Genomic DNA, 72,089 nt, shown 5'->3' on the forward strand with positions numbered 1-72,089 from the left:
CCAAAGCACTTGCAAACTCCAAAACACATGCAAACTCCAAAGCACTTGCAAACTCCAAAGCACTTGCAAACTCCAAAACACTTGCAAACGCCAAAGCACTTGCAAACTCCAAAGCACATGCAAACTCCAAAACATAACGGAAGTGCTCCGGGACGCTAGGGGCGGTGTTGAGCTTTTGTTACCTAGTAACTACACAAGCCATGAAGTACCAATGACCGTCGCGCTTCCCAGGTTGCCTAGCAACCATGATACTAACCACTGGAAACGAGTCATACAACTTTGTTTGACAGAAATGAAGGAGAACATATTTTGTTCATTTGTTTGTTTGTTTCTACAAGAGCTTTGTGTGATTTGATATGTATCTGAGGCTGAGACCACAGGACAGTAAAACATGATTTTTGGGCTTCATTTCTGTACTGAACAGTCATTTAAGATTAGTTAATAAATAACAATTTGCTAATGTTGTTTATGAGACTAAAGTCATATCACATTGGTAATGTAAATATAATATGGCCAATATAATAGTTATTATATTGATCATTATTAGCTATTGCGGCAGTTAACATGAACTCTGTGTTAAATACTGAGCTTACAGATTCAAGTTGCAGTTATTTATGTCTTATCACCTTAAATCTTCACTCAAAGACAAGTATCTTTGACAGTGCATATATATATATATATAGGTGTATCATATATAAGAGACAAATGTTGGTGCTTCAGTATGTTGGCATTACTAAATTTGGCTCAATGCTTACATATGTGTGTAAAAAGCAAATGTATGAACTGTGATAACTGTTTCTGATAAAATGAAGAGTAGACTGATATATTAAATATTCCTTTATTGGGTGAGAAAATCAGACCATGTCATAACTGCTTTAAGTCATACAGAATAGATATCAGAGCCTTAAACAGACTGACTTCTGCTAAATGGGTCAAACTGGGCAGAAAGTCTACAAACACATAACATCCTTATAGAATATGATGTAACACTATAGATCAACTTACCTCAGAATATATAAAGCATATAAACAATCACAGCAATATGATGCAACAAACACAGCAGTGCTACTAATCCAAAATACTCAAAGCCTCATAGAACTGAAACAAACATTTATTTTTAGCTCCATTCTGCTGCTGATACATACTTTAGGTTTCTGAATATTAAACTTGTTGCTGCCTTTCATAGTGTGTAACTTGAAGGCCCTGAGTACTTTCTCCCACACTGAAAACACTGGAATGATAACATTATTTGAAAATTACCTAATAAGACTGATTCAGGACAGACATTAGTGATGTTAAACTTTCCTAGCAGTCCTTCACAAACAGGGAACAGTCTGTCTATTCTCTCCATCTGTCAGCTGCTGCTGGCTCTTCCTCCTCCTCCTCTTCCTCACACACTGCTGAGTTTGTCCTGGTGGATCATCAGGGGTGCAAAGCCTCACAGATGATGTGCAGCAGTGGGTCCCTCAGTCTGTCCTCATTCTGGACACTTGCAGTTGTCACACATGGAAATCAAATGTGTGATAAGCTGCAGGATTCAAACACAAGTGTAACTTAAAAACACATGTTCATACTTTTATTCCACAATCAGAGAGAAAGAAACAGATAGAGCGTGCAGGACAAACAGACAGGTGACAGTCTCAGGTGTACACACTGCTACAAAACGGCACAGAGAAGGAGGATTTAGTGTTTGTGTTATTACGAGTGCTAAACAAGAAGAGTTCCCAGATGGTACAGTGGACACACGTGTGACTCCTGTGATTAAAGCATCTTTCTTTCAGCTTAACGAGTGAACCGTCAGCTCGTTCAAACACACGTTAAAGTCCGTTTGGCTCGACACCACCGAACAGAGGCAGCAATATAACATAGCTAACATTAACAGTGCAGTGAATCCTGCTTGTGCCGTGATATTCAGGACTGCAAACCGAGCAGCATCACTGACTTTCAGCTTGTTGTGTTTGTGGATATATGACTGACTTTAATTATCCATGAAATCCTCACATTCTCTGTAAGACTAAGGTCGACTAATATTTTTAAGTAAAGGCTTTAAAACCAAGCTAATGTCACATAACTTTCCCAACATGTGGCCAACAGTAATGTTTTAATGATCTTCATTATAAAAATATTTGCGCATAAATAAGTGACATAATATTCAGCACTTACTTCTGAAAGTTTACTCTTCGGCCGCTCCGCTTCCGCCGTTTTTTCGGCAAAATTATCCACACCACCGCCGCACTATGAAATCTGGGGTATGTTGGGCCATGAAGGCTTCACCGACCCATCCTTAAAATTCAGGGAAATTAAGGACCGCATTTGAGGGCCGCAGTTGGAGCAGCCTTTGAATTAGGACAGCCTTCGTCGTGTCACTGTGACGTAATCGGCCTTAAAATGCGGCCTACAGCCCAAATCCGGTACTTCATGGTTTGTGTAGTTACTAGCTAACAAAAGCTCAACACTGCCCCTAGCGTCCTGGAGCACTTCCGTTGTGTTTTGGGGTTTGCATGTGCTTTTGAGTTTGCAAGTGTTTTGGAGTTTGCAAGTGTTTTGGAGTTTGCATGTGCTTTTGAGTTTGCAAGTGTTTTGTAGTTTGCATGTGCTTTTGAGTTTGCAAGTGTTTTGGAGTTTGCAAGTGTTTTGGAGTTTGCATGTGCTTTTGAGTTTGCAAGTGTTTTGGAGTTTGCAAGTGCTTTTGAGTTTGCAAGTGTTTTGGAGTTTGCAAGATCTTTGGAGTTTGCAAGTGCTTTTGAGTTTGCAAGTGTTTTGGAGTTTGCAAGTGTTTTGGAGTTTGCAAGTGTTTTGTAGTTTGCAAGTGTTTTGGAGTTTGTACGTGCTTTGCCTCTAGGGGCCACCGTACAAATGACACAGTTGAAGAATGTACTGTGTTAAACCCAGCATAACTTATTTGACAGCAGCGGATGGTTAACCTGTGATTTTGTTGGAGCCATTTCTAGAATCAGTTTGTCCAGATCTGATCTACGGACACATAACTGGCTAATGTTTTTATTTTTTCCAGAAGGTGTTTGTGGAGGATTTGGCATCACACACACAGACACCAGTGGAAATAAAGCAGGATTTGCAGTGATCACAGAACATCTTAGTGTTGGGCTCATTATCATATCAGTATTTCTCTCAAGTTGCTGAGCTCATAACACTGAAACAAGTAAGTGACATTGCTTAAGATCAGTCACTATTTACAGTAATTCTGAATAAACATGCGGGATGATCCATGAATTGGGCATATTATGGAAACAATAGTGTTTTTCCTGATTCAGGAAAATCCATTGCACATGACAAAATTGTGGCCGCAGTGCTGGATGCCTTATTCTCCTCTGACCTACACTTGTTGTGAATGTGAAGTTTATATTAACTCAAAGATTCTGTTTTTATAAAGCAGATGCGCTGGCGAAATCAGAGTTCAGCAGACTTAACATGAAAACCACGCTAATTCATTTCCTAAGACAGGTTTACAGGCCCACAGCGAAGCTACGCCAGAGGAGAAACCCGGATATTGTCTATGAAATAATGTACCTAAGCTTTTTCTTTTCCTCATTCTCCTAATTATGGCAAATTGCCACACGGGAAAGACCATGTTTCAAAAGGAGGGCTTCCAGGTTTACTCTAAAACTATTTGGTGATTTTTCTACGATTTTCAATGATTTTTCTATGTTTTGTGTGACTAACAATTCATGTACAGGTATTAAACCCGTACAGGTGGTACAGATCACCCACAAGTAAAGTTCACTGAACAGAAAGTAAAATGCTGATTGATGATGGTTGATATGCTTTGAAAATGGTTAGAAGCTTTTCCTTCTAGTAAGGAGATACAGGTGCAGATACAGTATTGCTGGAAGAAATCATCCCAACGGTGGAATCTCCAGACTGAGACTGGGTGCTGATCAGAAATCTTCAGAGAACCAGGGGGAGCCGAGACGTCCAAGGGCAGAATGGCATGACTGTGTGTGTTGGCTCTCCTGCTCGCAGTAATAAATAGCTTGACCACAGCTCTTTCTGTGTTGCAGAATTTATTTACAAAATTCCACAACATTTCAGATAAAACTATTGCTTATATCTTGCTGGTCTTCAGTTTTACTGCAGCTCTCAGATCAGTTCCTCTCCAGCTGTGTGAGGGTTTTGTATGAACAACAAACTTAAACACTGCTAACAGTAACAAACCACTGCATCTTAATTCTGAACTCTGAACTGATGATCAGAGTGACGTCAGTCCCAGACCAGCTACCAGTAAAATGATCAGAAACACCAGAGTGATGGAGATTAGCTTCATGAATTAGCAGTTTGTCCTGGAATAACAGATGGAGTTTTAAGAGTCTTCATCAGGATGATTATTCATGATAAAAGTAAAAACATCAGAAGTCATCATCATTTACAATTCCAAATATTTCATGCACTATGCACCAAAATAACCAGGTCAGCTGTAAAAGTAATTGGGTGAATGTTTTCATTTTATTTTTGTTTTTATCAATCATAGCTATTCAAATACAGTAAGAGTTTACTCTAAATATTTCAGCATATTATTCCCAATGAAGAATGAAATACTCCCTGTGTTCATTCCAGCTAAACTGTTCTATGAGACGTTACTTCAATCCCTGAATGCGATACTGCAGACAGTTAAGAGAAGAATGAATGTTTTTATGATAATTTATGTTTAAAGCAGAAAATTTTAAACTCTCTAAAAGTGTGTGTGTCTGTGTGTGTGTGTGTGTGTGTGTGTGTGTGTGTGTATGTGTGTGTGTGTGTGTGTGTGTGTGTGTGTGTGTGTATGTGTGTGTTTGTGTGTGTGTGTGTGTGTGTCCTCAGTGAACTGTATCAGTCTCTGCAGTATCTTCCAGCTGCAGCAGTCACTTCAGTTTCTGTTTAGTCTGACTGAGGGAGGTTTTTGTACGACTGTTTTTCACTGTGTGAACACAGCTTGACTGTTGATGTAGTGATGACCCTGACAGTAATAAACTGCTGCATCTTCAGCCTGAACTCCACTGATGGTCAGAGTGAAGTCAGAGTTTGATCCACTGCCTGTAAAACGAGCTGGGATCCCTGAATCTCGAGTGCTAGCATAGTAAATGAGACGTTTGGGAGTTTCTCCATCTTTCTGTTGGTACCAGGCTAAAAAGTGGGTGCTGCCAGAAACATGAACATTCTGACTGGTCCTACACTTGATGCTCACAGATCCTCCCACAGCAGAGCTCACTGCTCCAGGCTGAGTCACTGTGATCTGTCCTCTGGACTCTGAGGATACAGAGACAAAAACATAAAGCAGCTTCATGGTTTTGTGGGCTTCATTTCAGAGGGACAGATGTTGATAGAGGAGAGGAGTTTGATTCTCTGGACTTTACCTGTGAAGCAGCAGCAGCAGAGGAGAGTCCAGATGAGGACGCAGATCAAAGTCATGTTTTTGATGAGGAGGATTTCTGTGGCTTCTGTTGTGATGAAGGACAGCTGTCAGTCATCCAGTGTTCAACTCTCAGGACTATAAACTCTCCCAGAGCACTGGAGCATGGTGCTGCTGATGCAAAGTGCCTCTCTATGGAAATGAACTGAACGATTCCATCAAAGACCCGGATCAGGCTCATGGTGTTGTTTATGACTGAATCAGCCAATTCATCTGTGATCTGAAGTTTGAAAATCAGTGATAAAATCTAGCTTCTTTCAGCTCAGGCTGTTGGCAAAAATAAAGCCAATTCCTTCACGGCAGCACTTTGAGACAGTGATCCTCGCCTTTCTTAGCATTCGGCTGGATTACTGTAATGCACTTTATTTAGGGGTCAGCACATCATATATTACCCATCTACAGAGGGTGCAAAATGCTGCAGCTCGTCTTCTAACTCGCACTCGAAGGTTTGAGCACATTTCCCCTATTTTAGCTTCACTTCACTGGCTGCCCATTTCTTTTAGGATTCATTTTAAAATTCTTTTATTTGCTTTTGAAGCCCTCCATGGCCTAGCCCCATCTTATCTCTCTGAGCTGCTACAGCCTTATACACCCACCTGCTCTCTCAGGTCAGCTGATCAGCTGCTCCTGAATTTACCCAGGACCGGGCGTAAAATTAGAGGAGATCATGCTTTTGCTGTAGCAGCTCCAAAACTGTGGAATGATCTGCCTTTAAAGATTAGACAGGCCACTGCACTACCTGCTTTTAAGTCACTCCTGAAAACCCACCTCTTTACCCAGGCCTTTGCCACCACGTGAGATGTTGGTTTTTATTTTGTAATTTTATTTTAGTTGTTTGTAGTTGATTCTATGCTGTTTCATCTTGTTTTCTTTTTTAATATGGGGCTGTTTTAATTTTTATGTATTATGTGTTTTATTTATTTATTTTTTCTGTTTTCTGTTATTCTATTGTTTTTAACTTATTTTCTGTACAGCACTTTGGTCCTGTGCTGGGTATTTTAAAGTGCTTTATGAATAAAATTGGATTGGATGTTTTAAATGAGGCTGTTATCAAAGCTGTTCATGCTGATAGCACTATCTATAAAACCTCTTTCGGTAGCTACATGATAACAGTCATTTATTTATAGAATGACAGTGGGGCAGACGAAGCATAAAAATGTTCACTATATGCTGATGATGTATTTTTTTATCAATTACAAAATTACTGAATTTTTCAATATAGAATCGATAAAGTCATGTGGATGATCAAAGTAAAGTCAGTTTCTTACCACTGCCTGTAAAACGAGCTGGAATCCCTGATGTTGAGTGTCGGCATTAAAAATGAGCATTTTAGAAGTTTCACCATTTTTCTGTTGGTAGCAGAACATATCATTATCTTAATCTACCCTATGATTGGTTTTACATCTATGGGGGATGGAGACCAAAAACTTCTTTAGATGCAATAATACACACCATGTTTGGAGGTCAAAAAGCAATGCATATCACCTGAGAAACATACCAAAAGTGACGTTTTATATACTTATTTAATTAAAGGAAGTATGAATGGAAAATGTACCGAGGTATTCCTCATAATAATCTGCTGTCATCGACCAGGATGATGAAGATGAAACAAGGGTGGATGTTTCAGCAAATCAATGATCCCAAACACAGCCAAGGAAACTTTCAATGGTTTTAGAGACAGAAAATGAAGCCGCCAGAGGCACCAAGCCAAACAGCTTACCTGAACCCAATTGAAAATCTATGGAGAGAACTAAAGGTCAGAGTTTATAGCAGGGGCCCAGAGAACTTTCAGGATTTGAAGACTGTTTGTGTCAAAGAATTGCCAAAATTTACATCTGAGCAATGCATGCGCTTAATTTCTCCAAACAGGAGGCATCATGAAGCAAATGGGATATTGCACATGAGATAAAGTGGCAGAAGTGAGCAGCAGTACAAACCGAACAGTATAAAATTCTGAGTGGCAGTTAGTATAGTATTGCACAGAGTAAGTTTTTTTTTTTTTTTATCCTAATAAAAGTGAAGTGACCAGTGCAGAGTGTACAATGTACTTGTGAAACTGTAGGACAGCTTCTGAGTGCATCCTGTGAAGTGTGGTGTGTTTGTTTGTGGTTGAGGTGTCGTATGGCTTGATGGTAAAAACTGTTTTTAAGTCTTGTAGTCCGAACAGACAGACTCCTGTAACGTCTTCCAGATGGTAACAAGGAGAACAGCTGATGTGCTGGGTGGCTGTGGTCCTTGATGATGCTGTGTGTTTTGCGGAGGCACCATTGAAGGTAAATGTCCTGAATGGCAGGAAGACTCATGCCAGTGATGTGCTCTGCTGCCTTCACCACCCTCTGTAGTGATTTACTGCTGCTGGCAGAGCAGCTTCCGTACCAAACTGTAATGCAGCTCATCAGCAAGCTCTTGATCACACACCTGTAGAAATTTGAGGTGATGTTAGCATTCATGCCAAACTTCCTCAGCCTCCTCAGGAAGTAGAGTCGCTGGCGAGCATTCCTGATAGCAGTGTCTTTGTGAAGGGTCCAGGAGAGATCCTCAGTGATGTTGACTCCAAGGAATTTGAAGTTGCTGACCCTTTCGACCTTGACACCGTTGATGTGGATGGGCTGGTGTTCCCTGACTGGTCGTTTCCGGTAGTCCATTATCATTTCTCTAGTTTTGCTGATGTTGAGAGTCAGGTTATTTTCCAGGCACCACTTGTACAGCGCCATCACCTCCTCTCTATAGGCCGTCTCATCGTTGTCTGTGATGAGGCCTATGATGGTTGTGTCAGCTGCAAACTTGATAATAGTGTTGGACTTATGCAAGTTTGAGGGGATGATGGTGTTAAAAGCCAAGCTGTAGTCGATGAAGAGCATTCTTGCATATGTATTCCCTTTTTCCAGGTGAGTGAGGGCGCTGTGCATTGTCAGGGCGATGGCATCCTCTGTGGCTCTGTTTCTCCAATAGGCAAACTGAAGAGGGTCCAGTGTGTCAGGGAGGGAGGAGCAGATCTGACCTTTGACCAGTGGCTCAAGGCACTTCTTGATGAGGGATGTCAGTGCAACAGGGTGGTAGTCATTCAGACAGGAGACCAATGATTTCTTAGGAACAGGAATGATGGTGGATGTTTTGAGGGATGTGGGGACCACTGACTGCCTCAGGCAGAGGTTGAAGATGTTGGTGAACACCCCTGCCAGCTGGTCGGCACATGCTCTGAGAAGCCGGCCTGGGATGCCGTCTGGTCCCGGTGTTTTGTGAGGATTGACCTTTTTGAAAGACCATCTCACAGTTTCTGTTCTGAGAGTTAGAGTTACAGCCTCCCTGTGCTCCCGAGGATACAGGATCTGCTCTCTGTTGTCTGCATCAAAACGAGCATAGAAGTTGTTAAGCTCGTCTGCGAGAGATGCAGTGGGCTGAACCCTGTCTTTGTTTTCCTTCTTGTAGTCAGTGATGCAGCGTAATCCATTCCACTGTCGCCTGGTGTCAAAGCTGTGGTAGCTGGACTCCACTTTGTCTCTGTAGTCCTTTCTGGCCTTTTTTATGGACTTTCGCAGCATCCACGGAGCTGATGGATATAAAGCACTGATTTCTTTGCATGTGTGGATTGGATGGGTTGTTACCAACATCTGGTGAGAATTTCATGTCAGCATCACCTTTAGAAACATGTATACTCATAAAAAAAATACATTTTCAGTACTTATTCTAACCACTGTATATTTTCTCAACTTGTTTCCTCTAAATACAGAATGTGATGTGACTATGGTGATGATTTTGTAATGTTAATGTTACTACATCTCATGTTTTTATTTAATGTCATTTGAACATTATTCAGGTAAAAATGTGTGATGATTCTGACTGTGCTGATATGCATGACAGGTTTGTGTTTCTGTGTGTGTGTGTGTGTGTGTGTGTGTGTGTGTGTGTGTGTGTGTGTGTGTGTGTGTGTGTGTGTGTACTCAGTGAACTGTATCACTTGAGGGAGGTTTTCGTACGACTGTTTTTCACTGTGTGAACACCCACTGACTGTTAGGATTATGTTCACTCAAACAGTAATAAACTGCTGCATCTTCAGCCTGGACTCCACTGATGGTCAGAGTGAAGTCAGAGTTTGATCCACTGCCTGTAAAACAAGCTGGAATCCCTGATACTCGAGTGCTAGCACCGTAAATGAGCATTTTAGGAGTTTCTCCATCTTTCTGCTGGTACCAGGCTAAAAGGTGAGAGCTGCCAGAGACATAAACATTCTGACTGGTCCTACACTTGATGCTCACAGATCCTCCCACAGCAGAGCTCACTGCTCCAGGCTGAGTCACTGTGATCTGTCCTCTGGACTCTGAGGATACAGAGACAAAAACATAAAGCAGCTTCATGGTTTTGTGGGCTTCATTTCAGAGGGACAGATGTTGATAGAGGAGAGGAGTTTGATTCTCTGGACTTTACCTGTGAAGCAGCAGCAGAGGAGAGTCCAGATGAGGACGCAGATCAAAGTCATGTTTTTGATGAGGAGGATTTCTGTGGCTTCTGTTGTGATGAAGGACAGCTGTCAGTCATCCAGTGTTCAACTCTCAGGACTATAAACTCTCCCATAGCACTGGAGCATGGTGCTGCTGATGCAAAGTGCCTCTCTATGGAAATGATCTGACAGGATCTTGAATTGAACTGATGATGCTGTTTATCTATGAATCTGTCACGGTCCTTGATCAGTGACTCAGTATTTTGTATTTTGAATTATTATATAGTCTTTTGTTCATTTTTTTATCATTTCGAGTCTCTTGGTTTCAGTGTTATCTAGAGGTCTTAGCCTTTTTGGTTTCTCTCTCTGTGTTCCATATTTGCTCTGTGTCCTCTTGTCAGGTGCGCCTCTGTGTTATGTTTCCTGTTTTACTTTGACAGTCTGTATCCTGTGTTCAGTGTAGTGAGTTTTGCTTCCCCGTGTCTCGTTATGTCAGATTTCTCCCAGCAGTCTCTCCTTCTGTGTCTCATTCCCTCTTTATCCCTCTGTGTATTTAAGCCATGTGTCTCCTTCTGTTTGTTGCTGGTTTGTCTGCGTTTAATCTGCTATTTCTCATCTTGTGTCTCATCTCATGTTTATGTCTCAGGCTCCTCGTTCCCAGTGTTCAGGTTTTTGTAATGTTTTCTTCTTTCCTCATGTTCTTTTGTTACTTTATCCCAGTTTAGGTTTTGATAGTTTGAGTCCCTCCATGTTCTCCTTTTGTTTACATTTTGTCTTTTCATTAAATAAACTCACTCACCTCAGTGCCTGCACTTGGGTCCATTCTCTCTTCTCTCCACACAGTTGCCTCACTAACTGTGACAGAATCATTCATTCATCATAGTATTGAGCAGAGACAGGGAGCTCTTGACCACCTGATGACTGAAAGCCACCTCACCCCTCTCTCCTGGCTTCCACCCCCAACAAACAGCCTGTGTTTCTGATGGTAGCTTTGTGTTCTGTGTGAAATCCTGAGTCAAAACCTCCATTAGTGAGTGTGAGTAAATGTGTGTGTCTGGTGTTATGAGTGCTAGCTGAGGTCTTTGTAAACAGTTGTAAATATCTTGATGCATGCTTAACCATCCAGGGGTCCGTTCTTCGTACCTCGCTAAGTAAGTTAGCCGGATTTGAATGTTGACGATTTCGTGATCTTGGATCGTTCGGTTCTCCGAAGCTCATCCGGGACTTGCTGTCATAGCAACAGATTTGTAAGCGTAAACCTGCTTGGGAGCAGGTTTACTTTATGTAAACAAGATTAGATCGCGGCCACTCAGGTATGTCCGCTGCATTTATACGAAAGCAACAGCGATATTTCGCCACTGTTTTACCATAAATAAATATTATCAATGTAACTAAAGATAATGCAGCATTCTTTTATTGATTTCATACAGATACATACAGGTCATTTCCGAAAAAAAGGGAAATGTACTATTAATCATTCTATTTCATGTATTTGATTATGTCAGATGTAATTCATATTTTAGAGTAGTAATAGTAAATTACTTCGTGTAATCAAGATGAGAGACCACGGCTATAAAAGCGAAGGTGGGTCTGGGAAGTCTGTCGCAGCCATGTCCTGTCCGTTTGTACGCGAGCAACCCATTGCGGAAGGTGCAAGAGTGATAAGGAGAGTTTTCAGAATTCAGCGTATATTGCGGGATAGACAGGATCCTTTAGCTCAGCGCGACAGTGTGCTCATAGAGAGATATCGATATTCCCGTGAGGGTATTATTTTCTTTCTTTCTTTCTCTCTCTCTCTCTCTCTCTCTCTCTCTCTCTCTCTCTCTCTCTCTATAGATATATCGATATATATATATTTCCCAACTTACTGTGCATGCTTCAGTCACCCCTTGCATGGGAACAGGTAAAAGTGATGGAGTGTTATGTAACACTACACACAAAAAACCCACAATGTCAATAAATGTCACAATACAAAAAGCCGGGGTGTGACGAGGGGGTGCAGGACCACCACCTGTCTTTATTTGCTCTGCCCTTTTCTTGGTTGCTGTTATAAACAAACAAACAGGTTATTTCAGGGTCTCTTTTCAAGAGACTAGGAGCAATATGAGTGATAAATATTACCATTCTGTAGTATATTCTTATATTTCACTTTTACTTGTTCCCATGTTCTAGTGGGTCCTGTTGTGGCTCTAATGTGAAAGAGGATATGGTGTAATATAATATAATGTGGTATTGTATAATATCACATGATATAATGTAATATAATAGATTACTTACGAGTTTAATTTGTCAGCAACTTTCTGCCAGCCCTCTCTCCTTGCTTTTGCAGCCTTTGCAGTGTTCCCTTGCGTTTTAATTAAACTCCGAAACTCCTGAAATCCCTCAATCAAGAGTTCTTGCTCTGCTGCCGTAAAATACTGAGCGCGCTCCTTCGCCATCTTCGCCGACCAATCACAGGGTTGCCAATCAATGTTTCTACTATCGATGCGTAGCCCCTTTTAAGCCACCCAGTGATCTCAGATTACTTCATCCAGCTATACTAATCGTCAACAACAGGTGTGTTCGGAGAACCAGATTAGCGAGCTCAAAGTTAGCGCGATGATTTGATCTTGGATGTGTCATTTGATCTTGGATGTAGTAAGCGAGGTACGAAGAACGGGCCCCAGGTGAGGAAATCCCCCAAAATTCTGTTCGTAGTGTTTTCAGTGAGAGAAAGTTTCATCACTTGGATGAGTAAAGAAACCTTTCTCCAACTAAAAATGGCTCATCCAAAGAAACAAAATCAACTTTTTTGGGACAGTTGTAAATACTTTTGTAAATTAGGTAACCCCTTCTCTGATGGTATATGTTGAACACTGCAGCAGCCTCATAGCAGTGAGTCTTTGTTGTTGAAACCTGTGTTCCCTTGTTTTTGCAGTAGGAGTTTAGGGAAACAAATTGACTTTTTTTATTTTTAGTTTGGAAGAGAAGATTAGGGACCTTTGGAGATCTTTTGTTTTTTATTTTGGCACAGCTCACTGCCAAAGTCAATAAACGGCTGCACTGCATTTACACTTGCTCAGAGATTTTGCTCTTTCTTGGGTGGAGTTGGAGTGGGGAGACACATTCTTATTACACCGAGGATGTAACACACTTTTGTATAATTTAGTGAGCAACAACAAATGATATCCAGGGGATGGGAGATATTCCCTCTTTTTATTTTTTTCCCCTTACACGTGTTGCTGTGTCAGTGTTTATTTTTGTTAGAGCATATTGTAGTGTTGCATGTTTTTGTATATATTGTTTGTGTTTGGGGAGAAGCCCCTCCCTTCCGCCTTCCTCCACTTTATGCTTGATTAGAGACACCTGAAGGGCAGCGAGAGGAGACGACGTAATGACAGGGGGTGGAGAGAAGTGAACAGAATGGCGAGCCAAACCGAGGGTTAGCAAAAAGGATGCCCCATATTAGAAAACTGGCCCAGTGAGCTGAGAGCGGTCGAGGGTAGTCTCAGTGGGAAACCATGGGCTCAAAATGTGGTCATAAATATTTTGTACTTGTAAATCAGGATTTGTATGTGTAAAAAGAATTTGTGTGTGTGTAAAAAAGATTTGTGTGTGTGTAAAAAAGATTTGTGTGTGGACTTAGCCAAAAAAAAACCCTGCAAGTTACAAGTACGAATTTCGACCCTATTTTTCTTCCTTTCATCTGATTGGTCAATGTCATGACAATCACAAATGTAACAATCCACTCAGAGAACAGATGGGTTTGGCTGTCGGAGGGGCGCTTTTTTGAACTGCAGGGGCCCGTTCTTCATACCTCGCTTAAGTAAGTTAGCCGGATTTGAATGTTGACGATTTCGCGTGATCTTGGATCGTTCGGTTCTCCGAAGCTCATCTGGGACTTGCTGTCATAGCAACAGATCCGTAAGCGTAAACCTGCTCGGGAGCAGGTTTACTTTATGTAAACAGGATTAGATCGCGGCCACTCAGGTATGTCCACTGCAGTTATATGAAAGCAACAGCGATATTTCGCCACTGTTTTACCATAAATAAATATTATCAATGTAACTAAATATAATGCAGCATTTGATGCTTTTATTGATTTCATACAGATACATACAGGTCATTTCCGAAAAAAAGGGAAATGTACTCTTAACCATTCTATGTCATGTAGTAGATCATGTCAGATGTAATTCATATTTTAGGGTAGTATAAGTAAATTACTACGTGCAATCAAGATGAGAGACCACGGCTATAAAAGCGAAGGTGGATTTGGGAAGTCTGTCGCAGCCATGTCCTGTCCGTTTATACGCGAGCAACCCATTGCGGAAGGTGCAAGAGTGATAAGGAGAGTTTTCAGAATACAGCGGACATTGCGGGATAGACAGGATCCCTTAGCTCAGCGCGACAGTGTGCTCATAGAGAGGTATCGCTTTTCCCGTGAGGGTATTATTTACTTAACCACCTTGTTGGATCCCTATGTTAAGAGTTCCACTCGCCGTAGTCGGGCGTTAACAACTGCACAAACTGTGTGCATTGCCTTGCGTTTCTTTGCGAGTGGCACGTTTCTGTACGCTGTTGGAGACGCAGAGAACATTGGCAAAAGTGCTGTCTGCCGTGCCATTCGCAAAGTATACCTGGCACTCAAGCAATTCCTGGGTGTGTTTGTGGTTTTCCCAAGCCACGTGAGACCACAGGTTGTCAAACAGGGCTTTTTCGCCATTGCAGGTACATGAAAATCGATAATGAATGTGATGCAATCATGACCTATGTCTGTAACTGTAGCACGATTGTCCGCAGGCTTCCCCAATGTGATTGGTGCCATAGACTGCACACACATTGCAATCAAGGCCCCCCCAGGCCCCAATGAAGGGGATTTTGTCAACCGAAAGGGGGTCCACAGTATAAATGTGCAGGTGAGTAATACTAATATTCCAGACGGTAATATGTAATGGAATGGAGTGTGTTCACATATACTGACATCCCTTAGATGGTGTGTGACTCCATGTGCCACATCACCAATGTGGAAGCTAAATGGCCCGGATCAGTGCATGACTCAAGAATCTTCAGAGAGTCAGGGTTATGCACATTATTTGAGCGTGGTAAGTAAAAGAGACGTATTTCGATATGTCATACTTATCTTGGGCCTAACATAACAGCATTTCTCCATTACACAGGGGCCTACGATGGGATTCTTCTTGGGGACAGGGGTTATGCATGCAGGCAGTACTTCCTGACACCGTTCCCTGACCCCAACCCTGGGCCACAGACCCGCTACAATGCAGCTTTAACCAGGACAAGGGCACGCATTGAAATGACCTTTGGGCAATTAAAGGAGAGATTTCAGTGTCTGAAAGGTCTGAGGGTTGCACCTGACAGGGCATGTGACATTATTGTTGCATGTGCTGTACTGCACAACATTGCCACCATTAGAAAGGAGAGGACCCCTGTGGTGGAGGTGCAGCCTGTTGATGACCTCCAGCCAGTGCACCTGGACCAACCCAGTGGCAGAGCTGCACGGGACAGAATTGTGCAACACAATTTCGCATATTAAACACTTGACCAAACATATTATCCTGTGATATTTATTTGGGCATTTCCGTGCCGTCTCGTCCACCAGAAGGCAGCCATCATTTGCCTGGAAAAGAAAATAACATATACTGTGCCACGCAAGGTTACCAATAGTGCTCTGTATGAAAGTGTATTGTTACTAACTCTGTAGTTCCTTCTGTAGCAACTCGATTTCCAGTTGTACTTTTTGCCTCATTAGGGCTTGGAGTTCGATGTCACCGAGAAGCTTCTGTTTCTTCAGCTCAGTGTACTCTATTTTCTGCTGGAGACTTCTCTTATAGAGCACACGGATGTCACCCTGTTCCAATTGTAGGGACAACATTTGACGGTCAATACATGTCATGTAGGAGGTAGAATTAATTCCAAGACTGCCCACACACCTCTGTATCAGGCCCCTCTGCCGGCCTCTTGGCCTGCAAACCATACTGCAGTCAGAAACACATGGCAGTACACAAGTAGATACACATTCAGGCCAAATTATGCATGCACTTACAGGGGCTTCCTCCAAACCACAGTCATCTGACAGGGTTGCTTCACTGTCCTGTGCATTGGGAACAACATGGTGTTACAAAGGGATGTGGTACAGCCTATTGGTCTACATCATTACACAACAGATTGTGTGTGTGTGTGTGTGTGTGTGTGTGTGTGTGTGTGTGTGTGTGTGTGTGTGTGTGTGTGTATCTCCCAACTTACTGTGCATGCTTCAGTCACCCCTTGCATGGGAACAGGTAAAAGTGACGGAGTGTCATGTACGCCTGCACACACAAACACCCACAGTGTACAACCAGCATTGTGATTACGGCAACGACCACATATTTGGCATTTTACAAATGGAATTATGAGCTCATTTACCAGTTATGTAGGTGCTGCTACTACTGCACCCCGGCTGCTGGTCTAAGGAGGAGCTGCCCCCGGGGATGCCCTCAACAATGGGTCTGGTGGCATTCAACCCTAGGGCCAGCTCCTCTGCCGGGGTGTGACGAGGGGGTGCAGGACCACCACCTGTCTGTTGTTGCTCTGCCCTTTTCTTGGTTGCTGTTATGACCAAACAAACAGGTTATTTCAGGGTCTCTTTTCAAGAGACTGAATGCAATATGAGTGATAGATATTACCATTCTGTAGTATATTCTTATATTTAACTTTTACTTGTTCCCATGTTCTAGTGGGTCCTGTTGTGGCTCTAATGTGAAAGAGGATATGGTGTAATATAATATAATGTGGTATTGTATAATATCACATGATATAATGTAATATAATAGATTACTTACGAGTTTAATTTGTCAGCAACTTTCTGCCAGCCCTCTCTCCTTGCTTTTGCAGCCTTTGCAGTGTTCCCCTGCGTTTTAATTAGACTCTGGAACTCCTGATATCCCTCAATCAAGAGTTCTTGCTCTGCTGCCGTGAAATACTGAGCGCGCTCCTTCGCCATCTTCGCCGACCAATCACAGGGTTGCCAATCAATGTTTCTACTATCGATGCGTAGCCCCTTTTGAGCCACCCAGTGATCTCAGATTACTTCATCCAGCTGTACTAATCATCAACAACAGGTGTGTTCGGAGAACCAGATTAGCGAGCTCAAGGTTAGCGCGATGATTTGATCTTGGATGTGTCATTTGATCTTGGATGTAGTAAGCGAGGTACGAAGAACGGGCCCCTGGTCTTTGAAGGGAATAAATGCCCTTTTACATGCCAACCCAGCGTTTTCTTTCATCACCACGAAGGAAAACGGTCTGTGGCCGTCCGAGTTTGGTGATTTTTTGTGTCACAGGTCTAAGTGTTTAATACAGGGACTTCCACAGCCTTTTCAACAGCGCTGCTGACAGTGGGTGCTTGACGAAAGCCAACTGTACGTTTGAGCCCGGAGCAGCGGCGGGCGGAGTTCAGAGCTTGTTAAGATTCATGTAATACCCCAGGAAATTGAGAAGAGTGACCGCCACTGCTCTCCTGTGCCTAGCGGAAGCTCGAGCGGAGCGGCGAGGTGACAACAGAAGACGCGGTCGGCCCGGCTCCCACTGGTGTAATCGGTGGATTCCTCACGGCCGGGAAGTGTGGCTGTCACGGATTGCGGGGTGAGCCGTGTAGAATTTAACAAAGGACCCAAGATGTGGATATTGCAGTGAAGTGAGAGGGCTTTATTGAGACTGAGTGATTAACAAACAAAAGGTGAGAGTGACGAGAAATAGAACTCAGAAATAATGTATACTGGGAAAACTAAAACCTAGACAACAAGAAGGGAGAATTCACAGGATGACGCAGGGAAAGAACAGACGAACCAGCAACGCACACCAGAAAACACAAAGAGGCAATCAGGGAATGAGACACAGAAGGAGGGCACAGCTGGGAGTAATCAGACAAGACGAGACAGGGGAAACGTAAACTAAATACACTGACATAAGACACAGACCTTCACAATAAAACAGGAAATACACAGAGATGCAGCGTGAAGAGAGAGAGAGTACACTGAGGAGCAGGAGGGAGAACACAGACATGGCGGACTGGGGAAACATAAAATAAAACCCAATAAACTAAACAACTTAGGGCCGATAGGAACTCCAAAAATAACAAATGAACATGATACAGAAACACAGGAAGTGAAGAACGCTGGGTCAAAATGACCCAGGACCATAACAGTGGTGGCAGAGCCTGACTTGGAACTTGGGACTTAGCTCATGGACTGAGCACCGTTATATTTTTATTGTGCTGAGTTTTATGTTTTTATTTTTCTCTCCCCTGATCACGGTATTTTAGTGTTTTTAACTGTTGTAAATAAAGTGTATTTATTTTTTATTGACTATTTTAACCGGGTAATACGTCTTCTGTTTCCGTGATCACCCCCTGCTGATGTCCCCGTTATAGAATGGGCTCCCTTTTAGCTTACGCCCGTGACACAAACAACAAATGATTATTGAGGAGGTACAATTGTTCAGCATTTCACTGCACCTTACTCAGTGCACCAATTTGCATCTTTCATACTGCTCTGTCCATAAAGATCTATAGATCTGTGTCCATAACAGAGAGTACAAAGACGTGCATTTTTTGATTGCCTTTCTTACAATTTATATAAAGTTGGGAGAAGGTTGTAAGAACATTTTGGAAGGTGGAATTTGTTTCGGTCAGCTCAGATCATGCAAACAAGTTTATCAGTCCCTGAGGAAAGTGTGTAACTTTAATAAATAAATGTTATAAAACATGTAGGGAGGTTAAAGTCATGAAGATTACATGTTATATATATCACATGTTCTCTCACTTTGTCTTTAGTAAATGAGATAAAAAATACCATCTTTAAATGGGTTCAAATGCTGTGAAACTGCAATGACAAAAGCAAAGGTTTCTGTACAACATGATGTCTTTATTTTACACTTGTAAAATAAAACACAGGCTGAAAGAACCATTAAGGAGATCTGCATTTTGGCAAAAGCTGAAAAAGGAGGTTTAAAATTGTACAGGTTATTTTTATGTTTGTTCAAAGTTACATGAATGTGTGTGGTAGGTTGTTGGTGGTGTTGCTCACCTGTACGGGACAGACTGGTTCATGAAGGAATGCTGGGACCTGATTGCCATGGAAACAGTCTGACCAGACTACAAAGCAAGTCTAAAGAAGAAAGAGTCTTTAGTGTCTCTTATGAGCTGTTTGTTCTGAGGAGAACTCACAGACAGGAGAGTCAACGAATACAAGGAGTGATTAGAAAGAATCTGAAGTACAAAGTTTTAATTTGTGTTCGCTCGCTTTGTGGTAGAGTATCACTTCCTGTTCCTGCTCAAACACAGTGGTGTTTCTGAGTAGCTTTTCTGCTTAGCAATTTAATTTAAATCTTTTGATACATCCCTTTTTCATAGTATAATCTTAACGTGCTTCATCTGAATCACCCTTTCTGTGTGCTCACTACCTAATTTATAGCCAAAGTATTCACTCACTGTCTCTTTACTGTTTCGCTAGCTTAGCTTAGCTCGTAGCCGACTCGTTAGCACCATGGCTACTTCACCTGTCCCTCCTGCACTTTCCTGCTCATTGTGTCAGATGTTTAGTTACTCCTTGGCCTCCTTTAGCAGTAATGATACCTGTAACAAATGTAGCATATTTGCAGCTCTGGAGGCCAGGATTACTGAATTGGAGACTCGGCTTCGCACCCTTCATTCACCCGTAGCTAGCCAGGCCCCTGCAGCTGGTGCAGCCGAAGATAGCGTAGGCCCCGCTAGCTGTTCCCCGGCAGACCCCAAGCAGCTGGGGAAAGAGGGCGGCTGGGTGACGGTGAGGAGGAAGCATAGTCCTAAACAGAAGCCCCAGGTACACCACCAACCTGTTCATGTGTCTAACCATTTTTCCCCACTCGGCGACACACCCGCCGGGGGTCAAACTCTGGTAATTGGTGATTCTGTTCTCAGACATGTGAAGCTAGAGACACCAGCAAACATAGTCAATTGTCTTCCAGGGGCCAGAGCAGGCGACATTGAAGGAAATTTAAAACTGCTGGCTAAGGGTAAACGTAAATACAGTAAGATCATAATTCACGTCGGCAGTAATGACACCCGGTTACGCCAATCGGAGGTCACTAAAATCAATATTGAATCGGTGTGTAACTTTGCCAAAACAATGTCGGACTCTGTAGTTTTCTCTGGTCCCCTCCCCAATCAGACCAGGAGTGACATGTTTAGCCGCATGTTCTCCTTAAATTGCTGGCTGTCTGAGTGGTGTCCCAGAAACGATGTGGGCTTCATAGATAATTGGTAAACCTTCTGGAGGAAACCTGGTCTTGTTAGGAGAGACGGCATCCATCCCACTTTGGATGGAGCAGCTCTCATTTCTAGAAATATGGACAAATTTATTAAACCCCCCAAAATATGACTATCCAGAGTTGGGACCAGGAAGCAGAGTTGCAGTCTTACACGCCTCTCTGCAGCTTCTCTCCTCCTGCTACCCCCCCAGAAACCCATCTCCATTGAGACTGTGTCAGCTCCCAAAAAGACAAAAAACAAACCAAAAACCAGCAATAAACAACTTAAACATAAAAAATCACAAAGAAAGAACAATACAGTATCCACATCTGAACCAAAGAGTAAAACAGTGAAATGTGGATTATTAAATATTAGGTCTCTCTCCTCCAAGTCTCTGTTAGTAGATGACTTAATAATTGATCAACAAATCGATTTACTCTCCCTTACAGAAACCTGGTTGCAGCAGGATGAGTATGTTAGTTTAAATGAATCAACACCCCCGAGTCATTCTAACTACCAGAAACCTCGAAGCACAGGCCGAGGGGGCGGTGTGGCAGCAATTTTTCACACCAGTCTATTAATTAACGAAAGACCAAGACAGACTTTTAATTCATTTGAAAGCCTGATGCTTAGCCTTGTCCACCCCAGCTGTAAAACTCAGAAACCAGTCTTACTTGTTATTATCTATCGTCCACCTGGGCCTTACACAGAGTTTCTCTCTGATTTCTCAGACTTTTTATCTGATTTAGTGCTCAGCTCAGATAAAATAATTATTGTGGGTGATTTTAACATCCATGTAGATGCTAAAAATGACAGCCTCAACATCGCATTTAATCTGTTATTAGACTCAATTGGCTTCTCTCAAAATGTAAAAGAACCCACCCACCACTTTAATCACACTCTAGATCTTGTTTTAACATATGGCATAGAAACTGAACATTTAACAGTGTTTCCTGAAAACCCTCTGCTGTCTGATCATTTCCTGATAACATTTACATTTACAATAATTGATTACACAGCAGTGGAGAGTAGACTTTATCAAAGTAGATGTCTTTCTGAAAGTGCTGTAACTAAGTTTAAGAATATAATCCACCCACTGTTATCATCTTCAATGCCCTGTACCAACATAGAGCAGAGCAGCTATCTGAACACTACTCCAACAGAGGTCGATTATCTTGTTAATAATTTTACCTCCTCACTACGTACGACTTTGGATACTGTAGCTCCTGTGAAAACTAAGGCCTCAAACCAGAAGTACCTGACTCCGTGGTATAATTCTCAAACACGTAGCCTAAAGCAGATAACTCGTAAGCTGGAGAGGAAATGGCGTGTCACAAATTTAGAGGATCATAATTTAGTCTGGAGAAATAGTTTGTTGCTTTATAAGAAAGCCCTCCGCAAAGCCAGAACATCTTACTATTCGTCACTGATTGAAGAAAATAAGAACAACCCCAGGTTACTCTTCAGTACTGTAGCCAGGCCGACAAAAAGTCAGAGCTCTACTGAGCCAACAATCCCTTTAACGTTAACTAGTAATGACTTCATGAACTTCTTCACAAATAAAATTCTTATCATTAGAGAAAAAATTACCAATAATCATCCCACAGATGTAATATTATCTACAGCTACTTTTAGTGCCATTGATGTTAAGTTAGACTCTTTTTCTCCAATTGATCTTTCTAAGTTAACTTCAATAATTACTTCCTCCAAACCATCAACGTGTCTTTTAGACCCCATTCCTACTAAACTGCTCAAAGAAGTCCTGCCATTAATTAATTCTTCAATCTTAAATATGATCAACCTATCTCTAATAATCGGCTATGTACCACAGGCCTTCAAGCTGGCTGTAGTTAAACCTTTACTCAAAAAGCAATCTCTAGACCCAGCAGTCTTAGCTAATTATAGGCCAATCTCCAACCTTCCTTTCATATCAAAAATCCTTGAAAGAGTAGTTGTCAAACAGCTAACAGATCATCTGCAGAGGAATGGCTTATTTGAAGAGTTTCAGTCAGGTTTCAGAGCTCATCACAGCACAGAAACAGCTTTAGTGAAGGTTACAAATGATCTTCTTATGGCCTCTGACAGTGGACTCATCTCTGTGCTTGTCCTGCTAGACCTCAGTGCAGCGTTCGATACTGTTGATCATAATATCCTATTAGAGCGATTAGAACATGCTGTAGGTATTACAGGTACTGCACTGCAGTGGTTTGTATCATATCTATCTAATAGACTCCAGTTTGTACATGTAAATGGAGAGTCCTCTTCACAAACTAAGGTCAGTTATGGAGTTCCACAGGGTTCGGTGCTAGGACCAATTCTGTTTACATTATACATGCTTCCCTTAGGCAGCATCATTAGAAGACATAGCATAAATTTTCACTGCTATGCAGATGACACGCAGCTCTATCTGTCCATTAAGCCAAGTAACACACACCAATTAGTTAAACTGCAGGAATGTCTTAAAGACATAAAGACCTGGATGGCAGCTAACTTTCTGCTTCTTAATTCAGATCAAACTGAGGTTATTGTACTCGGCCCTGAAAATCTTAGAAATATGGTATCTAACCAGATTCTTACTCTGGATGGCATTACCGTGGCCTCCAGTAATGCTGTGAGGAACCTTGGAGTCATTTTTGACCAGGACATGTCCTTCAATGCACATATTAAACAAATATGTAATCATTATCATTTTTAATGAATTTGTAAAGGGCCCTTGAATTCTTTTACATTTAAAAGTGGAGTAGAACTAAACACAAAATAACCTTTAATTCTTCATCAGATGATGGTTTAAAGCAGGGGTCTCTAACTTGGGGGCCACATCAGCCCTACTTGTGGCCAGTATATTGACATTAAGAAACAAAGTGCAATGTGGCCCTTCAAGTTGCCTTTTTTGTTAGGGAGGGTTTTTTTGTTGTTCAGTGAAATATTAAAATAAGTTCTTTAAAAGGCAAAAAATGATTTAACCTCCTAGGACCCAAACTCTTCCATGGCATGGATTTTTTATTTCTCTTTGCTATTTGGGCTGATTGGGACCTGATGACTCACTCACCACTCTCGGAGCTCAACTGGCCATCCACCTCCCCTAGAGGTGTTTAACCCTCCACCTGCCAAGTAAGAATACCTTTCCAATATTCTTCACCTCTCCAGTCGAGCTTCGCTAATCACGCTCTCCCTCTTCCCAAGAATCCCTCATTCGTGTTGCCAGCAACTCCTGTGTTTTAGCAAATAAACTAGTTGAAACTTTATTGTTGCCTCCCATGCTTGAATCTGCTTTTGGATCCTCTCGCAGCAGCCTCCAGGCTCCTGTGAATTTGCGTTTTCTTGATCAGACGGCGAATCAATTTATCAGATTACTGGTTGGAAATATACTTTATAATTTTTATTTTTATTTTCTTGTGTGTTAAGATACATCCTCACATGGTTATTTCTTTTATTGGGCATTTCCGCAATGTTGAATTTCTCATTTTGAAAGACATATCCTTTTTTTTGTTGTTGTTCTTTTTTTTGCCTGTCCCATTTGGTTCTTTAGCCGTCAGAATTAATGTCTGAAGGCCAAGAAAGATGCCCAATGGATTTACTTTACCAAGTGGATCATCATGGCCCTGCCATATCGGTCCATTTGATCAACCTTTGTTGTTGTTATTTATTTTATTTTATTATCAGTTGTTACAGACCAGACATACATGACTGGGGGATAGGAAAGGGAGAAAGAAAGATGAAGGAAAAGAAAAACGGAGGACAAGAGGGACAGTAAGAAAGGGCACAAAAAGAAAAAAATCTCCCAGATCATCTGTTGAGAGGAAAAAAAGAAAGAAAAGAGAAAACAAGCAAAAAAAGAGAGCAACATAATAAACACAACACCATCGCATTAATCTAGCTAAGTGTAAATAATAGTAAATACTAAATATTGAATGTCATTGTACAGCACAATGTGCTTTGAGGTAGCAGCCAAGAAAACTGTAGTTTGTGTCTGTGAACACCCGTGTTTACACAACACGTTCTCACTCCCAACTCGTCAAATGTGTGACGCATGGTCAGGCTCCCTCTGCTTCACTTATCGACGCGCAGGGTACCCCCCTGGCGTCGAGAATTGACGTGCAGGGTCCTCCTATTGAATCCTATACTGATCCCTAATCGTTGTTTATTGACGACAAGAGATTTCCGCGGAAGAGCCTGTTGTCCGTATATTTATATATTTCCAAAATCACATAGTGACGTGTACTGAACACAATATATTATATAATGTAAACAACTACCTGAGAAACAGCAGATACAGCAGATAAATTAATTATAGGCCATTACTTTTGTATCGTTTATTGCATTTATGGAGGGAGAGGTGTATGCTGGGTAATGGCACAGCTAGCGACCGGGTGACTTTATTCACCCGCTTCGGCTGTTATCAGTCCATACAATGGGCGTTATTAGCAGAAATCAGTCCCATAGATGTGGGCCATCTCCTGCTAGATTGTTCAGAAGGTTGTTATCATCCATCCAGATGGAGGATCACTGACAGGAGCGTGGAAGACTCCAGAATCCACTCTGGCTGGAATCCGGTGGATACAGCAGTGTTACAGGTAAGACCATTTAAACGGACAGCATTTATAGAATGACTATTAAAAGTCAGCGAGTGTCAATAATGTTAATGTGGTTATGTTAGTAATACACCGAGTGCTAATATAACAGCTTTAAGATGCATTTGTAGATATTATTACGTGTTTTACCGTCTTTATGGTGCTAGCTTAAAGTTACGGTGTAAACGTTAGCTTATATTGTAGTAAAGCTGTTACTGTTTAAACGATGTTGGGACAGAAATATTAGCTTCTGTCATGACTGATGAAGTTACTAGTTAATAAAGTTTCCAGTAAAGTGATTAATCGCAGCCACAGATTGACAGTAAATATCCCGATTAGCTTCAATTCATCTGTAATAAATATGTGCAAGTTTCAGTGCTTCGTTTAAACTGTATGATACTTATACTGACCCAGGGTCAGTGTAAAATACAATCCTAGCTGTGTGAACAAAGCCTGGCTCTTTTAATCCTGCATGACAAACCTCAGGATGCAGGTTCTTATTACTCTTTCCTGCTGGCACACCTGTCACACCTGAGAGTCAGCTAGAAACTTACAGTGACGTGGACATCATGCAAAGACTGACAGACTCTGTAATACTGTAAATGATCAGTGACTCAGGTTAACACTAAACTTTAAACAGTCCCTCTGTGTCTCTGTGTGTGTTGAACATTTAGGATTGAGTCAGGCTGCATTGACTGTGGGACTTTAATGTGTTAAAAGCAGGTTGAAGACGGCTCAGAAACATTTGAAGATTAAAATTTAGCATTATGGCTGCTGGTGGTTTGTAAAGCCTTTACTCAGCTGTATTTTTGTTACTAATTTATGTTTGTTGTTGTTTAACACAGATTTCAGAAGAGCAAAGATGAGCACTGTTGCTTAATCCTTAATAGTTTAACTGGATTGGAAATCAAAAAAATCCAGATTCTTCTTCCACAGAAGTTTCATTTCTCAGTGTGGAACTGCTGAGTCACCTGAAGAACTCATTTCATTCTCCACGATGTTGATTTACAGAAATGTTTCACAGGAACTGATTCCTCCCAAAGGGTGAACTAGTGTGTTTCCATAGATTACCTCTGTATGAATGCACTTCTTAAATGAAGGCAAGTGTTTGTCCTGTTTTGTTCCTCAGGTACAGTACGTGATATTAAGGGCAGGCGGTCATCACTGGGGGAAGTCAAGAAGCAGACGTACTTCCAAGAGGGAGCTGCAGTGAGGACACAGCCTGGTCACTGAGGTCAGAGGTCAGAATCTGAAACAGTGCAGGTTTATATTCTAGGGGTTATAAAAAAATTGAAATGTATTTATAAAGAAACCTTTAAATAATATTTCAAATAATAGTCATAATTATGATTATTATTAGAAATATCAAACATTTAAGTGGATTTTCTGTTGCACTTATTGTGTTAGCCCTGCGATAACTGGCAGCCTGCCTTTGTCCTGTATCAGCTGGGATAGGCTTCATCCTCCCGCGACCTTGAATTGGATACATGAATTATATTGAATTGTATTCCAATTATGTAATCTCATCATTTACAAAATCAAGGTATCCAATCAAAATGTAAGTAATAATGTTAAAACTGGGAAAGCAGAAATAAGTGTGACATGAATGTAAATGTGTTAGCTGACATAGAGGACAGCTACATGTAGTCTGAAAAACCTTTGTTGTCAAGTTTGCAGGTCCATCAGCACGAGACATTCTTACATAGAAGAGACTGTTAAAGTCTCTAACTCAGTGAAGCATTATTGGTCCCGTCTGTTTGGATAAATATAGTAAGCTGATGTTTGTCCATTTATTGACACATTTTCTCAAGTGCTTATCCAGTTCAGGATCACAGTGGAGCTGCAGCTGGATATGTTCAGTAAAGAAACCTTACAAAAGTTAACAATAAACCTGCATCTCTGTACGTTGTTGTCCACAGGATGAGAAAATCAAACTGGAAGACTGTGGAACATGTTAATAAATGTTTGTGTGTTTATGCCTGTGTCTTTCACAGGAGGCGCTGAAAGGTTTCCCTAATAGTTCCTGGTGAATCAAAGCAGAACCATAAAGGTTGCTGTACTGCATGATGGCCTTACCCCTGAGCAGTCGTCCTGTTAAAGGAGGAACCAGTTAGAAGCTGTTTTCAAAGTAGCTGAGCAGATTTCATCTCAAGTAAGCGATTAACTGTTTGTTCATTTGTTCTGCCACTTAAAGAGCATTTAAGGACGTCTTTTGAGTGTCTAGTTGAATTAATTCTACTGGCTCTCATGGTCATTTGTGATTATGGACATATTTTTCATGTTTTCAGCCATTTAGTAAATTCTGTCTATTTAGTAATATCTGTCAGCTATAAAATGTAATATAAATATAAATATAAAAATATCTAAATATCTCCTGCCCGTTATATTTTAATGATGTAAGACCAGACGTCTGTTATCGTGTTACATAAGCATTCCTCACATATCAATGAGATGCTGTACAGTACAATCCTACTGACACAGCAGAGGGATAACGACGGCTATTTAACATCGTTACACAACACAGTCGAGCTGCATGATGCAGACAAAGTGACTAAATCATCTTTTTTGTGGTTTATTGTCTTCAAACCAGCAGACAAAGCCGATGGCAGAAGATGTTTGGAGAAGAACTTCACGCCGTCTACTGACAAGGTATTTTTTTCTTGTTATCAAAAGACATTTAGAGTGACGGCTTCTACAACTGTGCTGAAGTAAAACTTACAGTCTAAGAAGTCACAGTGTTGATATTCAGCACAAAGAGAAAAGCTCACTTGTTTGAATTTATTTACAATCATAGTTTTTGTAAATTCTGACTGTAAACAGATTTTACAGCTTTGATATTGTTTGACACTCGATATCAGGTGATGGTATTTAATTTAAAGGTTTCTATGTCCCAATGAGCCATTTACACTGACCAGTGTCAGTTTGACTGTAACACATTCATTATTTAGATTCAGCATTTCTAAGAGAAATAACTGAATGTAAAAATGGCAGCCCTCAGGACAGGTTTAATTGATAGAGATATATGCATGCATTATGAAATTTATGTATCCCAGATCATTTTTATTCATCTAGTCCTGGCAGACCCACCCCTTTCTCCCAAGTTAACTGCAACCCAAAAGAAGTAGTGGGGCTATTTACACACTCACAACCAGTGTGGGGTAAAAAGAGCCACCAAAAACCTGTCAGCCTGCACAGCTACAGATGTGCTAAAAGCTAAAAGAGTTAGAAGCTCTGCTTATGGAGAAACTTTCTAAGTACTCCTGCCCAAATAACATGATATAACCCCACATACAGCCCAGCCATAAAGTGAACCAAGTCATTTAGTGAAAGACAGCATGGGACCAAATGCATGTAACCAGGCTGCACCAACCTGACATTTCTTCCTCCTGAATTAAATGAATGAATGGATGAAAGTTAAATGACTACAAACCTAAAGCCACTAGTTCCCACACTGGAGTTCCCTGACACTGTGTTAACTGTACTGAGGTTGTATCAACAGTTGTAACAGGCTAAGCTACGTGAGACACTGCATTGAACGATTGTTTCTATCTTAATGGTTTCAGCTCAGATGTTCTGCTTTTTCCTTTCTGTAGATCAAAGCAGCTCATGCTCTTTCTGCTTCCATTTTGATGGCAAGAAGAAGAAGAAGAAGAAGACTTCAGCGAAGTGGCGTTTATGGTCTCAGTGGACAGTCATGGTCACATACTGCATGTGGTTTTAAAAGCAACATGTCTGTTCACCACAACAATCGAGATGTGTAATATCAGTGCAGCTACGGTTTGTTCTTGAACATCAGTTCTGTTTTCTACTTTGACCACTTAGACCAAAAAAGTGTTGTTTTCAGATTCTTTCTTTTAAATCTGTACCTGTTCATTTTTTATTACAATTAGTTTCACATAAATAGTAGTGTTTCCTTTATGATCTTTTAATGCTTACACTAGACTGTACACGTCTACATTTGAGACATTTCTGTTACCTATTTATGAGACTGGGCTGCTTGACTACAATTTGGAAATGGATGCAAAATTGTGCTATTGTTTGTTATTTAATAAGATTCAATTCAATTCAATAAAACTTTATTGATCCTGAAGGGTGACCCCGAGGGAAATTTGGGTTAAGGCCAACACAGGACGTGTCTGACTAAGCAAAGATTAATCTGATCCCATTTCTACCTGTCTCTACTGTTTCAACTGTAATTGTCAGGATATATATTTATTCCAGCTCTCACAGGACAAAGGAATGACTCAGACGTGTCAGATGTTCTTTGACTTGATAAACAATTTGAAGTTCACAATTTTCTTACAAATAAAACTCTAATGACGAACATGAACAGCTGTGGTTATTTCTGAGACAAGATTTTTTTGAATGTGTTCACATTTAGACATTTGTATGCTGAAACTGTAATGGTGAACCTGAGGTGATGGTCAACAGAAGGCAAATATATTTAAATATAAAACAATACTGAAGTAATGTCTTTACCCTCTGCAGCGTGTGGACGCTGTGCACACAATCACCTTAATCACTGTAGTAAACATGCACCGCTAGCTCACGTGACTGACTGTCTCCATGGTTACATCGTGTATTATTAGCTATGCAAACAGCTTCCAAAGATACCGCCATATCTCTGCAGCTGTAACACTTTCATGCTTTACAAATCATTTCACGTTTTTGATAGTTATGAAGACAGAATATGTTTTTAAAGTCATGCTAGGCTGTTGCTATGGTGGTTGCTGTGGACTAGGGTGGACCGCGCGTCCGATTCCTGTTATCAGCTGTCCGCCGTAGGAAGGCTGCGTTCCGTTTAGAAGTAGCGACAGTCTGCCGTAACTCGAACTCAAACCCCGCTTTGTTCTGTAATTAAAGGGCTTTTACAGCCGTTCATGACACACACGCACACACACATAAAGCACTTTGCCTCACCATGAGAATGCAGCTTTACTAAAACCTTTAAAGTATCTGATATAGGATAGAAAAATGAAGCAACCAGAGATTTAATGATGAAGACTCTGGGTTCTGTAGTTCACGTTTTACAGTCCTGAATGACTCACTGCACATCCAAATAATTTATTGAAGAGGAGTTTAGAATGCACTTTACATTTAGACTGTTGCTGTTTAATTTTTTACATTGTTACTGTGTTATGTCATGATAAGGTTTACCTGCTGGGGGTTTGATGGATCAGCTGGACAATACAGTCAAAGACAGACTTCATCCATCATATGCAAGAATCCTAGTTAGATTTTTGTTTTCACTCATATTTTTTAACCAAATATTGAAAACAACTCTGACAGACTGGATACCTGGTCAAGGTGTACATTACCTTTCACTCAAGCATCCCAGGACAGAGCCCTGCCCCACCATGAGCCTGGGTGGATACGTAGTTATAATATAAAATGACTGATACTGAACATGAATATTTCATGAAAATCAAATTATAATATGAATTCCTAGGTGTTTGTTATATCCAGCAAGAGTAATATTGATTACATATGTCTGAATTGCTAACCCTAACCCTAGCTCAACAGACCACAATGCCCTGGACTGTCACTAATATTACATGCTGTGAACATAAGTAGCTTTGATCACAGTTTATGTTGTAAAAGAGAAGGAATATTGAAAAAAAGATCTACATTGTGATATTATTTCTTCCAAACTGACCAGAAACATGCTTGTCAGACTCTCACAGCACAGGATCAGACTCACTGTGCATGACGGCTCAGGCCAATAATGTTTGTTAGATTGTCAGTTGTTTAGTATACTTCTGTACAGTTAGGGTCACCATCTCTGTTTCAGTATAATTAATATACAGAAAACACTAAAAGTTGATTGTCTTCCAATATTCTAGCATAATTAAAAAACTGACTTTGTATGTACATATTGTTACAGTCCTAATGCCAATATGATTCTTCATAACGCCTGCTTTGAAATACTGAGCTTTAAAATTGACTTGATGAAAGATAATTTACAGTGGCAGTCTGTCAGGATAATTCTGACTATAAGATCACTGTATTAATCTGAATCCTTTTGAAATGTGCTGTGAATGAATGCTGATGCAATTCACTGTGGGAAAGCTGTTAATAAAATGAATCTGTGACACATGCAACACATTCACAGAGGAAGAGGACACAAATGGAGGACACGCAGTGTGTTAAAGTCAGAAATCCAAATCTTTAGTCAAAAACAGGCAGTGGTTACAAACAGGAAGACAAGCAGTCCATTAAACAGTCTACAGGGTCAAACATACAGAGAATTCAAACAGCAGTAAAAAATAACTGGACACTGAAAAACTTAAAGCCATGTGTGATGCAATAAAAGGAAGCAGCGCAGTATATTCACTGAATTACAAAATTACAAAAGAGAAAAACGACGATTTCTAAGGTTTGTTTTCTAAATGCAGGCAGAGTGTGGCTGGTAAAGATGGAAACATACAGAATGTAAACTGTGTGAGTTTGGTGAACATTCTTAGTAACAAATGAGGTAAAAAAAAAAACAACCCAAAACAGACAAAACACAGAAAGAGGCTCTCAGTATTCATTAATAATTAGAAACTATCTAAACATTCTGGTCGTGGATTTGTACAGTCTTAGTTCCGCTCGCTGTCATCATTATAATCATCATGATCAATGGCGAGGTCCTGAGGTGGGCGGGGCTGTCTCTGGTGATGTCACCATGAAGGAACAGCATCTGGCACGTGTTGGTGAAACAGCCCAGTACTGGTTTAGTTTCCTCTCCAGCTGTTGGACATTTGACACTTCAACATTAAGGGGAAGAAGAAGAAACAGTGTTAGGTCAGGTGACCACATGGTTTCTAAAAAAACTGACAGGAAGTAACCAGGCTGTTAGAAATGGATGGCATGTGTTTATAGTTACTGTAGTTAGGTAACTCTACTTACCAAAAGCAAAGCTGCTGAATGTTGCAGGAACATGCTCATGTGTGGTGGTCATTCAGTGCTGCTCCGGCAGGTTAGACAGTCCAAGACTGATATCCTGCCCATCTGAGAGTTTGAAAACACACATGCAAAAATTTAATTGTATTACAGTCAAAGTTGGATGTTCGTTTTTGTCCTTTAAAAATGATTGTGTATTTGAAAGCACTAACATTTAGGGATGACTCAGATCGTCTCTCTATCTCCTTTAAAGGGGAGACAAGTGTGTCCACTGATCCACGTCACTTTACCTGGATGATGACTCCTCTCTCCCTCACCCAGAAACACTCCTAAAATAACCAAGCAAATAAATAATACGAAGATTTACTCACATTACAAAAACATCAAAAACATCTCCCTTTGATTCCATTCCTCCATTCCTGCTGAACATCAGGCAACAAATGTCCCAGTAAATCACAGTAAAATGTAAAGCACATATTTTCTCTGCTTTGTCTAACCTCTGCAGAGCCTCTGTCAAGAAAAACATATCTGTAAGCACAAAACAAATATACATTTCATAACACGTCACTGGACAAACCTCGGTCAGTTGATTTCCTCTGTGCAGTGCAGACGAGCATCAGTCAGCAAGTCAAGGTGGTGAGATGGACTGGTGCCCTTGGTGACTCTGCTGGTTCTTCTGAGGAAACACCACCGTCTCTCCACACCGTCACCATCTGTGAGCACAAACTGCCGCTCTGCTCTGTCAGCATGTAGGAAATCACATATCACACACACAGGGGTGAAGAAACATTAGAGCTCAACTTTGGATACTTTAGATCTAAACAGATCAAACTAGCTCTTAGTCTCAGCAATCAGACAAACAATGATACCAAACTGATTCTGTATGAATACAATATGGTATTTTCAATACAGGTGTCAAATTAATGTATTAAAACTAATACAGATATATGTATATATATTTTTGATAAATTAGTTTGCTAAATTATTTTTTTTTCATTTAACAATTGCAACTGAAAGAAATTAAATATTGAACAAAAATATATTGTCACATTCTTCATTCTCAAATACAAATTTCACAAAGTAAATTTTTGATTAACAGAAAAAATATGAATTACAAAAAATAATTGTATATTATTAAAATATTATGCAACAGTGACCAAAGTCAGAATCATCATTACAGTATTGTTGACTTACTGCTTGCCTAATAGTGATAAACTTCAGGGGAGATCATGATGACAGAAAACTGTAAACAACACTCTGAAGTCTGAAGCTTCTTTTCTTGTTTCTGTGACCTCAGCACGCTGACAGACTTGAAGTTGCTAAAGATTTTAAAAAGTGAATAGAATAGAATAGAATAATCCTTTAATTGTCCCACAAGGGGAAATTTGGTGATAATTATAGGGAAGAAACTTCTCTTTTTCATCCGTTTAATCAAACATTTGATGCCTCAGCTGTCTCAGTCCTATAGCATTCTGCAACTACAACTAACCTGAGGAGGCTTGGATTTGGCTGCAGGTGCCCCTGTACATCCTTCTCAGCAGCACACATGTGGGTACCATTTAATCATACTTCGTCCTGAGCTTTGCTTCATCACAAGACTAAAGGTGGCATACCGTGTCACGGTCTTATCATCATCCAACTGGAGAAGAAACATTTACGGTCATCCTGGTTTTGTTTTCTGATCCTGCAAAAAGACTGAGGAGAACAAAGCCCAGAGAACACAAGATACACAACATCCAACATTCAGACTCAACAGCCTCCATAAATGAAGAGCACCAGGTTGGTCCAGTTATACTAGATATAAGCATAATTCACATTACTGTGTATGAATAATAATCAAGAGACACACTTTGCAGATGTAGAGCATGATTTCCCATCATCAGACTGTAAACAAATATCCACCAGGCTTCTTTGTTGGCAGAGGTGATGATTCTCCCATCAGGGATCAGTAGCGTGTATTATCCTGTGGTATAAGCAGCAGTCACTGAAATATTACTGTTTCAGATAAGAAATCTAGCACATAAAAGTCAAGATGGGAGAGATCTCTACAAACTGACTTACCTCTGCAAGTGTGAGGCTGTTCCTCCAGCTTCAACAAAGATCTGACTCTCCAGTCACAAACAGAAAACACCAGCTGGGAGATAGAAAACGCTGCCTGGGTCTTGCTGGATGTTGCTGATCAGAGTCTCACATTAGCAGAGCGCTGCTTGGTCCCACTGACCCATGTGGACAGCGACTGTGGAGAACTGTTCTGGAAAATGGAAAAGAGAATTAAAATGACAAAAAGTCAAACAGGATTTCCAGAAAGACTCTCTTAGAATCAGCAATCAAAAAATCATTGGTTCATATTACAATTAAATATGAACAGGCTCCTTAAATGTAAGCAGTTAAGATCTGATTTGATTTACATCCTTCACACAGCACATCTGTCCAGGCTGTCAGGTAAACATAGAATTAATCTCAGGTAACATGACTCACAGTAGAGATTCAGTAAGAAAGATTGCCAGCTCTAATGTTATTACCACACCAACAGCTCAGATTTCTAGAAGTATTTAAACAAATGTCAGTCTATCCATTCATTTTCTTCTGAATATTCAATTCAGGTTCACAGTGGGAGGGTGGGGGGTGTCGTGGAAGTTTGTAAATAAAGTCTGCAACACAGAAAGAGCTGTGATCAAGCTATTTATTACTGCGTAGAGGAGAGCCAACACACATCAAACATCACAGTTCACAATCATGTCAGCTCTGCCACAGAAGTCTTGCTCCCACTCCTTTATGCATTCCAAGGAAGAGGGAGGAAGTTACAAACTGATCCTACCACACTTCACGCGCCTCGCTATGAAACCTAACGGATCAATGGTTATGCTGTTTTGTGCCCTTGGCCTTATCAGCACCTGTAAAGGGAGTTGTTTTCTCAAACTGCTGATGCTGAAGTAAGTTCATCTAGTGTTAGAAACTTTCACTGAACAGTCTATAACAGTGTCACAACTAAGCATATGCATAAGCACTTAAATACTTTAAATGAGAATAACAGAAAATTTCTATTACAGGAGCTAGAGCCTGTCCCAGTAGTCACAGGTAGAGCACACCTGGACAGGTACCAGTCTGTCAGAGGACTAACAGAGAGACAGACATCAGAGTAACAAATCTATTTAAAATTAATGTAAGCTTGCTACAGCTGTATGTATGAACATGTGTTTCTGTGCTCTCAGTCCACCTCTCAGGAACCTGGAATTCATTTTTAGTCTACTTTAAACAGACCTCACAAAAGGCTGATGTGGCTGGATCAGTAGTCTGATTTAAGTACAATACCTTTGGCCAGGGATTAATCTGGTACATCACTTCACTGCAGTCTTACATATTATCCCCACACCTGAATAAAAAATATTGATATTTACATATAACACATTCAGCTGATGCAGCCTGACTCAATCCTAAATGTTCAGCACACACAGAGACACAGAGGGACTGTTTAAAGTTTAGTGTTAACCTGAGTCACTGATCATTTACAGTATTACAGTCTGGCAGTCTTTGCATGATGTCCACGTCACTGTAAGTTTCTAGCTGACTCTCAGGTGTGACAGGTGTGCCAGCAGGAAAGAGTAATAAGAACCTGCATCCTGAGGTTTGTCATGCAGGATTAAAAGAGCCAGGCTTTGTTCACACAGCTAGGATTGTATTTTACACTGACCCTGGGTCAGTATAAGTATCATACAGTTTAAACGAAGCACTGAAACTTGCACATATTTATTACAGATGAATTGAAGCTAATCTGGATATTTACTGTCAATCTGTGGCTGCGATTAATCACTTTACTGGAAACTTTATTAACTAGTAACTTCATCAGTCATGACAGAAGCTAATATTTCTGTGCTAACATCGTTTAAACAGTAACAGCTTTACTACAATATAAGCTAACGTTTACACCGTAACTTTAAGCTAGCACCATAAAGACGGTAAAACACGTAATAATATCTACAAATGCATCTTAAAGCTGTTATATCAGCACTCGGTGTATTACTAACATAACCACATTTACATTATTGACACTCGCTGACTTTTAATAGTCATTCTATAAATGCTGTCCGTTTAAATGGTCTTACCTGTAACACTGCTGTATCCACCGGATTCCAGCCAGAGTGGATTCTGGAGTCTTCCCACGCTCCTGTCAGTGATCCTCCATCTGGATGGATGATACCAACCTTCTGAACAATCTAGCAGGTGGATGGCCCACATCTATGGGACTGATTTCTGCTAATAACGCCCATTGTATGGACTGGTAACAGCCGAAGCGGGTGAATAAAGTCACCCGGTCGCTAGCTGTGCCATTACCCAGCATACACCTCTCCCTCCATAAATGCAATAAACGATACAAAAGTAATGGCCTATAATTAATTTATCTGCTGTATCTGCTGTTTCTCAGGTAGTTGTTTACATTATATAATATATTGTGTTCAGTACACGTCACTATGTGATTTTGGAAATATATAAATATACGGACAACAGGCTCTTCCGCGGAAATCTCTTGTCGTCAATAAACAACGATTAGGGATCAGTATAGGATTCAATAGGAGGACCCTGCACGTCAATTCTCGACGCCAGGGGGGTACCCTGCGCGTCGATAAGTGAAGCAGAGGGAGCCTGACCATGCGTCACACATTTGACGAGTTGGGAGTGAGAACGTGTTGGTTTACACCTGTGTGCACACCTGTGTGGATGAGCATGCTTGTATTCAAAAGGTTTCTCCATGTAATGATCTGCTAGGGGGTGTGGGGAGTCATAGCCCCGTCCCCCAGGGCATGAAGCAGGCATGGAGGAGATCCAGGCCCCAGACATCCAGAGGCCCCTAGAGTGTGAGAGCCCAAGGAGGACCACGACCCGCGACCTCTGCCAACAGCCAGCTGTGCCAGAGTGAACCGAGCAGCAGGGGCGCTTTTTTGAACTGCAGGTCCTTGAAGGGTAATACAGTTTGAAGCTGGAGGATCTCTATATAAATATCCGATAGAAGCTAGGTCACCTAACTTACAGTAGTTGTTGAAAGGATAAAGTTGTGGTATATCCGTGGTTAGAAATACCATTATTACTTTAGGATTAGTTTAACACAAAGTCAGGGCTGACCCGGGACCATTGCTGTGAGTCACATCGGACGCAGCATGTGCTGCTAATGCTAACTGCTAACTAAAAGCCAAAGATCCAGAATTTGTTGCGCTGGCTGCTGAGCCCGAGGTCCGCAGCGTTGTTGAAAAGGCTCTGGAGGTCCCTGTATTAAGCACGTAAACCTGTGACACAAAAATCACCAAACTCAGACCACCACAGACTGTTTTCCTTTGTGGTGATGAAGGAAAATGCTGGGCTGGCATGTAAAAGGGCATTTATTCCCTTCAAGGACCTGAAGCTCCATAAAGCACCCCTCCAACAGTCAATCCCATCTGTTCTCTGATTGGATAGTTAAATTTGTGATTGACATGACATTGACCAACCAGATGAAAGGAAGAAAAATAGGGTCAAAATTCATACTTGTAACTTGAAACTTGAGTGCAGAGTTTGACACGTATTTTTTGGCTAAGTCCAAACACAAATCTTTTTTACGCACACACAAATTCTTTTTTACACATACAAATCTTTTTTACGCACACACAAATTCTTTTTACACACATACAAATCCTGATTTACAAGTACAAAATATTTATGACCACAATTTGAGCCCATAGAACCGCAGCTGCATGACCTTTTCACTTCCACGTTAATAAATCATATTACCTCGTTGGCTAGGGCAGGATGACTGGAGTATGTTGTGAATTAATAAAACCAGAAGATAACCCATGTCAGAATATAGCGGACAGGTTAAATGTTTTACAACACAATTTAAATAAGGCCTTAAAGTTAATTCTTCCACTACATTCAGTTTCCCGCCTTCCAAATGTCAAGTCACATTACAACAGTATTTTGTATGACATATGTATTCATTTCCATGTTGCAAGGCACTTTGAAGTATTTTTAATACATGAACAGGGCTATTTTAAACAGGACGAAGAAAGAGCAATTTGTGTGTTATTAATAATGCTTGGTGTCAGAAGCAACATGGGTCGGACAAAAAGTTTCTGGCAGCAACATTTTTCAAAATGCTAAAAACAAAATTCATAACAAATAAATACTAGAACTGTATCATATAAGATGAACTCCACACTTCTTGGCATAAATTAGCCACTAAACAGCAAACTGTAGCTGCTGTAATAACTTCATATTGGAGATGGGGGTGGTGATACCGGCCCTCATGGCGACACGCTGCCTGCATGGTGTAACCCACCACTTCATTGCTTGCTGAACACCGACACAAACCGCAGAAAAAGCCAAAAGCCATCACAAGGCCTATCCAATCAGAGAGATGGAGCTAACATTAGCGAGACAGATAAATATGAAGGCATGCCGGCTCGGACGTCGCCCGGATCAACAAGGTCCACGTCAGGTGTTGAGGAACCAGGGCACCCTGACGACAAGTGGGCTACTGAAACAAGAAGGCATCGGTGGGCAAGAGACGAAAACAGGGCGTTGTTGGAATGCTACTACGCAAGTAACCCTGGCGGAAGGGGTTACATGAATAGGATGAGGGACCTATGGATTCTTCGATACCCAACATCCACAATGACGGCGAAACAACTAGTAGCTCAGTGTTCCAACATTCGAAAGAAGGGACTGCTCTCACAGCTAGAGACTGATGAGGTACAACATAAAAAATGCTACGGCAAGGAGGAGTCAGGATGCCAGGTCAGGGGGGAGATATCATCACCCCCACCCGAGATTGGGTACATAGCCCCAAGTGCGATAGGAGAAGGATCGTTGAGTGCGAGAGGAACTGACCTGAAAGATACGATCATGGCCAAGCTTGAAACCTGGATCCCCCATAGCCGGTTACCAAGATTACGTGAAGTACCCTCAGAAGGTCTGCTAGATGATGTTAATGCAGCACTACGGATGATACCTACAACCATGATTACCGACACTAACAAGCTGATCTACAATACGGCAGCAGTGATCAGTGAGATGCTTGGCTACAAGTTGAACAGCCACAAGGGGCAGTACCCTCCGTGGAGAAGGAGGCTAGAGGGCAAGATCAAAGTAGCACGAAGGGAGGTTAGCCAATTAACGGAGTTGCAGAAAGGGGCGACAAAGAAGGTGCATAAGAAATACAGCAAGCTGTCCATACCTGAGGCCTTGGAAACTGCCAAGCAAAGACTCACAGCCTTGGCCAGCCACTTGAGAAGGTACACCAGAGAGATAGAAGGCAGGAGAATAAACCAGCTGTTCTCCACAGCAAAGGTGTACTCTCAGTGGCAAGGGAACAATAAGAGAACAGCACCACCAAGGCTGGAGACGGAGCAATACTGGAAGAGCATATGGGAGAAGAAAGCAACCCATAACGGCAATGCTCAGTGGCTAGTGGATCTGAGGGCAGACCATAGCGACCTCCCTGAACAGGGTCCAGTAACCATCACAGTGGCAGACATCCAAGAAAGGGTCTCCAGTATGAAGAGTTGGACAGCACCAGGGCCCGACATGGTTCACGCCTACTGGCTGAAGAAGCTGACTGCACTCCACGAGCGTCTGGCAGCACAAATGAACCAGCTGCTAGTTAACGAGAGACACCCGGAATGGCTAACCGAAGGTCGGACGGTCCTGATCCCCAAGGACCCCAAGAAGGGACCGGTCCCATCCAACTACCGACCAATAACCTGCCTCAGTACTACATGGAAGCTCCTGTCAGGCATCATATCGGCTAAGATGAACAGGCACATGGGTCAATACATGAGCGGGGCACAGAAAGGGATTGGCAAGAATACCAGAGGCGCAAAACACCAGCTACTGGTAGACAGAACAGTCAGCCGAGACTGCAAGACCAGACTGACCAACCTGTGCACAGCCTGGATTGATTACAAGAAGGCCTATGACTCAATGCCCCACAGCTGGATACTGGAATGCCTAGAATTGTACAAGATCAACAGGACCCTAAGAGCCTTCATCAGGCACTCAATGGGGATGTGGCGTACAACACTAGAGGCAAACTCCAAGCCCATAGCACAAGTCACCATCAAGTGCGGGATCTACCAAGGAGATGCTCTGTCCCCACTGCAGTTCTGCATAGGCCTGAACCCCCTCAGTGAGATCATTAACAAGACTGGCTACGGATACCGACTACGAAACGGAGCGGTTGTCAGCCACCTCCTGTACATGGATGACATCAAGCTGTATGCCAAGAGTGAACGAGACATCGATTCACTGATACACACTACCAGGCTATACAGCAATGACATTGGAATGTCGTTCGGACTGGAGAAGTGTAGTCGGATGGTAACAAAGAGAGGGAAGGTAGTCAGAACTGAAGGGATTGAACTACCAGAAGGCAACATTGCAGACATAGAGGACAGTTACAAGTACCTGGGGATCTCGCAGGCAAATGGGAACCATGAAGAGGCCGCTAGGAAAGCTGCAACCACCAAGTACCTGCAGAGGGTCAGGCAAGTCCTGAGGAGTCAGCTGAACGGTAAGAACAAGATCCGGGCCATCAACACCTACGCCCTGCCCGTGATCAGGTACCCTGCTGGGGTAATAGGCTGGCCAAAGGAGGAGATAGAAGCCACTGACATAAAGACAAGAAAGCTCCTGACCATGCATGGAGGGTTTCACCACAAGTCCAGCACCCTGAGGCTGTACGCTAAGCGGAAGGAAGGGGGACTGGTGAGTGTCAGCACCACAGTCCAGGATGAGACAAGAAACATCCACGAATATATCACGAAGATGGCCCCAACTGACAGCGTGCTCAGTGAATACCTCAGGCAGCAGAAACCCAAGAAAGAGGAGGAAGGCGAGGAACCATCATGGAAGGACAGGCCCCTGCACGGTATGTACCACCGGCAGATAGAGGAGGTGGCTGATATCCAGAAATCCTACCAGTAGCTGGACAAAGCTGGACTGAAAGACAGCACAGAGGCACTAATCATGGCAGCACAAGAACAAGCTCTGAGTACAAGATCCATAGAGGCTGGGGTCTATCACACCAGGCAAGACCCCAGGTGCAGGCTGTGTAAAGATGCCCCTGAGACAATCCAGCACATAACAGCAGGGTGCAAGATGCTAGCAGGCAAGGCATACATGGAACGCCATAACCAAGTGGCCGGCATAGTGTACAGGAACATCTGTGCCGAGTATAACCTGGAAGTCCCGAGGTCAAAATGGGAGATGCCCCCATGGGTGATGGAGAATGACCGAGGTAAGATCCTGTGGGACTTCCAGATACAGACGGACAAAATGGTGGTGGCTAACCAACCGGACATAGTGGTGGTAGACAAACAGAAGAAGACAGCTGTAGTGATCGATGTAGCGGTTCCGAATGACAGCAATATCAGGAAGAAGGAACACGAGAAGCTGGAGAAATACCAAGGGCTCAGAGAAGAGCTCGAGAGGATGTGGAGGGTGAAGGTAACGGTGGTCCCCGTGGTAATCGGAGCACTAGGTGCGGTGACTCCCAAGCTAGGCGAGTGGCTCCAGCAGATCCCGGGAACAACATCGGAGATCTCTGTCCAGAAGAGCGCAGTCCTGGGAACAGCTAAGATACTGCGCAGGACCCTCAAGCTCCCAGGCCTCTGGTAGAGGACCCGAGCTTGAAGGATAAACCGCCCACAGGGGCGAGATGGGTGTTATATTAGGGGTGCAACAATACTCGTATCGATATTGAACCGTTCGATACAGTGCTTTCGGTTCGGTACGCATATGTATCGAACAATACAAAATTTTTAATTTATTTTATCAACTTTTCTTCTGACGATGCTGTCTGTGTTCAGAGCTCAGTGGATCTGCGTTCGACTTATCCGCCTAGGCTCCACTGTCGAGCGCAGATCCACTGAGCGCAGCGCAAGCTAGCGAGACAGAAGTTAAGCTGTTGCAACATGGCAAATTGAACCTCCCCCACCCTCATTCAGATCTGGCGTTTGGAACTATTTTGGTCTTCATGTGAAGTATGACCCTGAAGGTAAGCGCGTCATGGACAAAAGTAAAACAGTATGTCGGATGTGCCACGCAATGCTCAATTACATGGGTGGAAACTACTGCGTTAACGCCCCACACACGGGGCGATCCGTGGTAACTCGTTAACGGAGATTTGCAGTGTTGTGGCATTAACGTCATTTCAACGAGATTAACGCTGACAGCTCTAGTGGGAACACAACGAATATGACTGCACATTTACTCCGACATCATCCTAGTGCAAAGACAAGTGGAAGCAGACAAAAACAACAAGCACGCATGCTACAAACTTTATCCGAGTCATTTAGACAGCCGTTAGCACATGATTCTCCTTATGGGGACCTGATATGTTTAATATGCTGCTGAGAATATAGCCCAGAAGAAGGTTATAGTATAGCTTTTATTTTGGAAAGAGCCATTTCTCTGTAATAAACTCTCTTTTTCGAAAGATGAGTGATTTCTCGATCAGATAGATTTATTTTTTTAATACTTTGTTGTTTCAGCAACATTAAATTTAAAAACTGTACTTTTGAGTTAAAATATATATTTGTAATTTTAATAAATGACAAAAAGGCATGAACATTTTTTTGTATCGAAAAAATATCGAACCGTGACACCAAAGTATCGAACCGAACCGAACCGTGAATTTTGTGTATCGTTGCACCCCTAATATATATATATATATATATATATACACATATATATACACATATATACATATACATTATATATATATACATATATACATATATACATATATACACACATATATACACACATATATATATATATATATATATATATATATATATATATATATATATATATATATATATATATATATATATATATATATATATATATATATATATATATACTGTCACGGTTTGCGGGTGCAAGCCGTGTGGAAATAAATTAGGACCAGGCAGCGGCAGCTCAAGTGCAGGTGAGAATTTATTAACAGTGGGACGAATAAACAGAAATGGCGGGTGACACTAACAGGAAAACCTAAACTGGGTAACACTAACAAAACAAACCAGAAATGAAGATGCAGGGAGGTCCGGGGAAATACACATGGGGAGACCGAGGGGAAACAACACAGACGAACCAGCAACGAGGACGAGTGAACACACACTATAAATACACCCGTAATCAGGGAATGGGAAACAGGAGGGGAACACACCTGGAAGACATCACAACTGACGAGGCAGGGGAAACGTAGCAGAACACACTGACATAAGACACAGACCTTCACAATAAAACAGGAACTACACATACAAGGACACACGCGGGCTGAACAGAGTAAACACTAAACAGAGGAAAAGCAGAACCAACAATCACATTAAAAGAGAAACACAAAACGCTGGGTCAAACGGACCCAGGATCATGACAGTACCCCCCCCTCAAGGGCTGGCCCCAGACAGCCCAACAAGAAAACAAAACCGCCAGAAAAACAGAAAACAACAATGGACCAGGGCGGGTGGCGGGGGTCCAGGACGGAGGGCTCGAGGCAAAACAAAACAGGAGCACTAGAAAGTCCAAAACAAAACGCGAGTCCAGCACCAAAAGAACAACAACAAAAGAAACACACCGGAGCACAAGAAAACAGAGTCCAAAACAGAAGAGTTCAGGGGGCCGGCCAGGGGGCCGACAACACCGGAGCCCAAACAGTTCAGGGGGCCGGCCGTGCGGAAGGCAGCGGTGGCGACGTGGAAGCAGTTCAGGGGGCCGGCCGTGCGGAAGGCAACGGCGGCGACCCAGGCGAAGAGGATCCGGGGGCCGGCCGTGCGGAAGGCAACGGCGGCGACCCAGGCGAAGAGGATCCGGGGGCCGGCCGTGCAGAAGGCCACGGCGGCGACGTGGACACAGTTCAGGGGGCCGACCGTGCGGGAGGCAACGGCGGCGACCCAGGTGACGGCGGTCCGGGGGCCGCCCACGACGGCGACCCAGGCGAAGAGGATCCGGGGGCCGGCCGTGCGGAAGGCAACGGCGGCGACCCAGGCGAAGAGGATCCGGGGGCCGGCCGTGCAGAAGGCCACGGCGGCGACGTGGACACAGTTCAGGGGGCCGACCGTGCGGGAGGCAACGGCGGCGACCCAGGTGACGGCGGTCCGGGGGCCGCCCACGACGGCGATGGCGCCTGGCCAGGGGCCTGGAAAGTGGCCAGTCAGCTGCAGACCCCGACAGGGTAGGACCAGGCGACGCTGAAGACTCGGAGGCTGGACCAGGCGACGCTGAAGACTCGGAGGCTGGACCAGGCGACGCTGAAGACTCGGAGGCTGGACCAGGCGACGCTGAAGACTCGGAGGCTGGACCAGGCGACGCTGAAGACTCGGAGGGTGCTGCTGGCGTGGCTGATGAGGCCGCAGGTGACGGCGAGGAAGCCGGAGACGAAGAGGCCGCAGGTGACGGCGAGGAAGCCGGAGACGAAGAGGCCGCAGGTGACGGCGAGGAAGCCGGAGACGAAGAGGCCGCAGGTGACGGCGAGGAAGCCGGAGACGAAGAGGCCGCAGGTGACGGCGAGGAAGCCGGAGACGAAGGCACTGCAGCTGGCGGCGTAGATGGTGAGGCTGCCGCTGGCGTGGATGGTGAAGCTGCAGCTGGCGGCGGCGTGGAAGCCGGAGACGGAGGCGCTGCAGCTGGCGTGAATGAAGAGGCGGCAGCTGGCGTGGACGCCAGAGATGGAAGCGCTGCAGGCGGCGGCGTGGAAGCGGGAGGCGGCGGCGCTGCAGGCGGCGGCGTGGAAGCCGGAGGCGGCGGCGCTGCAGGCGGCGGCGTAGATGGTGAGGCTGCCGCTGGCATGGATGATGAAGCTGCAGCTGGCGGCGGCGTGGAAGCCGGAGACGGAGGCGCTGCAGCTGGCGGCGGCGTGGAAGCCGGAGACGGAGGCGCTGCAGCTGGCGGCGGCGTGGAAGCCGGAGACGGAGGCGCTGCAGCTGGCGGCGGCGTGGAAGCCGGAGACGGAGGCGCTGCAGCTGGCGGCGGCGTGGAAGCCGGAGACGGAGGCGCTGCAGCTGGCGGCGGCGTGGAAGCCGGAGGCGCTGCAGCAGGCGGCGGCGTGGAAGCCGGAGGCGCTGCAGCTGGCGGCGGCGTGGAAGCCGGAGGCGCTGCAGCTGGCGGCGGCGTGGAAGCCGGAGGCGCTGCAGCTGGCGGCGGCGTGGAAGCCGGAGGCGCTGCAGGCTGGACGGGTCCCTCGGATCCTCCAGCGGAGACTAGAGACGAAGGCCGGAGCGGTCCCTCGGACCCTCCAGCGGAGACTAGAGACGAAGGCCGGAGCGGTCCCTCGGACCCTCCAGCGGAGACTAGAGACGAAGGCCGGAGCGGTCCCTCGGACCCTCCAGCGGAGACACGAGACGAAGGCCGGAGCGGTCCCTCGGACCCTCCAGCGGAGACTAGAGACGAAGGCCGGCGCGGTCCCTCGGACCCTCCAGCGGAGACTAGAGACGAAGGCCGGAGTGGTCCCTCGGACCCTCCAGCGGAGACACGAGACGAAGGCCGGAGCGGTCCCTCGGACCCTCCAGCGGAGACACGAGACGAAGGCCGGAGCGGTCCCTCGGACCCTCCAGCGGAGACACGAGACGAAGGCCGGAGCGGTCCTTCGGACCCTCCAGCGGAGACACGAGGCAAAGAGTCCACTAGCCGACATAAAGGCAGCTGGCACTGCACGGAGCACTGGCTTTGCCCAGGCAACACTAACATGGAGGAGTTCTCTGAGGGCTGCTTAATCTTCAGGGGTCCAGTCATAGCTGGGGGGTGAAACCTAGCTTCTGGGGAAGCCCTGGAGTGCATAACTTCGCCTGAAGCAGCTAAAGAGCAAGAATCTCCCTGGGTGGAACTAAGACCTTCTCCCTGCATGGAGTGAATGAGTGAAACTGGTAATACTGGAACCTGTACTGCAAGTAACGGTGACACTGGAAGCACAGGGGCCTGAACTACAGGCGGCACAGGGGCCTGGACTACAGGCGGCACAGGGGCCTGGACTACAGGCGGCACAGGGGCCTGGACTACAGGCGGCACAGGGGCCTGGACTACAGGCGGCACAGGGGCCTGGACTACAGGCGGCACAGGGGCCTGGACTACAGGCGGCACTGGGGCCTGGACTACAGGCGGCACTGGGGCCTGGACTACAGGCGGCACTGGGGCCTGGACTGGAGGCTGCACTGACGGTGAAGCTGGGAGCACTGGAGGCTGCACTGACGGTGAAGCTGGGAGCACTGGAGGCTGCACTGAGGGTGACGCTGGGAGCACTGGAGGCTGCACTGAGGGTGACGCTGGGAGCACTGGAGGCTGAACTACAGGTGACGCTGGGAGCACTGGAGGCTGAACTACAGGTGACGCTGGGAGCACTGGAGGCTGAACTACAGGTGACGCTGGGAGCACTGGAGGCTGAACTACAGGTGACGCTGGGAGCACTGGAGGCTGAACTACAGGTGACGCTGGGAGCACTGGAGGCTGAACTACAGGTGACGCTGGGAGCACTGGAGGCTGAACTACAGGTGACGCTGGGGGCACTGGAGGCTGAACTACAGGTGACGCTGGGGGCACTGGAGGCTGAACTACAGGTGACGCTGGAGGCACTGGAGGCTGAACTACAGGTGACGCTGGAGGCACTGGAGGCTGAACTACAGGTGACGCTGGGGGCACTGGAGGCTGAACTACAGGTGACACTGGAGGCACTGGAGGCTGAACTACAGGTGACACTGGAGGCACTGGAGGCTGAACTACAGGTGACACTGGAGGCACTGGAGGCTGAACTACAGGTGACACTGGAGGCACTGGAGGCTGAACTACAGGTGACACTGGAGGCACTGGAGGCTGAACTACAGGTGACACTGGAGGCACTGGAGGCTGAACTACAGGTGACACTGGAGGCACTGGAGGCTGAACTACAGGTGACACTGGAGGCACTGGAGACTGAGCAGAGTGTGGCACCGGAGGCACTGGAGACTGAGCAGAGTGTGGCACCGGAGACTGAGCTGACGGTGAGTGAGCGACTGACACTGGAGACTGAGTGGAGAGTGGCTGCGTGGCAGCTAACTGAGCTAAGAATGGCTGAGCAGGCGATAAGCTGTTTACATTGTTATCCGTCGCACAACACACTGCCCTGGAACAAACAGTTCCACAATCCACAATGGAAAAAGAGTCCTCACTCACCACAGCCGGCGATTTAGAAGTCCGAACGTCCGGCTGTAGGGTGGCGCGCCGGCGGCGCGATCGACATTTCTTCCCCGCAGCCGGCTCCGACAGGCCGGGTAAACTCGCATCCTGCAGGTGAGGCTGACGCGGCTGCTCCGGGGTGGCTGGCTGTTGCTGCTGGACAAAGTCCGATATTTCCCGAGCTCGCGCCGCCTCCCGGGCTTCATACAAGTTGGCCAATAAGTCCGAACATCCTCTGACCTGGCGGAGATAGGGATTTCCTTTGAGGATTTCCTCAATGCCATTTATCCCCACGATCCTAGCTCTCATGTTCGAGGTGTGGGTTATCCACTCGACCAGGCGTTGGACTCGCATCAGATCGCTCTCCCCGGGTAAGTCCGCTGGATCCATGTCGTGGCTGGTTCGTACTGTCACGGTTTGCGGGTGCAAGCCGTGTGGAAATAAATTAGGACCAGGCAGCGGCAGCTCAAGTGCAGGTGAGAATTTATTAACAGTGGGACGAATAAACAGAAATGGCGGGTGACACTAACAGGAAAACCTAAACTGGGTAACACTAACAAAACAAACCAGAAATGAAGATGCAGGGAGGTCCGGGGAAATACACATGGGGAGACCGAGGGGAAACAACACAGACGAACCAGCAACGAGGACGAGTGAACACACACTATAAATACACCCGTAATCAGGGAATGGGAAACAGGAGGGGAACACACCTGGAAGACATCACAACTGACGAGGCAGGGGAAACGTAGCAGAACACACTGACATAAGACACAGACCTTCACAATAAAACAGGAACTACACATACAAGGACACACGCGGGCTGAACAGAGTAAACACTAAACAGAGGAAAAGCAGAACCAACAATCACATTAAAAGAGAAACACAAAACGCTGGGTCAAACGGACCCAGGATCATGACATATACATATATATATATATATATATATATATATATATATATATATATATATATATATATATCTTTACTGTTCTCCCGGTTTTTAAAAGTCTAGATTTTTAAACAATTTACCAAAAAGCAAATGGCAGATGTAAAATGACAACACATCACGCTGTAACGTATTTTTCCCATTCACAGTAAACAAAGTTTATTTAAATTTCCTTTAGATAACATTACAAAGAATGACAAATAACTTTCTATTTTGGCCTTGGTTCTGACTAGAATTGCTCTGGTTTTGCTAACCTGAAAACTTTTTAAAATACATTAACAATTCTGTTCCTAATTCATCTTTGTTCATTTCTGTGTATTTCTGTTCATGTACAGGTGGTTGGACAGACACACGCCTAGACTCATCACTTTGTTCAGAGACAAGGCCATCAAGACTGGCAAGATTGCAGAGGAGCTAGCAAAGCTCATGAGAATTTGTGACATTCAGGTAAATTTTTCATTTCACATGATTCAGAATTACATTAACAGATGGTTTGTACACAGCTGTAAGAAGCCATAGTGTAAATTGCTTCAACTGTGCCCCGGCATTAAGTGATTATGCCATGGATACAAGGTTGTCATTTTAGGAGAAGGACATCTTGACAAAATGTATCCTATCAAAAAGTGTTGTGTTAAAAAGATTTATCATCAATTTTATCCCACAACTTAGACATTCACATTACTCACACTCTCATAACACATACATATAGGATGTTGGGGGTGGGCACGCTACACGGAATCCAAATTACCATCAGGGTGTACACCTCACCCCTGGCGTCTTTGCCCACCTCTCAATTTTAAATACACGTAGACATTGAGGGCTATCAGGAGGGGCTATGCGCTTACCTTCTGCTCTGGCAGGTAGCTCCATGCCCTCCTGGGTTTTAAATGCACCTTAGAACACACATACATCAACACTACATATGAGCGGGTGGAGGGAGGTTTGGAGTCTTCTCACACCCCCGTTCTCTGCGGCCTGCTGGAGCGGGGGGGCTAGGAGGAGGAGTTGGCCGTCCGACTGGGGTCTGGAATGTGGGGCCTCCCTGCTGCTGCGGAGTCGGGGCGGTCTGCTTCTCTCCACCCCAGGGAAAAGGGTAACACCACCTGGGTCTGGGTGCAGTTTCCCCCTCTAGGGGCAAGGGTACCTAGACCCGGTTCTTAGAGTACGCTTGGGGAGTGTGATTGTGTGTACAGCGTCTCTTTATGTCTGTCTCCACGTTGGTTGAGTGTGGAGTAATTGCATATGAGAGCATGAGGGTGGGAATGGATGTCTGTATCTGTGTGTGTCTGTATGTCTGTGTCTATATGTCAGGTTGGGTATCAGACGCCACCTCTCTGGGGACATCTCAGGTCCTCCAAGGTATGGAGGCCTATCTCCCCCCACCACTCCCCCTGCTGGTGGCGGACGCCCTCAGACATCGGTGCGTTGGTGGTTCTTTGTGTCCGGGGGTGGGCGCCCAGGTACACACCGGCTCACTCCTTGGCGGCTGCTTATCGGGGCCTGGAGACTGGGGCTCGCTCGGGCCACTTCGGAGGTGGGGTGCCCTCGGCCTCTCGGCCCGAGGCTCGGTCACTCAGGCACGGCTGGCTGCCGACGGAGCTCACGGGCACGTCACTGCAACCCCCCCCCCCCCGGCTTCTGCTCCGCGGCTGCTGAGTGACCCCTCATCTGGGACTCTCCTCAGCTCTTTCTGGGACAGTGGCGCGGCTGCCCCTCTGTTGGTCTTCCTTGGTCTCTTGTGTTCTGGGGGCCTCTGGATGTCTGGCGTTTTGATCTCCTCCACACCTGCTTCATGCCCTGGAGGACGGGGCAGTGGCCCCCCACACCCTCTAGCAGATCATTACATGAAGGAACCTTTTAAAAAATCAAGCGCGTCCATGCTCACAGGTGTACACACGGGTGATCACACACACAAACTACACCCTTTTTGGCTCCTACCTCAAAGCACACTGTGCGCTGTCGATCTTACGTGCTGCACAATAATGTTTAACATTTAGTATTTACTGCCATTTTCCCATATATCATTGTGATGTTGTTTATTCTGTTACTCTTGTTTTCTTCTTTCTTTCTCAACAGGTGATCCAGGTGATTGATATATGTATTTTTTGTCTGCTTATTCTGTTGGTTTTTGTTTTTTGTCCTTTTTCCCCGTCCCTCTTCCCAGCTGTTTTTCTTTCCCTCCTTCCTTCTCCCCTTTCTTTCCCCCGGTAAAGTCTGTCCCGCATACAACAAGTGAAAATAAAATAAACAATTAAAGGTGAATCAAATAGACCATTACGGCAAGGCTGGGATGGTCCATTTGGTAAAGTAAATCCGTTGGGCATCTTTCTTCGCCTTTAGACAATAATTCTAATGGCAAAAGATCCAAACGGGACAGGCAATAAAAAAAAAAAAATAAAAAATAGATTGACAAGTTTAGCCCGTTACACAAAAAGTTTGGACACCCCTGATCTATAACAATGACAATCAGAATATGGCTATCCAACACTTTGTTTTTACTCTGCATTTGTGTAACTACTATTCTAATAGATATTGTAAGTTCATCTAGGAACAGCGTGATGTGAATATAAGACGGGCCCTCGCCCTCGTGCACTTCCTGTGTAACTGTGTGAAGATGCCTCCAAGTTACTCAGGACTTGTGATGTAAGTGTACTGGCCTCAGCATCAACCCCTTTGCCTAGCTGTTCAGTCGAACATATGACATCACTCAGAACTGAAGGAGAACCAGGGTGTATATCAGGAAGGAGGTTCAACACAGTCCTCATCTGACTTGTTTTCTCCCATCAACTATTGTTGAATAAGACTGCAAGAAGATTGTTACACATAAACCAGAAAACATGAAAATAGTTGAAAGATTATTTACAAAAACAAATCCGCAGATAAAAACTATCTGCCTTTTAAAATTCAAGTGTTCTTGTGTTTTTTGGAGGTGCCATGTTGTGGTCAGACAAATGTTTGGTAAATAACAAAAACAAATATCTTGACATATATTTAATATTGAAAATATTTATTTAAACATATTTATTGAAACCAAACCCAAATTAAGATTATTGTAATGCATCATGATGTATCGCAATATCAAATTAAATCGTTGACATTATAATCCTAAAAGAAACGTGCGACTTATGAAGATTCACACCTCTAATCAATAGCATGATTTGTGTCCTTGAGGGGCTGAACTCATTCTTGTATTATTTGTGTTTTGCAGTCAGCAGATGGTCCAGACCTCACTGACACTCCTGTGGCTCTGCTGACAGTTGTCACAGATGACACTACTGATTCGGCCCTCTTCAGTCCCGAAAGCATCTGCATTGTCGTTGAGGATGAAATACTTGTGAATGGTCCCACAAATCTGGCTGACTCATTTCTCCTGCTCTTTGGGTACATCTATGCACTAGACCTACAATACCCAAAGGAAATTGAGCTTACATTCACATTTATCCAGAAGGTTGTGATGTGCCTTGAGGACAACAAACCACTGAAAGGGCGTCTACTGATGCTGAAGAATGATTTGTTCAATGAGTGAATCACTCAGAATGGACTACTTGTTGAGCTGAGTATTGAGGAAGTTTTAGGGGGTTTTTTCTAATCATTTGGCTCTTCTACTTCAAATTTAAGGTGAATGACTGCTCATTTCGTGGACTATTCATGTTTAATGTTGTGTTGCCTAATACCTTAATGCACTACCTGATGTTTGTTCCCAGTTATGTATGGCTGTATAAACCAGTACAAATCTGGATGCCTCGTTCCTCCTGCTTTTTGGGTAGTTCTGTGCACTAGACCTACAATACGCAGACTCTCGAGCTTTTATTCACATGTATCCAGAAAGTTGTGATGTGCCTTGAATACAACAAACCACTGTTAGGTCGCTTACTGATGCTGAAGAATTTGTTCAAGTGAATCACTCGGAATAGACAACTCGTTAAGCTGAGTATTGAAGGGTTTTTTTTTTTTTGTTAACCATTTTTTACCATTTGCCTCTTCTACCTCACATTTAAGATGAATGACTGTTCAGTTCATGCACTATTCATGTTTAATGTTCTGTTGCCTAATACCTTGATGCACTGCCTTGATGTTTGTTCCCTATGAAGTACGGCAGTGGAAACTAGTACTTTTATGTATTTAAAAAAAGAAAGTGAGCTGCAGCTGTCAAGGTACACTAAGTGTTAAATGCTTCAGTGTTCTAATAGCTGTAATTGCTGTTAATACTGAAAATGTTATTGAATTTTAGAATTGAGATGGAGACCCTTGGACTCTTTTTCTTTTGTTTTATTTATGAAGCACTTTGTTATGAGTGGGCTCAGTTATTTGTGCCTTTTTATAAGCACATTGTGTTGAATAAAAAAAACTTGTTAAATTGTCAGTGTTGTCACTTTCATGTTTTCTAACACTTTTAGCTGATTATAATTTATTGGGCAAACAGTTTAGAATTATTTGTAAGTGTATTTCCCACAGGATTTTAAAAATATTGAAAATTTTAGGTGTTATTTCCCACATTATAAGTTAAGAAATATCAAAAAGTTTGAGTTTATTTCCCACAGTGTATGAGTTGCAATATATAAAAAATTTTGAGTGCATTTCCCACCTTAATTGAGTTGAAAAATATTGAACATTTTGAGTTTATTACTCCCTAATAAGCTGAGGAATATCAACATTTATAAGTTAACATTGAGATAATTTAAGGCAACTGCAAATGTAATTTTTATTTTAGTTGAACTCAAAACTTTTAAGAACATCACTAAAAAATTGTTGTGTAATCTGTTACACAACAACTTTTGAGTTCTGTGAATTTATTAGGTTTTACAGTTCAGTAACAAACCACTGCATCTTAATTCTGAACTCTGAACTGATGATCAGAGTGACGTCAGTCCCAGACCAGCTACCAGTAAAATGATCAGAAACAGCAGAGTGATGGAGATTAGCTTCATGAATTAGCAGTTTAGGAGCTTCTCCGGGTTTCTGAAGATACCACTGAATATTTTTGCTAATGGATCATCTGATTTAACATCTGATAGAAACAGTTTGTCCTGGAATAACAGATGGAGTTTTAAGAGTCTTCATTGGGATGATTATTCATGATGAAAGTAAAGACATCAGAAGTCATCATCATTTACAATTCAAATATTTCATGCACCATTCACCAAAATAACCGGGTCAGCTGTAAAAGTAATTAGGTGAATGTTTTCTTTTTTTTTATCAATCGTAGCTATTCAAATACAGTAAACAGTCCTAAATTTTAAATCACTACATTATTTTTCTCAACACATGGTGTTTGCAGAGTTTACTCTAAATATTTCAGCATATTATTCACAACGAAGAATGAAATCCTCCCTGTGTTCATTCCAGCTAACCTGGATGCGATACTGCAGACAGTAAAGAGAGGAATGAATGTTTTTATGATAATTTATGTTTAAAGCAGAAAAATTTCAACTCTTTAAAAGTGTGTGTGTGTGTGTGTGTGTGTGTGTGTGCGTGTGTGTGTGTGTGTATCAGTCACAAAACACAACACACAACAGCAAATACACAGAACCATATACCAGTGATGTCCAACTCCAGGCCTCGAGGGCCGGTGTCGTGCAGGTTTCAGATCTCACCCTGGGTCAGCACACCTGAATCAAATGATTAGTTCATTACCAGGCCTCTGGAGAACTTCAAGACATGTTGAGGACACCGGCCCTCGAGGCCTGGAGTTGGACACCCCTTCCGTAGACCAAGATGCACTTGGTGAAATCTGGAAGTAGTAACTGCTGTTCTTTATGATACTGCCACCTTGTGGTGGAAGTTGGTAACAGGAAAATATGCCTTACCTTAATTAAGAACATTCAACAAAACACAGATTCATAAGAAAATGACAAGAAAACATGTTTACGGGCAGCCTAACATCCTGAGAGGAAATTTAGTTAGTCTATATGTACAATTCCATTATTGAATTAAGTTTATGATTAAGTGGACATTTTATCATGTTCACAAGTGACATGATGGGATGTTCGGTTGATTGATTCTGATGATTCTGATTCTGTCTCTAGTCCAGGTCGGCCGTAATCAACACTGGGTTTTTTTAAAGTCAAAACACAATTATAGTATCACTGAAACTAGACTAGAAAAGTGAAAAAATTGTGAGAAAGAGGGAGATTTAATTAATTTACTGGTTTGAACAAAATAGTTTAGTTGGAAGCTGAGATTGCTACTGTCATAGGGATTTATTGTACTGAGTCACTGACAATGCTGACTTTGATTTAATAATCATTTTAATTTTCTGAGTGATGTAATGTTTTCTTTTCAATCTTTAAAAAATGTGTGTGTGTGTGTGTGTGTGTGTGTGTGTGTGTGTGTGTGTATGTGTGTACGGGTTCGTACTATCCTGGTGGGGACCAAAATCTGACTTTTACTATCCTGGTGGGGACTTTCTGCACCGTGGGGACCAAAATCCAGGTCCCCTCGGGGTTGAAAGCAATTTTCACACTCAAAATGCGGTTTTACTGTCAGGGTTACAATTAGGTTATGGTTAGGTTTAGGGTAAGGGTTAGGGTTAGGCATTCATTTTTAATGGTTAGGGTTAGGGTAAGGGGCTAGGGAAAGCATTATGTCAATGGGATGTCCCCACGAAGATAGCAAACCAGACATGTGTGCGTGTGTGTGTGTGTGTGTGTGTGTGTGTGTGTGTGTGTGTGTGTGTGTGTGTGTCCTCAGTGAACTGTATCAGTCTCTGCAGTATCTTCCAGCTGCAGCAGTCAGTTCAGTTTCTGTTCAGTCTGACTGAGGGAGGTTTTTGTACGACTGTTTTTCACTGTGTGAATGAATATTGACTGTTTATGTAGTGATGACCCTGACAGTAATAAACTGCTGCATCTTCAGCCTGGACTCCACTGATGGTCAGAGTGAAGTCAGAGTTTGATCCACTGCCTGTAAAACGAGCTGGAATCCCTGAATCTCGAGTGCTAGCATAGTAAATGAGACGTTTGGGAACTCCTGCATTTTTCTGCTGGTACCAGGCTAAAAAGTGGGTGCTGCCAGAAACATGAACATTGTGACTGGTCCTACACTTGATGTTCACAGTTCCTCCCACAGCAGAGCTCACTGCTCCAGGCTGAGTCACTGTGATCTGTCCTCTGGACTCTGAGGATACAGAGACAAAAACATAAAGCAGCTTCATGGTTTTGTGGGCTTCATTTCAGAGGGACAGATGTTGATAAAGGAGAGGATTTTGATTCTCTGGACTTTACCTGTGAAGCAGCAGCAGAGGAGAGTCCAGATGAGGACGCAGATCAAAGTCATGTTTTTGATGAGGAGGATTTCTGTGGCTTCTGTTGTGATGAAGGACAGTTGTCAGTCATCCAGTGTTCAACTCTAGGACTATAAACTCTCCCAGAGCACTGGAGCATGGTGCTGCTGATGCAAAGTGCCTCTCTATGGAAATGATCTGACTCCAGCATGACTACATAAGCAGTCATCACAATGGGAATGCAAAGGTGTCATTTCAATCTGCCAAGTTGTTTTGAGTAAAATGTAAAATGATAAAATTAATTTTAGTTGGTCTAGGATGCACTTTCCAGGTCCAAGCGTGTTTTCTTTTTCTTTTGTTTTTAATCTTTTATTCATTGATTAATTCAGGATCTCTAAGTCTTTTCCTGATGTTCAATCTGGTATCACACATTAAAAACAGATTAAACATTCATTCACCTACTGCTATAAAAGTGATAAATGACATCTTTAAGGTAATGAACCTTGTGATGTGACTTTTCTCCTGGACTGACTCAAACGCAGGCTTGGATCAGTTTCATGCTGGTGGTTAGTAATGGATCAGTCAAATTAACATTCTGATTGTATTTATATACATATGATTTACATTTTTCTTTTTTTACCAGATGCTCGAAAGTAATTGAACAACAGACCTAAAGCCATTTCATGGAAGGACAGGACTTGCTTCCTCATTATTCCAAGATAAATGGAAAAGATAAAGTATTTTGAGTTAAAGAGATGAACTTGTATGTATCAGCATGAGGTACAAAGAGATTATGAATTAACTGAAAAACTAAAACAATCATAAAAGACAGATAAAAAAAAAAAAATCAGGACTGTCCAAATCAACAATCTGATTCATTCTTAAAATGAATGGATGTGCTGGAAGCTCAGCAACACTAAAGAGACTCTAAAACCACAAAAGAAAACTAAAATGGACAAAATTCACAGTTAAGAATTCACTTTAAAAAAACTTCATTTTGAGTCATTTACAATACAAATGTATAAGTGTAAAACACTGTGTAGGAGGTAGCTGTGTCATAGTCTCAAGTCTACTATCAAAGGAAACCTTCATGAAAGGAAACAGTTACTGGTTGTTGTTACACTCAAGAACTGGAAGTCTGGATTAGACTTTGCCAGGAAAACATTTAAAAGAGCAGGAACAGTTCAAAGATGAAGTTTGTTCAGCATGATTGGAAGAGAAAATTACAAAGGAGAAAAACTGATCTGAAGCAAATCACATCATCTGTCAAAGATGGTGGAGCCAAAGTTATGGCACTGATGTTTTGGCCACTAGTGTTTATTGATAATGTTACCTCTGATAGAGGTAGCAGGGTGAAATGTGAAGTGTACACAGCTATACTCTCTGCTCACATTCAGCCAAGTGCTGCAACACCCACTTCACATCCCTTCACAGTGCAAATGGATAATGACCCAAAGAAAACTGGAAAAAAACACGTAAGACTTTCTTAGGCAAGGAAATAGGATATTTTTAAATGGTCAAGTCACTTTGTTTCAAATCAAAAGAGCATGCTTTCCTGTAATTAAATACTAAACTGAATGCAGAGAGACCCACAAACAAGCAGAAAATGTATTTGGACTCAGTAAAGGCCTAGTAGCATCCCAAGGGAGGAAACAGCATTTGCTGATCTCCATGGGTTCTAGACTTTAGGCAATCATTGTCTACAAACGATTTATTTCCAAGTATCAAAAATTATTAAATTTGCAATTATCTTTTATATGTCCAATTAATTGTGTGCCTCTGAAAATGGAGGACCATGTTTAAATATGGCTGTGATTCCTAAACAGCTGATACAAAACAAAACTCCAAAAACTCCTCATGCCCTTAAAGAATAAGGAGTTTTGTGGGCTTGATGATCTGCACTTCAATCACATCCTAATTGTTTGAGTCAGAATCAAGTGTGTTGGTGTACAGAGTAAAATTGCAAAAATTTGTCATCATCCAAAAACTTATGGATCTAACTGTAATTCATCTAACTGTGCATGGTGATAGTTGAAGAAGTCATATCAGCTGAGTCATTGCTGCTGTGCAAACGGTGAATTATTTTGTTGAGTTTGTTTGTTTCAGAGTCAGAGAGCCATGTCTCTCTACAGTCAGAGCTTTTTGTACGGCGCCTCAATGAGTTTGTATCACTGTGGTGGACTTTTGGTGGAGGAACCAGACTGGATGTTGGAAGTAAGTTTATTCTGGTTTACTATCAAATATTATTTCTTACTGCAGATCATTAAACAATTTCCTTTCTGATTTTTGAATGAGAGAAAAGTACGTAACTTTACAACAAGTTTGATGATGAAATTTTTAATTAACCTCTTATGTTGTGGAGGGTAATTCAGATCTGCTATGTCAAAATTACAATTGCAAAGAAGTAAACAAAAATATAAAAATGATCTCTGATGTCTTTAGTTTGTGAAGTATTGTTTTAAATTAGTTTGAGTTTATGTGAATTTTAAAAATTGTTTTAGATATACATGAAGAGCATTTTGTGTCGCTGAATTAATTTATTTATTCTATTTATTTGTTTCCAGTTAATATTAATGTAAGTCATGTAAAATATTGATGATTTTACACTTGTTTTGTAAATGTTTCCACATCTGCTTCTTTTATTTCCAGTGTAGTTTGAACATATTTCAGGTCAAACTGTGTGATGATTCTCTCTGTGCTGATATGCATGAGAGGTTTCTTAAAGGGAAGTGAAACAATGTGTGAGTTAATGACTGGTGGAGCAGAAAAAACAGCTGACAGAAACTTCTTAACGGAGAAAATCAGCTCTTACAGTAAAGGTGTCCGACCGTCTGTGGTTTGATTGACAGCTGTGTGCTCCCTGTGCTCTAAGCTGATTGGTGTCTCCTAGGTGATACCCGGCCCATCCTGACAGTGTTGCCCCCCTCCAGTGAGGAGCTACAGCAGGGGACTGCAACAATCACATGTCTGGCCAACAAGGGCTTCCCCTCAGACTGGAGTCTGTCCTGGAAGGTGGATGGCAGTGGCAGCATCAGCTGGGAGGAGAGCAGGAGCCCCGTGGTGCTGCAGAATGACGGCCTCTACAGCTGGAGCAGCACCCTGAGGCTCCCTGCAGACCGCTGGATGAAGGTGGGCTCTGTGACCTGTGAGGCCACCCAGGGCTGCCAGGCTATGGTCTCAGAGCCACTGAGGAGAGTCCAGTGTTCCCAGTCCTGACCTGACTCAACCTGATACTGGTTTAATGCTCTCATTCTCAACTCTGTAACTGTCTCTCCATCTTTCTTTTTTAAGAACAAATAAAGACTAAAACTGTTATTTTCTTTCTCATAATGACAACATTCATGTTTTAGGTAATAAAGATGTTTTGCAAAGTGAATTTTGGTTGAATCAGACATTTTATTTTATTCAAAATCTACAAACTTGCACTCGATGAATATACTTCTCATTTTCATTTAGAAGAATTTAGACCAACTCTGCACTCCAACATGATGTCTTTATTTTACACTGGTGAAATAAAACACAGGCTGAAAGAACCATTAAGGAGATCTGCATTTTGGCAAAAGCAGAAAACAGGAGTTTTAAAATTGTACAGGTTATTTTTATGTTTATTTAAAGTTACATGAATGTGTGTGGTAGGTTGTTGGTGGTGTTGCTCACCTGTACGAGACAGACTGGTTCATGAAGCAATGCTGGGACCTGGTTGCCATGGAAACAGTCTCACCAGACTACAAAGCAAGTCTAAAGAAGAAAGAGTCTTTAGTGTCTCTTATGAGCTGTTTGTTCTGAGGAGAACTCACAGACAGGAGAGTCAACGAATACAAGGAGTGATTAGAAAGAATCTGAAGTACTAAGTTTTAATTTCATTGACGAACAAGGAGAAGGTTAAATGAATGATGATATGAGCAAAATATAAAAACACCTTCAGTTCAATAACAGTTTTTTCACTCATGTTCATGTTTGATGAGATGTTTACAGTAAAATCTTAAATTCACGTGTGTATTGTTTTTATTTTGGCCCTCACTGATCAGGAACATTTCCAGAGTTTTCTCTTCAGATCTTTATGGCTTCATATAGATTTAGTGGCTTTTTTTTCCACTGCTTACGTCAAAGGTCATTACTAAGACTGACCTTTTTTCGGTGACTGGCCCACGTTTGTTCTTTACTTAATTAAGCACATATTTCTGCTGAATGTCGTTGAGAGAGAATTTATTTGCATGTGGTGTGTGTGTGTGTGTGTGTGTGTGTGTGTGTGTGTGTGTGTGCGTGCGTGTGTCCTCAGTGAACTGTATCAGTCTCTGCAGTATCTTCCAGCTGCAACAGTCAGTTCAGTTTCTGTTCAGTCTGAGTGAGGGAGGTTTTTGTATGACTGTTTTTCACTGTGTGAACACCCACTGACTGTTAGGATAGTGCTGACCTACACAGTAATAAACTGCTGCATCTTCAGCCTGGACTCCACTGATGGTCAGAGTGAAGTCAGAGTTTGATCCACTGCCTGTAAAACGAGCTGGAATCCCTGATTCTAGAGTGGTAGCATACTTAATGAGCAGTTTAGGAACTCCTCCATCTTTCTGTTGGTACCAGGCTAAATGGTCATTGTTATAAACATTCTGACTGGTCCTACAGTTGATGCTCACAGATCCTCCCACAGCAGAGCTCACTGCTCCAGGCTGAGTCACTGTGATCTGTCCTCTGGACTCTGAGGATACAGAGACAAAAACATAAAGCAGCTTCATGGTTTTGTGGGCTTCATTTCAGAGGGACAGATGTTGATAGAGGAGAGGAGTTTGATTCTCTGGACTTTACCTGTGAAGCAGCAGCAGAGGAGAGTCCAGATGAGGACGCAGATCAAAGTCATGTTTTTGATGAGGAGGATTTCTGTGGCTTCTGTTGTGATGAAGGACAGCTGTCAGTCATCCAGTGTTCAACTCTCAGGACTATAAACTCTCCCAGAGCACTGGAGCATGGTGCTGCTGATGCAAAGTGCCTCTCTATGGAAATGCACCGACTGACACAATGAAATCCTTCATGCTTTTTCTATTTGAAATGTTTGTCTGAATTAATGTCTTTTCTGTTTTTGCTTAGTTTCTTATTAGAAACTAAGCAAAAACAGGGAGGAGGGCGCTCTTTTCACCCTTCACTCTCTCATTCCAACGTAGCTGTAGGTTTAAAGGGCAAAGTATGTCGTAAACCCTTGTTGTCTTCCCTCAGCGTCTAACGCAGAGATCTCTCTTAACCCTCTACTGCATGACTTTTTAATTTTTGGGGAAAAAAATATTTCTACCTATTTTGGGGGAGCTTTAGGGTCCCTAATAATATATCAATCAAAAAATTTGACACCCTGCCCCCCCCCCAAACAGATATTGGTTTGTTGCTTCAAGGCAACACTGTGCGACAAGGGTAGTAAAATGCCAAGTTATTCTATAATAAGTTGTATTAGTACAACAAGGATGAACAAATAAATACACAAAAAATAAACAATGTAAACATTCCACAGAACAATAAAACACCAAAATATCCAACATTTGACCCTAACCCCATGCACGCGCGCGCGCGCGCACACACACACACACACACACACACACACACACACACACACACACACACACACACACACACACACACACACACACGTTGTGTTTCCATCACTTTTGGGGACATTTCATTAACTTACATTCATTTTCTGGAGACTTATCCTGACTCTACCCATCACTATTCCCTGCCTGAACCTTACCCTAACCCTGACTAAAGCCTTCACCCTAAAATTGAATGATTTACCTTGCAATTTGTCCCCATAAAGTAGGCGAGACCTCACAATGTGAGTGTGTAAACAAATTTGTGTCCCTACAACAATAAGTAATACACGCACACGCACACACACACACACACACACACACACACACACACACACACACACACACACACACAGCAAAATTGGTATGGCCCGGATCAGGCCCACACAATGTGCTTACACATGGCCCACATACCGCAAAGAATGACGGCCCTTTGGTGGCCCAGACCTGGTTTACCAGAGGTGGCCCACACATGGGCCAGCACAAGGCCAGTTGTAGACACACTGCTGGCCCTGTGCTGGCCCAGAACAGTTTCAGTTCTGGCCCCAGATGTCAGCCTAATGTGTACCTTAATCAAGCCATGTAATAACAACATGTGCCAGAACATGCAAAACAGTGCAAAAGTAACATGCCGAAACTCTGTTCAGACAGTGAACAGACTGATTCTTATATAATGCTTTTCTACTCTCCCAGATTACTCAAAGTGCTCTATACAACATGCCACATTCACCCACTTTCGCCAAACTGAGTGCTTCCTAACTACATTCATACACATTCACACTCTTGACATGCAGACTGGAGGAGCCAGGGATCGAACCACTAGCCTTCCGATCAGTTTGTAACCTGCTCTACCACCTGAGATATGGCATGCCATCGCATAAACAGTGGGGTCATTGCCAGACCTGGCACACATCTGGTTGACATACATTCTGCCAAAACATCAGTCAGTCAGAAGTGCCAGCTTGATGCCAGATCTGGGCCAGACCTGTTTTCTGTAGGCCTGGGCCACATAAACTAAGCCACAATCAAGCCAGATATGGCATGCCATCACATAGACAGTGCCATCTATGCCAGGCCTGGCCCTTATCTGGATGACATACATCTTATCATGCCAGAAGTCAGCCAGCAGTGCCGACTTGATACCAGATCCTGGCCAGACCTGCTTGCTATGTGGGCACTAACACACACACACAGACACAGTTACTTTACTAACTGACCCCTGACCCCTGAGCTCCTAAGTATTCCCCAAACCTCATTCAGGGATCCACTCCTCTACTTCAATGTCACTCCCTGAAAGCTCACTGTCCTCACTTTCTGAGAACAGAAAGTGCACATTCCCTTGGTTTCCTTCCATAAAAGGTATTTACATCCATGTCCTGTAATTATGAGTAGATTGTAAAGTAAAAAACATTGTCTATGATCATATAAATGCACACAAACACATCTGTACACACATATGCAAATGCATTATATTGCCTGAAAAAAATTGGGCTAACTGCGCAGTGTTGCCTTGAGGCAACGAATGAAAATTAACAGTTTTACTGTATAAATAAATTTTAAAAAGTAGAACAAACAATCAAATATGCTTCTTAACATATTCATGCACATACAAGTATTTTTTAAAATAAGTTTATTTCACTATAAACATGTAAAATAGTGATCTTTATATTGCCTCCTAATCGAGATGTCTCTCATGTAGTGCAACTTGCAGAAAGGGGTCCTTCCCCCCTAAAATGAAAGTCACACTACCTTCAACTCATCATTTTATTGGAAAGAGATGTGTCTGGTAGCATTATTTGAAAAAAAAAGTGTTTTTTTTTTTGAAGGGCCAGTGTAAGGCATGAAAATGTGGTTTGTTGCCTCAGGGCAACGCTATGCTGTAGAGGGTTAACCTTTATGGTCATTGCTGTGGTTCTGGAATCTTCTAATGATGACTAGAAGGACCCTAAAAGGCACGACCCATGACCTCAACCACTGCCTGGGCTGTCAGGTATGCCAGGAATGGTCCCTGCTTCTCGTTGGTTCTCTGACGATTCCTGACCCAGTCTCAGTGTGGAGATTCCCCCCTTGGGATGATTTCTTCCAGTAATACTCTGGCTACTGGAGTTGTATCTCCTTACGAGAAGGAAAAACTTTTAACCATTTGGAAAACAGATCAACCATCATCAAACCACATTTTCCTTTCAGTTGAGTGAACTTTACTTATAGGTCATCAAAACTTTATCTGAACATGGATTTACCACCGTAAAGGTTTCATACCTGTACATGAACTGTTAATCCCACAAATCTCAGTAAAAATCATGGAAAACATAGAAAACATTCTTTCATGTTAAATTGTTTCATGTTAAATCTAGAATCTCTCCTTTTGACGTATGGTCCCTCCCATGAGTCAACTCATCAGAACTAGGAGAATAACAAAAGGAAAACGTTAATTAGATTATTTCTCAGGCAATATCAGGGCTTCTCCTCTGGAGTAGCTTCACTCCAGCCATGTAAACCTGTGTTAGAAGATGTGGTTGTTAAGCCAGTTGAACTCCTGGCTCTGCCTGGAGCCTCCATCCACACTATTATTGCCTAGAAAACAAAATCTGGATGCCTTGTTACTCTCTCATAAGAGTAACAAGGCATCCAGTACCACAGACACAAGTGTGCCATGTGCAGTTTATTTTTCCATATCATTAAAAACACTACTGTTGCCATAATTTGCCCAAATCATGGATCATCTCATGTGTTTATGCAAAACTACTGTAATCAGTGACTGTTCTTAAGTAATGTCACTCACTTGTTTTAACACTATGAGCTCAGTAGCTTGAGATAAATAGTGATATGATAATGAGCCCAACACTAAGATGTTCTGTAATCACAGCACATCCTGCTTTATTTCACTCATGTCGGTCTGTGTGATGCCAAATCCTCCACAAAGACCCTCAGAGAGAAAAAAAAACAGTAGCAGCAGAGCGTCCTGGAGGTCAGGCCTGGATCAACAGATTCCAGAGGTGCTGCTGTAAATCATGTAGTCAACAATCTGCTGCTGTGAACACTGGTTTCAATACAGTATATTTTCCTGTACTGTAGCGTTTAACATTTTCCAACAATACAGTGTGATACTATAACCAACAAGCAGCCAGTAAAACCACAGTTTCCTTCACATAAAAATCAGTAGCACAGAAAAGTGGCAGCTAAAGGGTTAAGTCTGCAGGGCCCACACACACTCGTGTGAACCTACAGTCTCCCGCTCCTCTGGACTCTGTCATCCTCCTGCTCCTGCAAAAACAAGCAAAAAAAAAAACAAAAAAAACCACACACATACATCCACCTTTTTTTTACTGTTTAGGTGGATTAGGCATTAGAAGTGACTAATCCTAAAATAGTTACTGTCTTTAATCTCAATTTCAAGTCAGTCACACTTAGTCCACATCATCAGTCCATCACAGTCCAGTCACATGCATTCATACCAATCATTGCTGATAGTGGAAACCTACGCACTAATTTAAGTATTCATTAACAGCAATATGATGACATTTCAAAACAAATAAAAAGTAGTTCTGATTTTTAAATGGATTGAATGGCTACAATCCTTTTAGACACAGGACTTACCATCTAATATGGTCCGTAGTGGTAGGTGAATTTCCCCCTAAGCTCATTGCAATCTGGAGAAGCTCGCCTTGTATTTGCTCTCAATGACATATTTTATAGTGCTTCTATATTTCAGTCTTGCAGGCCTACTTTAAAGAAAGCTGATTATTAAATCATCAACACACAAAATATCACCCCCAGAGGGACGATACCTGGCAGGTTTTCTCTAAGTGCTGTCACGGCGGGGTATGCCGGTGTGTTTGTTTATAAGACCCAGAATCAGACGCAGAAAGAGGAGTTTGTGGGCGTTAACAAAAGGCGAGCCTTTATTTGGCTGAAAGCAGTAGCAAAACATGAAACTAAGAAAACAATGAAGACCGTGAACGCTGTGTAAACTAAAAGACTATGAAACTCAGTGAAAACAAAGAGGAAAACCTATGAAAGCACTATGACCTTGACTATGGTGATGATAACAGACGATCTGACAAAGACTGAACTGAAACATACAGATTAAATACCTACAGGGATGATTAGGGGAAGTGGACACACATGGGAGCACAGCTGACACACATGAACCTAATGACAGGACAGGGTAAGTGAAACTAAATACAATGAACAAAAAACAATGGACTCTTTCAAAGTAAAACAGGAAACATGGAGACGTAGCCATGACACAAGGGGAACCTGATAAACCATGAACTAAACTACAAACTAGGCATGGCCGAATAACTAGATAACTGAAAAGAAACTGGAATACAGATGGAAAAAACAAAATAACATGAAACTCAGAAACACTGGGTTGCACGACCCAGGACCATGACATTACCCCCCCTGCAAGGGCCGGCTCCCGACGGCTGAAAACCAAAACAAAGCAACACCGGAGGGAGGTTTGGAGTCTTCACACACCCCCGTTCTCTGCTGCCTGTTGGAGTGGGGGGGCTAGGAGGAGGAGTTCGCCGTCCGATTGGGGTCTGGAATGTGGGGCCTCCCTGCTGCTGTCGAATCGGGGCAGTCTGCTTCTCTCCACCCCAGGGAAAAGGGTAACACTACCTGGGTCTGGGTGCAGTTTCCCCCTCCAGGGGCAAGGGTACCTAGACCTGGGGCTTAGAGTACACTTGGGGAGTGTGATTGTGTGTACAGTGTCTCTCTATGTCTGTCTCCACGTTGGATGAGTGTTGAGTAGTTGCATATGAGAGCATGAGGGTGGGAATGGATGTTTGTATCTGTGTGTGCCTGTATGTCTGTGTCTATATGTCAAGTCGGGTATCAGACGCCACCTCTCTGGGGACATCTCAGGCCCTCCAAGGTATGGAGGCCTATCCCCCCCCACCACTTCCCCTGCCAGTGGCAGACGCCCTCAGACATCGGTGCGTTGGTGGTTCTTTGTGTCCGGGGATGGGCGTCCAGGCACACACCGGCTCACTCCTTGGTGGCTGCTTGTCGGGGCCTGGAGCCTGGGGCTCGCTCGGGCCACTTCGGGGGTGGGGTGCCCTCGGCCTGGGGCTCGGTCACTCTGGCACAGCTGGCTGCCGACGGAGCTCACGGGCACGTCACTGCAAACCCCCCCCCCCCCGGCTTCTGCTCCGCGGCTGCTGAGTGACCCCTCATCTGGGACTCTCCTCAGCTCTTTCTGGGATAGTGGCGCGGCTGCCCCTCTGTTGGTCTTCCTTGGTCTCTTGTGTTCTGGGGGCCTCTGGATGTCTGTAGCCTGGATCTCCTCCATACCTGCTTCATGCCCTGGAGGCCGGGGCTGTGGCCCCCCACACCCTCTAGCACATCATTACATGAAGGAACCTTTTAAATACAAGCGCGTCCATGCTCACAGGTGTACACACGGGTGCTCACACACACAAACTACACCCTTTTTGGCTCCTACCTCAAAGCACACTGTGCGCTGTCGATCTTACGTGCTGCACAATAATGTTTAATATTTAATATTTACTGTTATATTCACATAGATCATCGTGATGTTGTTTATTATATTGCTCTTTTTTTTTCTTCTGCTTGTTTTCTCTTTTTTCTTTCTCAACAGGTGATGCAGGTGATTGATATATGTATTTTTTGTCTGCTTATTTTGTTGGTTTTTGTTGTTTGCCCTTTATCACCTTTCCTCTTCCCCGCTGTTTTTCTTTCCCTCTTTCTTTCTCCCCTTTCTTTTCCCCAGTCAAGTCTGTCCCGTATTTAGCAAAGTGAAAATAAAATAAAATAAACAATAAAAGGTGAATCAAATAGACCATTACGGCAGGGCTGGGATGGTCCATTTGGTAAAGTAAATCCGTTGGGCATCTTTCTTCGCCTTTAGAAAATAATTCTGATGGCAAAAGAGCCAAACGGGACAGGCAAAAAGAAAAAAAAAATAACAAGGCAACACCAGCCACGGGCAGGTGGAGGGGGCCCGGAACGAGGGCCAGAAACAGACCAAGAACACAAGAAACAACAAATAACCTGGAACCCTAAACAGAAGTGAAAAGGTACAAAAAACCTGACTCCAGAAGTCCAAAGCACACAGTTCCTGATGTGGACATTCAGGGGGCCGACCCAAAGGTCGGCAACACAACAGGTCATAACGTCTTACATCAGGAGGCCGACCCAGGGGTTGGCAGCACAACAGTTCATGACGCCCCCATTCAGGAGGTCTACCCGAAGGCTGACAACACCAGAGTCCAAACGAAAACAGTTCCGAAAGCCGGCCGTGCGGAAGGCAGCGGCGGCGACAGAGGTGAAGCAAATCCGGGGGCCGCCCACAAAAAAGGTAGCGGCGGTGAAACAGTTCTGGAGGCCGCCCATGACAGCCAAGAAGTCCAGCTGATGGCCTGGAAAATGGCCGGTGATGGTGCAGTCGTGGACCAAGACGTGGATGTGGCTTGGCAGGCACCGGGCATGGACGTGGCTTGGCAGGCACCAGGCGTGGACGTGGCTTGGCAGGAACAGACGAGACAGGACGCTGGACAGGCTCCTCGGACCCTCCTGCTGATGAGGCAGGAGCCTGGATGGGGTCCTCAGACCCTCCAGCTGATGAGGCAAGAGGCTGGACGGGCCCCTCGGACCCTCCAGCTGATGAGGCAGGAGGCTGGACGGGCCCCTCGGACCTTCCAGCTGACGAGGCAGGAGGCTGCATGGGCCCCTTGGACCCTCCAGCTGATGAAACATGAGGCCGGCTGGGTTCTTCGGAACCCCCAGCTGACGAGCCGTGATGCTGGCTGGGTTCTCCAGAACCCCCAGCTGAAGTGGCGTGGGTGCTGTGGGGGGCCGGGTTGGCGCACATGGGGAATCCAGCAGCAGATGTAAGGACGAGCAGTTATGGAGGCCCCTGGCAGAACACAGAGCTGAGCTGCTAACTAGACAGGGAGCTGAGCGGCTAACTGCTCAAATGGCTGTAGTGGACATGGAGGTGTTTGAGTCAGAGCCTGCACAGGTGGCTGAGCTAAAACCTGAGCTGGGGGGCTGAGCAGGTAGCCGGGCTGAAGCCTGAGGTGACACAGTCTGCTGGGACATAACTGCACCCTCTGAGAGGGCAGGTGAAAAACAGTCCTTAGTGCCCACAGCTTTTAAACAAGTGTCAATGAAGTGAACACTCTTAACGATCACAGTTCCGGAGTCAGGAGTCTACGGTCTTAGAATATTTAAACTCAGAGTTCATTGTCTCAGGCTTGATGTGAGATAACTTAGTCACAAGTGTGTGAATGTGTGTGTGAATGGGTGGATGACTGGATGTGTAAAGCGCTTTGGGGTCCTTAGGGACTAGTAAAGCGCTATATAAATACAGGCCATTTACCATTTACCAGTCTCATGATGCTGTTTAATAATAGATCAATCAAATTAACATACCACTGAATAAAGGTCTCAAAGTCAGTTTTCTAAAATCCGGAATGTATTTTAGCAGATTGCCACAAGGATACTTCTTTGTTTTTTAAAGCCATTTCATGGGCAGATAAGACCTGTCCCTTCATTGTTCCAAGAAAAATTAAATAGATGATTGATTGATTTTAAGTAAAATAATTGCATGTATTGTTAATTAATTACTATCCATATGACGTCCAAAGAGGGAAATAACACCAGGGGAAATAACAAAATAAACAAAACATAACAAAATAAACATAAGAGCAATAGCAAAAACTTTAGGATTATGCAAATCAACCATCTGGTTCATTCTTAAAAGGAATGAATGCACTGGACAGCACAATACTAAAAAGGCCTGAAAAACCACGGAAGAAAACTTAAACTGATAATGACAGAATGCTTAGTTACGAAAAAAAAAAACCCCGCTGACGCTGCTTTGATTTTGCAGTTCCTGAGGGGTGCCCAGCACCTAACAGCTTGCAGACCAGGGTCCTCAGTTCCCCCTTGGGACCTGGACCTTGTCCTTGGTGCCCTCCATTTGAGCCCCTGGAAAATGCTGAGTTGAAGTGGCTATCGCTTAAAACTGCCTTCTTTCTGGCCCTAACTTCCACCAGATGAATTAGTGAGCTGGAGGCGCTGTCGGTCCACAGTGACTGTTGCAGGTGGCTGCCAGAATGGAAGGGGGTGGTCCTCCGGCCCAACCCTGCCTTCTTGAAGAAAGTCATCTCAGACTTCCACCTCTCTCATTCAGTTGAGCTGCACTCAGCTCTCACTGAAGGTTTGGACTGAGAGGCTGCTGGCTCTGTGCCCTGTCCGAGCTCTGTATGTTGCATGTACCCACTCGATTCGGACAACCGACCAGCTTTTAGTTTCATTCCATCCCGGGACTCTGGGAAAGTAATAAACTGCTGCATCTCCAGCCTGGACTCCACTGATGGTCAGAGTGAAGTCAGAGTTTGATCCACTGCCTGTTAAACGAGCTGGAATCCCTGATTGTCGACTGCTAGCATGCTTAATGGGCAGTTTGGGGGGGGGTACCAGGCTAAACGATGGTTGTTGTCCCAATTAATAACATCCTGACTGGTCCTACACTTGATGGTGACTGTGTCTCCCACAGCAGAGCTCACTGCTCCAGGCTGAGTCACTGTGATCTGTCCTCTGGACTCTGAGGATACAGAGACAAAAACATAAAGCAGCTTCATGGTTTTGTGGGCTTCATTTCAGAGGGACAGATGTTGATAGAGGAGAGGAGTTTGATTCTCTGGACTTTACCTGTGAAGCAGCAGCAGAGGAGAGTCCAGATGAGGACGCAGGTCAAAGTCATGTTTTTGATGAGGAGGATTTCTGTGGCTTCTGTTGTGATGAAGGACAGCTGTCAGTCATCCAGTGTTCAACTCTCAGGACTATAAACTCTCCCAGAGCACTGGAGCATGGTGCTGCTGATGCAAAGTGGCTCTCTATGGAAATGCTCTGACTGACTCACACAAGTAGTTTGATCAATCTGATGATGCGGTTTATTATAAAGAGAGAATTTTTCACAGCATATTTGTCATTTTCACACAAAATTTTCAGAAACATTCTGAGAATCTGAAGGCTGTTCTGTTGTAGAGAGCATTTTCTGAAAAGGTTGAAAACCACGTATTCCTTTAGAATTGGTCTAAATGATCACCTGTATCCATTTCTGTCTTGATATAAGTGGTGTTTTCTATAATGAAAACCTCTGAGGAATCACTGAATTATCTGATGAAGATTTAAATGTTATGAATACTATGCTGTATACTTCAAAGATATGTTAGAGCTCTCTGTCACCACCATATTATGACCTACGGGGACATCTTTTACAAAAATGGTCTTCTTCTCTTCAGCAGTGTTCAAATAATTGGAGAATCAGTTACAAGGAGCAGTGAAGCTGTTATGTTCAGTGGTGGCTAAAAACCATAATCAAACACTTTATTTGGATTTTTTCTTTTGGCTCCCTTCTGGTCGATTGTCTTATTTTGTCAGTGCAGAATGATGAACTTCAGATTGTTTGAAAATGGTCTTATAACTATTCACATGTTGATAGGCAGCAACAGTTGCTTCTATAAAATGGTTGCTGTTGTCAGCCCTCCTTTGCATTGTGTTAACAGACATCTGAATGCAAACTGCCAAACTTCTGCTTTTATAGAGATGCTCCCACTTGGTGATAAAAGAACTGCAATTGAAGTGGGCTTCCTCTTTACAGGAAAAGCAAGATGGCTACTACAGAGGTAACTTGCAAACATTTTGCTGCATTAGTGCTTCCCAACATCTACCTATGCAGTGTACTGTAATCTTTACTGTTGTAATGCAATCAACCTCCTCCCAGCATGCTCCCAGCATTTTTCAGGCCTAGTAAAATCCCTCAATGAAATGTGATGATCCCAAAATCCTATTTTAGGGTGTCAAACAATGTATCAGAATTCAGTACATGTATCAAAGGACCTAACAACTGTTGTTGCTCTGTTTACTAAGGTAATCAGGATTTAATACACTTACACATCAGTAACTGGCATGCTAGAAGAGCAATCTCTCTACTCTACATAATGTGCACAAGTAATTGTGAAATTTCTGCACTATAATTACTCTAGTCACTTTTAATCAGATCCGCACTAGAAAGTTTGAAACTCAGTAATCCATATACACCTTTCCTGTGTTTGTGATGTTTGGAGAGTCATGTAAATATATATCATTTGTAAAATGATTAGAAAGGTCACACCAATCACCACCATATTACACTGAACTTTTGCAGGCAAAACCAGCCTGACTGTTTAATCAGGTGATGTCTGCGTTCCATCGCTGATTCCTCGTAGGTGACACAGAACCTCGCTCTGTACATCACTGAGCTGGAGCTTGGCACATGCTTGCTGGAGGAGAGCACTCTTTCACCCCTCACTCTCTGTCGTTCCAACGCAGCTGTAGGATGAAAGGGCAGAGCACGACGTACACCCTTGTTGTTTTCCTCAACATCAACATTGAAATCTTTTAACCCTTCAGGTTATTACTGTGGTCCTGGAATCTTCTTGTGATGACTAGCAGGACCACAAGTGGCACGACTCTCTACCTTAACTGCTGTCTGGGCTGTCAGCTGTGTGTGGACTGGTCCCTGCTTCCCTCTGAAGATTTCTCATCTGCACCCAGTCTCAGTCTGGAGTTTCCACTCTTGGGATGATTTCTTCCAGCAATGCTCTGCCTACTGCAGCTGTATCTCCTTAGTGGAAGGAAAAACTTCTAACCATTTTGAAAGCATATCAACCCTCATTTTACCTTCTGTTCAGTGAACTTTGCTTATGGGATATCAAAAGCTTATCTGTACCACCTGTACAGTTTCAATACCTGTACATGAATTGTTAGTCACACAAATCACTGAAAAAATAATTTTAGAGTAAACCTGGAATCCCTCTTTTGACACATGGTCCTTCCCGTGTGGCAATTCACCATAACTAGGAGAATTAAGAACAGAAAAGTTAGATACATTATTTCTTAGGCAAATCTGGGCTTCTCCTTTCGAGTAATTTTGCTCCAGGCCTGTACACCTGTGTTAGGAGATGAAGTTAGTGTGGTTTTCATGTTAAGTCTGTTTAACTCCTGGTTTCACCTCTGCATCCACACTATAATTGCCTAGAAAAACAGAATCTTGGAGTTAATATAAACTAAACATTTACAAACAACTGTAGGTCAGAGGAGGCATCCAGCTCTGCAGCCATAAGTTTGTCATGTGCATTGGATTTCCTTGAATCATTGAAAACACTGTTTCCATAATGTGCCCAAATGATGGATCATCCCATGTGTTTATTCAGAAATATTGTAAATGCTGACTGATCTTAAGTAAGCTCCCTTACTTGTTTTAATGTTATGAGTTCAGCAACTTGAGCTGAGTAGTGATATGATAGCGTGTCACGGTTGAGGCGTGTGGAGTTATGAGACAACCCAAATGGAGGCACTGAGTTTGATGCAAGTGAGCTTTATTTACAAATGGTGAGAATACAGACTGAAGTGGAGATGAGAAGGACAGAAACTAAGAAAAACTTTGACTGGGAAATTCTAATAAACAAACCTGAAACCATAACCCACAGAATGACATGCAGGTATACGCAGGAAAACATGCAGGGTGAAACACAGGATGACACACAGAGATAACACAGCTGGGAGGAATCAGAGCTGACAAGACAAAGGGAA

General features: G+C 43.3%; 2 protein-coding genes and 3 long non-coding RNA genes across 8 annotated transcripts; 3 read left to right on the top strand and 2 right to left on the bottom strand.

The window, feature by feature from the left end:
• The first annotated feature begins 14,113 nt into the window (after positions 1 to 14,113).
• LOC134619912 (putative nuclease HARBI1) lies at positions 14,114 to 15,375 on the top strand. The gene is made up of 4 exons (XM_063465680.1): positions 14,114 to 14,549; positions 14,622 to 14,737; positions 14,812 to 14,923; positions 14,999 to 15,375. The coding sequence occupies exons 1-4, from the start codon at positions 14,114 to 14,116 to the stop codon at positions 15,373 to 15,375; spliced, it is 1,041 nt and encodes a 346-aa protein (XP_063321750.1).
• An 8,942-nt stretch (positions 15,376 to 24,317) lies between these two features.
• Positions 24,318 to 26,822, top strand: LOC134619805 (uncharacterized). 2 transcript variants are annotated; one of them, XR_010092051.1, is made up of 3 exons: positions 24,318 to 24,679; positions 25,806 to 25,917; positions 26,671 to 26,822. It is a non-coding gene; the product is annotated as an uncharacterized LOC134619805 (long non-coding RNA). The 2 variants fall into 2 exon arrangements; XR_010092052.1 differs by having other exon boundaries at positions 25,806 to 25,910.
• A 4,377-nt stretch (positions 26,823 to 31,199) lies between these two features.
• Positions 31,200 to 33,196, bottom strand: LOC134619810 (uncharacterized). 3 transcript variants are annotated; one of them, XR_010092054.1, is made up of 6 exons: positions 33,051 to 33,196; positions 32,756 to 32,880; positions 32,139 to 32,274; positions 31,774 to 31,890; positions 31,568 to 31,669; positions 31,200 to 31,425 (listed from the first exon to the last, which is right to left on the bottom strand). It is a non-coding gene; the product is annotated as an uncharacterized LOC134619810 (long non-coding RNA). The 3 variants fall into 3 exon arrangements; XR_010092053.1 differs by having other exon boundaries at positions 32,139 to 32,300; XR_010092055.1 differs by lacking the exon at positions 32,756 to 32,880 and having other exon boundaries at positions 32,139 to 32,300.
• Positions 33,197 to 33,434: 238 nt separating this feature from the next.
• On the bottom strand, positions 33,435 to 35,755 carry LOC134619738 (uncharacterized). The gene is made up of 3 exons (XR_010092038.1): positions 35,665 to 35,755; positions 33,623 to 33,812; positions 33,435 to 33,524 (listed from the first exon to the last, which is right to left on the bottom strand). It is a non-coding gene; the product is annotated as an uncharacterized LOC134619738 (long non-coding RNA).
• Positions 35,756 to 47,123: 11,368 nt separating this feature from the next.
• On the top strand, positions 47,124 to 58,276 carry LOC134619913 (immunoglobulin lambda-like polypeptide 5). The gene is made up of 5 exons (XM_063465681.1): positions 47,124 to 47,158; positions 48,020 to 48,131; positions 50,893 to 51,025; positions 57,013 to 57,120; positions 57,797 to 58,276. The coding sequence occupies exons 1-5, from the start codon at positions 47,124 to 47,126 to the stop codon at positions 58,120 to 58,122; spliced, it is 714 nt and encodes a 237-aa protein (XP_063321751.1). The 3' UTR covers positions 58,123 to 58,276.
• The last annotated feature ends 13,813 nt before the right edge of the window (positions 58,277 to 72,089 follow it).

Source organism: Pelmatolapia mariae, linkage group LG22 (assembly GCF_036321145.2).
Source record: "Pelmatolapia mariae isolate MD_Pm_ZW linkage group LG22, Pm_UMD_F_2, whole genome shotgun sequence".
NCBI lineage: Eukaryota > Metazoa > Chordata > Actinopteri > Cichliformes > Cichlidae > Pelmatolapia > Pelmatolapia mariae.

Coding starts and splice junctions, on each gene's coding strand:
- LOC134619912 (XM_063465680.1), top strand. CDS start 14,114: ATGTCCTGTCCGTTTATACGCGAGCAACCCATTGCGGAAGGTGCAAGA. Junction 14,550..14,621: donor GGGCTTTTTCGCCATTGCAG/GTACATGAAAAT, acceptor GATTGTCCGCAG/GCTTCCCCAATGTGATTGGT. Junction 14,738..14,811: donor TCCACAGTATAAATGTGCAG/GTGAGTAATACT, acceptor GACATCCCTTAG/ATGGTGTGTGACTCCATGTG.
- LOC134619913 (XM_063465681.1), top strand. CDS start 47,124: ATGTCGTGGCTGGTTCGTACTGTCACGGTTTGCGG. Junction 48,132..50,892: donor TGAGAATTTGTGACATTCAG/GTAAATTTTTCA, acceptor TGTGTTTTGCAG/TCAGCAGATGGTCCAGACCT. Junction 51,026..57,012: donor GGATGAAATACTTGTGAATG/GTCCCACAAATC, acceptor TGTTTGTTTCAG/AGTCAGAGAGCCATGTCTCT.